Source organism: Micrasema longulum, unplaced genomic scaffold (genome assembly GCF_059751315.1).
Source record: "Micrasema longulum isolate JH-2025_06_02 unplaced genomic scaffold, ASM5975131v1 h1tg001243l, whole genome shotgun sequence".
Classification (NCBI taxonomy): domain Eukaryota; kingdom Metazoa; phylum Arthropoda; class Insecta; order Trichoptera; family Brachycentridae; genus Micrasema; species Micrasema longulum.
Window position 1 is genome coordinate 29,110 of NW_028278430.1, and position 60,948 is coordinate 90,057.

Below are 60,948 nucleotides of genomic sequence, written 5' to 3' on the forward strand. Positions count from 1 at the left end.
ATAATGACTTTGCCAAAGCCTTTGATACAGTCAATCGTGATGTTATGTTAAACAAGCTGAGTGAGATCGGTTTCTCGGATGGAATGCTAAAATGAATGGCGACCTACCTCCGAAATCGAAATCAATACGTTTCACATGGCTTGTTTGCATCAAAAAACTTTAATACTTACTCAGGTGTTCCCCAGGGATCCAACCTGGGTCCATTACTGTTCTCTATTTTTATCAATGAAATTAAGAAGGTTGTAGTCAAATCGCGTTTTTTATTATTCGCGGATGACTTGAAGCTATTTTTGAGGGTTAAAACTTTGGATGGTTTTTGTTCTCTCCAAACGGATATAATAAACGTATCTGAATGGGGAAGACGAAAAAAATTATTGTTCAATATTTCAAAATGCTCAGTTATGTCTTTCACCAGGGCCCACAAAACGCTATTCTTCCGCTATAGAATGAATGACCAGAATCTTATGCGGATTGCGAAGGTTAAAGATCTAGGCATCACTTTTGTGAGTTCCCTGACATTTCATGATCAGATCGAAACAGTTTGTAGTAGTTCATTGAAGATGTTAGGATTCGTCTTGCGTACTGCTAGGGTTTTTGGTAGTACACGAGTACTGAGAGTTCTTTAAAACTCGTTGGTGCGAAGTAGACTCGAGAGTGGCTCGATGATTTGGGGACCGTGTGAGTTGAAGAACTCTCTTATGGTGGAGAGGGTTCAGAAGAAATTTCTTCGGTTTCTCTACATGAGGGAGTGCGGATATTATCCATGGCTTTATCCCACTGAGTTCCCCTAGGGTATGCTTGGTTACAGCAGTTTGAAGACTAGAAGGAATGTGTATTTAACAACGCACTTCTTTCGATTGTTGCGCGGTATTATTGACAACCCTGAAATTATGCGGAGCATTAGCTTTTATGTTCCTGATAATTACCTTAGACAGCGTCAGCATAGACTGTTTCACATTCCAATATACAGAACCAACCTGCCAATGGTTATGCCTGTTGGAAGGGCTATCTCTATGTTGAACAATATCACTTTGGACATTGACATTTTTCACGTCTCTGAGGGAGTTTTTCGTTTCAAGATTCTCTTACTTTTTTAACATATTATTCTTTGGATATTATGTATACTAATGTGGTTTTTTTTTTAATACCTAATTTTACCTAATTATATCTATATGTATGAATTAAGATATTCCATTTTGTAATGTACATATATATGAATAAATAAATGATAAATGATAAAAAAAAAGATAAATTATATGCGGAAAGGGGAATGAATGATAAATTAATTTATTAAATTTTATGTTCGAGATTAAGTGCAATACATCTGGTAAATAAATATATCTACGACTCAGCAGAATAAAACCTTGCAAAAAAAAACTGCAATTATTTTTTAATTTTTGCCATTCAAATATATTCTAGGGTTGAGATATTGAGTTGCATTTAAAGTATTGGGATTTATTTTCAACCATAAATATTTTTTTGCATATTCTAGTTCAGATCTTTAGATGTTAATTTGTTGGAAAGATGTTTTTACACTGCAATATTTTCACTGTCCCAGGCCGCGATTATGAACGGCTATCCTCATCGGGATATACTGAGACGGTATTTTTTTATTATTTTATTTTATTCAGGAAACACAGTACAGTACAATTACATAGTTTTATAGTTTACACAGTTAAACTTAACTCTAATGGACCAGTGAAGTTCATATTATATTATAATTATATCTAAGGTTATCAATTAATAATGTTTTTTTAAGCTCAAAAAAGAGAAGAAAAAAAACATAAATGGAAGTAGTTTAAAAATTAAAATCAAAGTAAAAAAGGTATTTAAAAGTTGGTAGTTAGTATTTACAAATGGAAATAATATTAAAAATGAAGAAAAAAATAAGAGAAAAAAAAATAGTAAAAATAATTATATAAACTAATATCGATATTTATGTACGAAAGTGTGTATTTTTGTATGAAAATTCAAAGTATCTTCGTCGGTAACAGGTAATTAAACATGTTTAGAAAAAAAATTATAAACATATTTTTCATACGTAATTTTATCTTCCCATCAGAATCAAGGCCCTAGACTGGCACCTGAAACGTAATACTGATCACCTTACCGCCACGCAACAGATGATCGAGATACGCACCGCCAGATGCGGATAAACATTTATGTTATTGTCTACGTAATATGACAAGTTATCCGTTAGCCAGAATTTTACGAAGTAAAGCAACTCACGGTATCCACGATAATATTTCTCTGCCCCGAGTCTTGAGGAGGCATCCCACCTCGAGTCTCGAGTCTCGGCATAGTGTAATGGGGAATGATGTACGATCTCCCAATGTCCACACAATTTATAACTTTTACGACATCTACTTTTATGAGGGTATAAAAGAAAACTGGAAGTAGAACGTCCTCAAAGTTGAAATTATTTATTTTATTTGACTTAACTGAGAACTTCGTTGTATAAAATAAGATGCCTTTTATTTATTAATAAATACGGCACGCAGTGCCTTTTACCTGACAAAAAATAAGTAATTATTGGAAATAAACACTTCAAAAATACAGTAAACGAAAAAAAAAGTATATATACTTTTACATATTATAATACAGCAATTTCATACAAATAACATGCTTGCAGATCATAATAAAATTAAATGAATTTATGCTTATAAAAAATAAAAAGTTAAAAAAAAGATAAGTATATCTTTAAACATACATATCTACACACGTGTAGATTGAACAAAAAAAGGCACAAAATATAAAACCAAATATTTGTTGTTTTTTTTTTTAATATGTTAAAAAATAACAATCTAATAAAATATAGAAAAAGTACACAAAACGATAGAAAGCAAAATAAAATTAATGACAATACCCACATATGTAAATAAAAATGTTACTTATGCCAAAGCCGCATAGAAACTGAGTAAATTTAAAAACGAAGGTGTAAAACTTTACAATTACTCTTACACTTTTATAGAAAACTATACTTTTTTTAAAGTTTGTATACTGATAACTATGAAATTAACATTTAAATGCTTCACTGTTTTATAACAAAAAAATATTTAAAAATACACCATATAAAAACATAATAATATTTGGCTGATTTATATAGCGCCATTTTTGTAAAAAAATCACCTCAAGGGCCACAGTATGTCCACAGTTAACAGACAAGAATTATTAAATAATATTTAAACATTTGTATTTGTTTTTTGTACCACAATAGGCGAGATCTCATTACAATGGTAAATTACGACACAGAACGCACACGCTTTAGAAAAATCAGATTTACCTATTGTGATCTCACCGGGAATCGAACCCGGATCCTTACATGCGCGAGGCAGGCGTCTTAGCCATTACACCACGGGTGAGCCGTCAAATATATCATACATTGTTATTCTTTTAATACGTTCATATTAAGTAAAAAATTTCAATTTTCCTTCTTATTTGTATACACGACACCTTGTATGTTAGGGCCAGACGGCGAAACTTCAGAGAAACTTCCTCATGGCATTTTTTTTTTTAAATCTTGAACTTTTTTCTAAAAACGAATTTTTTTAGTGTTTTTTTTTTATACGATTCTAAAATTAAGAAAATCTTTCATTTCTTGGACAAGCATCCCTACCACAAACCCCTACGCCTCCCCTACAAAAAAATAAGATAAAAAACGTATATGACCAACGAAGCGATACGCACCGGGCGCGTACAAGTGAAACGACTAAGTAGGGAGGGGTAGCCTATAAATTAAGAGTTTACTCCATTTTAAAATGATTAAAAAAAAGTTACTGAGTTATTTACAACTCTTTGAAAATGGCCCTCAAAATTAAATATTTGGGTTAATCATAAGAACGCAAATATTTCAATAATAAAAAAATAAAAATTTTTTTTTTTTAAAAAACTTGTCTTTATTTCCATACTAACTTATCAATTATATAAGCATAGCATGCGCGGTCCGTCCATATAGTGGATGGAACCAATGCTTCCCTAAAAAAATGACCTCTAAACAATCAGTATATATTTTCTTTTTATGTAATAAAATCAGCTAGTTAACTAATCCTTTAAATAACTATAATAAATATTTCGTTATCATCAATGTGCATTCATTAATAACTTCCAAAAAATTGCGACAACCCGACTTGTCGACTGCGCAGTTATGAGCGAACTGGTATAAAATACACCGCGCTTTGTCTGATTTTGGATTATGGACCTGCGTGAATGCTTTAGTTCTTTACAGAATTTTACAAGTCCGCGCATGCGCAAATAGAGATCTTTAATATCTGTGGAACCATTTCTAACAAACACATCCAGGTTATTTTTTTATGTATTGTGACGGTTTTATAACAAATTAGCACATTAATTGGTTGGCACGATGTTATTATAATATTAAACTATGAATTATAACTCTTTTATGCTAAAATTATGGCCCAAAATTGCTTTATAGTTTATTTGAATGCACTTGATTCGAACTTCTGTGTTAGTAGGGAGGGTTCGATGTCTTGCAGGGTACCCGCTGGCACAGCGCAGGTTTAAACTGTGCAACTCGGTTATAAGCTTAGACCTTGTCTTAAACCCTGTCTGCGTAATCTATAAGTGTGAAAGCACTACAATTAATGATATGAATCATACACGTATAAAACGTGTGAGTCGAGGTCCTTTAAAAAATGCCAAGTAGTAGGCACAAAGTGTACGTAGTATCAAATGACTGCTTCCTGAATCGAAAACTTCACCGCACGCTCCTAAAGCATAGGTACTTCCACCATAGGAATCTCTACAATATATAATATAATGCATTCAAAACATTTCCCAGGGGTGGGTTTCCCCCAACAGATAGGCGCTAACGAAGGAGGCTGAGTGTGGTTCCTGCACAAAGAGAAGGGTTTGTATCTATATGATACTAAATACTACCTATTAGAGATGTAAATGAATACTACTTTTTTCTATGGTGTGAAAACGGCCAAACTCTTCAGCATTTCTAACCATTTGAGTCACTACGAAGGATCGAACCATTGCTAACGGCCTGAAAGCAAAATATTTATTCTTTTTTTTATCCATAATCATTCGGTTTTTTTTTTTAATTTTGTAATGATATTTATTGGAAATACGCTGCGATTGTTATGCCCACCAATACAGTGCCCTTTGCCCCATTAGGTGAGGATAAGGGCATGATGATTATATAAAATATTTTTATATACTTCATTTTACACGTCGAGATCCATGCGCTATATAAAGCTGAGCAGGGCATTATTGACAAAATCGAGAAAAGAGTTTTGCGCTGGTTTGGACATAAAGGGCGAATGGACGGCGAAAGAGCGGCTAAAAAGATTTACGATGCGAATGCTGATAGATGCGGAAAACGAGAAGGACCGAGTAAGAAATGGCATGACCAAATCCAACAAATACTTGAAAATGGACATGTCAAAAAAGTCGAAATAATCAGCGCGCGTCCATGAGAATATATTTAAATTAAGAAAAAGCGAGCTCTGTATGCAAAGACATAATGATATGGCGTTCTTTCCTCTCTGCCTACCTCAACGGGGAAACGGCGTGATGAGTTGTTTGTTTTGTTACATAATTTTATACCGACATTAGAAATTTTTAGATCAATATAAAACAATTTACTCAATGTTATTATACTGTAATATGCGTTTAATAACAACAATTATTTATTAAAAAATATCTTTAATTGTTCATTTGAAAACATACAAAACATATAATATTTTTTTTAGTAAAAAGAAATATTGGCGTTCTTATGATTTACCCAAATATTTAATTTTGAGGGCCATTTTCAACGAGTTGTAAATAACTCACTATTAGAAAATAGAATCGAGTTGGTAGTGGGATTCGAACCACGGACCTTTGGTCCGTGAGTCCGAGACACTAGCCACAGGACCACAACCCGATTAATGGTATGTTATGTTATGACTTCCACATTTCGTATTATGGCAGTCGTATGGCACCCTTGGGGATTGAAGGGTCCCGACTCACACATTACATTTGTATTATCAATTTGATTTTAGGGTATGTATTATTATTTATTACTCTCCTACACGAGAATTTCTTATTTATATTTATGTAGAGTGAATTTATATGCTTCCAGACGTGTGCAGATTATCAGACTCAAGCACAAATCCGCATGATTTTCATATTGAGAGATAATTTTTACACCTGTTTTATAATTAATTCATCTGACGGTTTTTTTAAATTTAATTAGAGGTTTAGTATTTGTTTTTTTATATAGCAACCATGTTTTGTCATTTATTTTGTTAAAAGAAACATTATTGCAAGGTGTCACAGCTGTCTGTTAAATACTTTGAGTTTGGAGTGTATTTTTTGCGACTTGAGCGGTTTCTGGGGAATAATTTAGTGGAAATTTACTTAATTGTCTACTGTGGTAGATATTTCACTTTTGATGCTTATCACGTGATCACTTTTTTAAGTAAGACAGTACCTACTCATCCGTTCGGTTGTTTTTTGGACTAGTGTGAATTTTTAGGTTCTGGGGAAGACAAGTGACTTATACCCGCGAAAAGTGGCAGAAGTTAAGCTTCATTGCACGAAACTAATCACCCGCAAAGAGTTTAAGTAATAAGTTGAATATATCACAGAAATCTGATAGTAGAATTCATCAATCGCTGCAAGAAAATGTCCCGATTTGGAACAACCTAGAGGGAAAAAAGGGGCTAAGCCAATTTTGACCCCCAGACCTAAAAGAAAACTGGTGACCATTCCAAGGACCTGAGCGACCAAATGAAGAAAGGAGTAAATATAAGCGCCAGTTCCATCAGAAGAACCCTAGTTGAAACTACCCCAGAATCAAATGCATATTTTCAGATTTGAGGGTCACTAATGGTCCAATCAGAGGTAGAGGGTTTCCATTTTCTTTTTCTTTTTTTGGGTGTTTTTTTTTTTACATTTTTTACATTTCAATTTTAATTTCATGATGATAAACCCAAATTACATGCTATTATTACAGCTATGTTTCAGCGTTGAATCAATATTTCAAAGGAAAGAGTTCAAAGCGGTTGTGTACCAGACATTTGTGGAAAGTACCATGAAAAGCAATATACGAGTGTAAAAGTCCCGGAAAATATTGAATAATTCAGCAATATTATCATGAGTTTTAAATGGTGAAGGAATATTCATGCTGCGACAATGCCAAAAACGGAGAGTAATAATTCGCGACCCGCTTGCAGAGTCGCCCATACGGAAAAACAACATTCTGAGATTATCAAACACAGCAAAACAACGGGCCGCGGGTACTCAGGTTTAGAATTGCAAGCGTAGCGACGAAACCCTCCGTTACACATTTGTCGTTAAACCAAAAACCAAACCAAAAATTTGTAACGTTTTTGCTCTATACCATAGAGCTAAAGGGCGTCTGTATAAGCGGGTCGCGAATTATAACTCCGAGGGCAAAACTGTCCACAAGTTCCAACGCTCTCATAGCCTGGAAATAGCCCCGATATGAACCCCATTGAAAATCTATGGTCGATTTGAAAAAAAAACAAGATAACCACCACGCTAAATATAATTGAGGAACTCATTCAAGGAATCACAACCAAGAAATAAAAAACAGCTGCAAAATTTTGGTGCACAGCATGATGACTATGGTTAAATTGCTTCTTAAAAACAAAAAAAAAATTCCCAAACAGAAGATATACCTAAGCTATTTATGTAATTAAAGTAATTACATATTACTAGCGGACCCGACAGACGTTGTCCTGCCCGGCGTTGGCTTGCTTGCTATTAGCCGGTTCAGCAAACATTTTTTGCTATTCGAATTTTCAATTAACTATATACTGAGTGGCATTTGACATTGAGTTTGACATTTCAATCTTTTCCATTTCACCTACCGGGTCCAATTGTGAACCTAAACCTTAATGTTGAAAGCCACAATCTTGAAGCAGAATGCAGGAATATCCTTAACAGATATCCAGACTGTAGTTAAAAGTAGTTATCACGCGCCATTGTTCTTGAACTTTGCAACAATGGTGATTGGACTCATAAAGGTAATAAACCAAAATCAGTGATCGAACATCCCATTTCCATGACAAACAAAAACGATTTTTCCGAGTACCTTAGCCTTGTACATGACACGTAAGGCTTATACTAAATACAGGGGTCCAAATATATATATATTAAAAAATAAAATAATCTTAACCTTCCAGGGACCCACTCAAACACACACAAATTTCATTAATCGGTCCAGCCGTTTACACGGAAGAATGATACAGGTAGGATACAGGGTGTTCTTCAAACCCTGTCACATCCGAAACCACGATGATCAGTATGAACAAGAAGACATATTAGTATATTTTAAAAAATTTTTAGAACTTAGAGTAAAAAAATTAAAAAACTAATGGTTGCTTACTTTTGCAGGGGGGAGTGAGGGGATCGCGAACGCGCGGTTGTCGGCGTATTAGACTTCCCCCTCCTCGTTTCTCCCCTGCAGAAGTAAGCAACCATTTGCTTTTTTTAATATTTAAAAAATATATATATTTGTTATAAAAATATATCTTTATGTGCCAATATGTCTTCTTGCTCATATTGATTATCGTGGTTTCGGATGTGACAGGGTTTAATGAACATCCTGTATAAAGATATGTCATGAAAATATAAAAACTAAAAAAAATCGTTAGAGACTAATAATCTACACTCATCTTCTGTATCTAAATTTTATGTAAAAAATATATTAAAGTATTTTTAAGGCGTTAGCGTCGTCTATTGGGTAAAATATTTCTTTATATTTGGGGAAAGAATCTCGCCTACATTTTACTTTACAAAAATCAACGGATCGAAGAGTTAAAGAAATATTCATGTTTAAAATAGGCAGAATGGTAATACTACTACTTAAACCAGCCAATGACTAGTCGTAAGCCTAGATTTTCATATTTCCTTCGCAAAAATGTTATCCATCTCTGTGTATTAAATACGTAATATCAGATTAGTACTTATTAACCCCTTTTTATTCTTTCTGTTTTTAGCTTATTCCTCAAAAATATTTTATTGTACCTACTTGTTTTTTGATGAAAGGTATTTTTACTTGTGAATTAAATATATTTTTTTAAAACGAATTTCCATTTTTACACTTTACAGACTTCGCTATGTGGATGTTTTTTAAATTCAGTAATAAATTGAAACACTTGAAAAAGATCGATGTAGCATAATCTAAATCGTAGATTACGTTTTAAAGACATGTTGGTACAAAAACTTCCAAAAAAAATATAGACACAATCAGACTTGACTGTACAAGTATGTATATTTCCCGCAGACTTGCAGGAAAAATCGAGAAACAAACATTTACAGACAATAACGAGATTTAATTTTAGACTGTTTTTTTCCATGGTTATATATTATATTTGTATGTGCTTGTATAAATGTGTATACATAATGCAAAACAAAATACTACCCGGCGACTCGAAGAAATAAGAATCTACCCAATGTATTATATCAACTATCAACAGGCAATTTCTTATTTAAAACGTTAAAAACCTTGGATTTGTTTGATTCTTATTAGATTCCAAAGAGAATAATGTAATTACTATTAATTTAATCAATTTCGCACCGTAGTTAGTAAGTAAATGCGAATTAAGCGTATTCAATAATAAAAATAAATTTCATATACACACGTTGATTGATATTCGATTCATTACACACGTTGATTGACATAAAAATCGTACAAATCCTTTTTTTTATTTCACAGCGTCTACCAAAAACATAAAATATTAATATTGCTATATGCGTTATTTACATGGTCTTGTACACAAATATTTAAAATATAATTTAAATTGATAAGACACGAATGTGTCACTTTCATCTGTCAATTCGCGCTCCTTGAATGGTCGTGCGATGTCATTTTGACACATCCCGAAATCCGTTCCAGGGTAAATGGTCGGAATATAAATGTTCGTTACGTTTGATGATGATCGAACTGACAGGATGAGGTGGTAAATAACAACGATAAGTGATGTTTGTAAACGAGGCCAAGACCGAGGGATACGGTGGACATTCTAATACGAGATGGCGGCGGCATACCTAGGGTCGGGCAGTATTATCTTCTTGCTGGCTCTCGCTGCGGGTGTACATTTGGACTTCTCCATCGCCATCAGATAGCTCACATCTGCCAAAACCGCCTCAAGGTCCGCCATCTTGAGATATCACTGGCACTCACTTATTTTATCACAAAATAACACACACACACTGATTCAATACAACATTTTACCTATTCAAGGGGAAGACATAACCTTCTTTCACGAAGCACATATAAAACGCATTATATTATTGTCCGCCATTAATTATAAACACTGATCGCATGCAGCAACACCGCACTTTTGTAAATAATAAACAATGCAAACGCATGACAGCGCGAACCTCGCGGCGAGTGTCAGCGCAGAAAGCTCCTTGGCGGCCGATCCGATTCAAAACAGCCTACATTTGAGCCATTTGATCACGCCTCATACCCGCTGACTGAAACTCAGTGTTGCAAGTTAACGCTAACATTTTTCCCGATATTTCATCATGATATGAAAATGGACTCGTTCTTACCCAAAAAAGAGAGGGAGATTCAAAGTATATTGCACTCCATTATTTATCGTTCAATAAAAACGCCCTTTTATCAGTATTTGTTTTACTGTGGTTTTTTATTTTATGATTCGTAATCTTCATATTCATCACAATCATAATTTTTTATATTATTTTGTAAACAAACATTGAAATAATGCAGATTAAATAAAAATATATAACATATATTATGTATGTACTTTTCAAACATTTCTTTTCCATACTGTAATTTCTAACTATGCGTATTACTATCTCCAGCACTGATTAGCTTTATATAGAGGAATATATTATAACATATTGCCCATCTGTAACTCCAAAACTTAATTTTTTTGTCTTCTGTTATTTTGTCTTGTATACTTCAGTTATGGGTTTAAGTGTTTATATATTTTTTTCCAAGTTTGCAACGTAAATTTTTTGTTCATTTTGTTCCTACCCACAAGTGTTTTGTATATTGTTTTATGATTTTTTTTATGCTTTGTTAAAGGCATAAGCCATTGAAAAAAAAATTGTGGCATTATAAATATTTATTTACAAACATTATCCATTTATATAGTTCGTAGGGATAAATATTATAGCCAATAGTAATTTGTGGATAGATAGAATATATATTATAGTCACACCTCCATTCAGGAACACTTGAAATAACAAACTGATTTTAAAATACAAACATAAAATCTGCAAAACTGATGCATCCGGCAGCTATCTGCTCTGTTTGTATATATCTTACATATATATATTAATTCTGTTTGCATATTAAATTCTCCTTTAATTTAATTGAGATTGTTATGTCAATGTTATGTATGAGGTAACATACTAAATTATTCTAAGGCACACATATTATATTTTAATTGTGGAAATCAATGATTTCAAATCACGCAGTCTTTCACTACACACAATGAAGGTTGCAGTATATTTTTTTATTCATTGTTTTTTAAATACTATATTATATAAGGAGTGGTAGAGTCCGATGTCTTGTGGGATACCTGCTCGTACAGTGTGAGTTGAAACTGTTCAACTCAGTTGAAGTTAACTATACTGTCAGCATAATCTATAAATGTAAAAACAACATAATATAGACATGTGATTTAAGATCCTGTATGCGGATAGTGAAATATCTTCTATGCACAATACAGTATCTCGATAATTATTTTAGTTGTCGAGATTTTCATATTTTTTTTGATACCGAGCCTGCATGTTCTTCTATCTTAGGACTAAAATTTTGTGCTAAATAAGTTTACTGTAGCTATAATGATCCCCGTGGCATTTCCCTATCGACGTCTTACTAGGAACACTGGGCTACCAATCATTGTGGAAAAGAGATATTTATTTGGGTGATCATTTTTTTCAGCTGATTGGGGTTTGCGTGCATAATTCAGATATTCTGAATGAATTCGGTCTATTAATTTGTTCCTGATAATTATCTTTAACAAAGGCAATACAGGTTGTTCTACCACGATGCAGAACCTACCTGCCAAGAAGTTGATTAGTTTTATGCATCTTGTTCCAGCAGCTTTGTCAAACAGCAAATCCGAGCTTGTACTCAGGGCCATCTTTTCCATAAGGCCACATGGGGCACAAACCCAGGGCCCTAGGCCTAATGGGGGCCTCGAAATTTTAAAAGGGCCCATTTCTAAAAGCCCCAACCTCTGTGTGCCAGGGCCTCGCATGGTCTAAGACGACCCGCTTGGACTAGTTTATTTTTACATGCCGGTAACAACAGTTTTTATTATTATGTATTTGCTGAAAAAAGATAATAAAAAAAAAATAATGATAGTAAACATAAATGAATTATTGCGATTCAGAAAAGTGCCAGGAAAAGACTTTGAAAATCATTAGACGTTTCACACATAATTATAATTTTAAGTCATTTTGTGAGTTAAAACAAACATTATAAAATAAAAAATCTTTTATTTCATAAACCTCTTTATTAATTCATCAAGGCCATTTACATTCATCATCCCAGGCATCTCAAGACTAAAAAACAAAATTCTCAACTCAGTTCATAATTTTCAGATCATTAATAATTAAAACACTGAAATATAAATGTCTTTTATTGCACACAAAATTATGTATCAATTTAAACAGTCCCTCATTGAAATGAAAAAGACATGTACATAATGGGAATGTTACAAAGTACACATGTAAAAAACAAATACTATATACAAAAAAAAAACAATGGTGGGAGAGGTTTATTTAACAAAAACACAAAAAATTGTAAACATACATAAGCTTAATTTTATGGATAAACTAATACGTACATATAATTTCTGTATTTGACTGTAAATGTTTCAGAATTTTAAAAATTATAAAATTAACACTGACACAAATAATGTATTTGTACAAATTTATACTGAATATTTGAAAAAATGTATAAAAAGACGTATTTTATTAATTTTAAAAACTTTTATAGTGTGGATGTTTGGTAAATATACACTATATATGTATTTGTTACTAAAAATAGTATTTATCACATAAACACTGATATGCAACAGTACTGAATTACATATAATAAATAATATTTATTATTTAATGAAATGGAAGTAGCATTATTAGGATATTGATAAGAATTCAATAATCAACAATAATAATTGTATTTAGAAGAGCATATACCATATAAACTAAAAAAAGTCTAATTTAAATGTAAAATGGTATTGTATAGCAACGACGTACCACTGACAATTTTCAATTTTGTGAAATAAGCATTGTTTCATTAAAAAAACAATAAAATTGACTTAATAGGGCTTTGCCTAAAAGTTTTTGTTGAATTACTAAAAAAAACTAAGTCACGTATACATTTTTACATGGGCACAATTCATTTATCGAACACGTAACATACTCATTTCAAAAACATACTAATACATTTTTTTTTTTTTTCATCGTTTCATTCATGTAATGCATTCATATTTAGGTAGTTGAATAAAATGTTATTTAAAACTGGTGCCTGCAGTTGGATAGGAAATACATATTGATAGTTGATGTGCATTACCGCTGTAGGGTTCATAGTCCATTATCAATGACACAAACGTGCTAAAACGTTTCAATTGAAATAGTGTAATGACTAAAGAAAGAAATGTCATCATTTTCTATGGAATTCAATACAACATTATAATGCAACTCCAGTATTGCACATAAATCAAGAGCATCGTTCTGCAGTACATTCACGTCGTCTCTACCATAAAGAAATGAACTACAAAGGAACGTCGCCTATAAAGAGACAACGGAACGCGGTCAAAGTCAGTCAGCCAAACAAGTTCAGTCAGTTCACTTCAGTCCAGCTCGATGAAGTCACTCAGTTCCAGCATGTAGTTCAAGTGCCGTCTCTTCAACCCATCATCGACGTAACACTCTCGCAACACAATTGACTATTTATTCGCCATGTAATAAATACGCATTAAACAGCAACATTGTGTCTTCTCTGTCAATCTTTAACTGGGGTAGTAGCTCCAACCAACCCTCAAAAACCTAATTCCTACACCGCCAAACTAAAAAACTATATTTTTGCAGACTAAAAAAACATATTTCAATTTATTCGGTGGTGTTTGAAAAAATCAAATATAAAATATATTGACTCTCGAAGAAGAGGGCAGAAAGATATTATAATGAATATTTCTTTCAACACATCAGTCAACGAAAATTTTCAGATTCAGCAAATTTAAAGTTTAAAAATTTTAACACCGAATGTGCTCTTTTGTAAAATAAGCAAAATGACTTGGAGGTCCTTAAAACAGTTGAAATTTCAAATTTCGGTAGTCAGATGGCAGTATTATTTTTATTGTTTAGGATAGATGAAACGAGACGTTGATTCAATCTACAAACTAAAATATGAATTAACTACCTTTTTTAAATAATGGGGTCTTTTTTTTTCAAAGTATAAATATTTATTAACACTGTTAAAAACTAAAAAATTGCAGATGGTCCCTTCTGCCATCTAACTACCGATTTGTGTTAAGATTTTTTTAGGTACCTAAAAAAAAAAAGAAGTTCAAATTTGAAAACATTATCGATTATGCAAAACTAAATGGAACTTTGAAGACGTTTTTGGTAAAAATATAACTAGATAAACCGAAAATAAAACCAGAGGTGCAATGAATACAAATTAAGAATTCACATTTTTATAACAGAGTTTGGTCAATAATATTTATTAAAGTTCTTATCTCAAAGATTAATTATTCTTAGTTTTTAAACACAGGTGTACTTTTTTTGGTTGAAGTAATAATTTACATAAGTCAGAAAAAACAATAGTTCCTGATGTTCTTATCTACAATAATTATTTTTTTATTTTTTGTAATTCAATTCCATATTCGAACCCAAATAATTTAGAGACGTAAATAAGAAGTCATCACTACTAACTGTCATATCGGTTTTATATGTCATTATTTATTTTTTTATTTAAATATCAAAAACATTCACTTGAAAATGTAATAAGGTATAGTAAAAAATGTTTAAAGTCACTTAAGTAGGTATTCCAAATAGAATATAAAATAGTAGCCATTTAAGATCACATTTTTCTGGGGTAATAAATATTATTTTCTGATAAATATAAGCAAACATGTAATTATTTATTTAATTGTTTTTTTGTAGTTGTAATATTATTTAAGCATTTAAGTTATAATTTAACAATTTACTTCCCAATAATTTATCATTAGCAAGTTACGCATCAGTCAGTAGTTACAGGACACTGATTTCTGTTAACTGGTCATCAACAAATTATTCCATTTTATCAATGATGGAACCAGTCAAAGAATAATAATTAAAAGACTATATATTTTTTTATAAACATTAACGAACTAGATTTTCCCTAAAATTACATTTTGATCTAGCAATCAAATACACACAAACCTCCCGCCTCAACTAACAACTAACAACTAACAAAATTCAACTAAATTGTATTGATGAAAAAGTAATATGTAAAAATTTATCAAAGGGTGGTTATGGATAATGGAGCCGAGAGAAATCTCTTCAGAAAAAAAAAACACGAATCAAGGAAACGTTAAAAAGAGGTTTGATGTTAAATAGAGGTTTAACTATATTAAAGTAGTAATTAAATGTGAAAATTGAATAGATAATTCACATACATAATGAGAGGTAAGGTGATTTTAGAGTTGGGCGGTAAAGTAAATATTTAGAGTAGGATTATGTATTGTTATTGCCAGAGGGTTTACTTAATTTGACCTAAAAATTTAGTGGTGATTATGACCGTGTCCATGACCAAAGAATGAAGGAACCTCTTCTTCCTTTTTAATGGCAACATCCGCGTCACTTCCGCTGGATGTTAACTCTCCGGTGCTGCTCTCTAACTGCTGTTGCCACATTTCATGGTAGACTCCGATAGACTCCAAAAGTTGTTCATGGCTAAAAAGATAAAATTTACAATTGAATTCGGCTGATTTCAAAGAACTTACGGGTTCAAAAAAAAATTACTTAAAAAAATCATAGTTTTTGTGACTTCGCATTTTTTTTGTTTTTTCTTATACTGAATATTGCGCTTTCAAGATATCAAATAAAATAAAAATGATGTTGCGTATCTATTTCAAACAATTTATTATATTGGATATGTAATTTCTGTTGACAGTATTAAGTATAATCTGGTTTACTTGTATATTTTTTTATATTTTTTTTAATAAATTTATTGCAAAAAAAATAATATACATACTTAATAACAGGGAATCTATATAAAACCAATTAATGTAAAATGAAAACGGATTGTTCTCTGTTTATGATAGTCTCCATCTAACATGGCACAGCCTGTTCTAAGATATCGTATATAATGTTCATATAATGATCCCTACCGTACTAAACATACGAAAACGAATACTGACCTCCCTCTTTCGACAATCTCTCCATCCTTTAAGACCAATATTTCATCTGCATGTATAATAGTAGACAGCCTATGAGCGACAATAAGTGTAGTTCTATTTGCACAAACTCTGGACAGAGCCACCTGGAACAAAATTAGAGGTCAAATCAAATCAATGTACTGTAGAAATACAAACACAAAATGCATGTTTTTTTATGAAAAACGATGGACAGAATTCAATAAATTGAAGTAAGTGGTAAAGAATGACAGTCAATAATATTTGGAAACATGTTATACATACCTGAATATTTCTTTCCGTTTTGGTATCAAGCGCAGATGTGGCTTCATCGAGAAGGACAATGGTTGGTGCTTTTAGAATTGTTCGAGCAATCGCAATACGCTGCTTTTCTCCCCCGCTTAGTCTCAAACCACGTTCCCCAACCTGCCATAAAAAGTTAGAAATATCAAATATTGAGATGCAATAAATTTATGTGGATAGATTAATCCGATTTATTCTATTTTTTTTACTAAAAATAACAGCTACCTGTGTGTCATATGCATCTGGGAATGAGAGGATCTTTTCGTGAATATCGGCATTTTTCGCTGCAGATATGACGTCAACATCGGAAGAATCTATTCTTCCATACTGGATATTATACCTGGAAATGGGGGATTAATCAACCATGATAAACTAATTTCTTTATAATTCTTTTTTGCATAAACTTGTTTAAAAATGTAATCATCGAGCATCGAGCAACAAAATGACACCAACAAATTCAACTACATAAAATATTAAAATAATTCATACGAAAATAGATTATACGAATCACATACTAACTATGGAATAATTGCAAAAAATGAAGATTAAAATTGTACATGAATTTAGTTTTTAAATATTCAATGTTGTTAGCTATGTCACTATAGAATAGCTCCTTTTTGTTTTAATGATGAGAGTTTGTAAAAGGGGTGGATGGGTAAGGGATGGAAACATACAAAATTTGATCCAAAAATAAAACTCTAAATTCCATAATTCTAAATTGAGTAAGTATATACAGTGAAACCTCTATCTATCGTTTTTAAAGGGACTTATTGAAATAAACTATGCAACAATGAATGCGGGAATAAGAGGTCAATACACAAAGGAGATAAGATCGGGTAAAGATACGGCCCTGGCAATCTGCATTACCATTGGCAGGTTAGAATTCTATAAAAGATACAAGTTTCAGGTGTAAATAAATGTATTTAAATAAAATTAGAAAGCAGAACAAAAACAAAAAAAATATTCAAGTTTATTGCATTGGAAATAATCTTTCATCGACATTTGTTTTTTTACTGTTTTATTCCCGTAAGTCAACATTATATTTATGGCTTTGCAAATAATATTTGTTTCAGCATCAGTTATTGAATGTGAGTAGTAGAATGTTTATAATCTTTCGAAGATAGTGCATGCTTCTGAAAATGAAGGTACAGGCGGCAGCTCCTCTTCAGATGTCTCCTTGAACCTCGCGTCACACAAGCTTTCGATAGTTTCTATCCCACACGTCGGGATATTGCCATCAAATGTAGCAAAATTGTTGAAATTCGTCTGTGTATCAAGTCTTAGCCAAACATCTTCAGAAACCTTAACTTGATCTAATTGTCATTATATCTTTTTTTCTCTGTCGAACGTTCTGCGCATTAGAACATACACAAAATATTTAAATATGTCAAATACGCATCGTAATTCAAACGATGAATGCGGTAAAATGGTGGATAGAGAAATGATCGATGCGATCAATTTTTGTATGAAATTATTTCGGAGTTGGAAGAAATAAACGACACATCCGGTAAAACGATTATTCAAGGAACGATAGATTTGTACTAAATTTTTTTTTTCTCTTAGCATATATTACTGGTTCTTTGATATTTTATTTATTTATTATCATATTACACACATAAATTATACAATTTTACAAAGTTGCTTTGACTATCTAAATAGGGTTATTTACCTCTAAGCTAGTCAAAAAATATATAAAAAACAGTAATCAATACATAGAAAAAATAAATAGAGGTAGTAGACATAGTGAAAATAAAGTGAAAAACATAGTAAAATACATAGTAAAAAAACATAGTAAAAAGTGTAGTAAAAGACATAGTGAAAAACATATTTAAAAACCCAATATTCAATCAAAGGTAAATTTTTAATTGAAAAACTTTACTTGATGGTATTGTTGAAGAGAACAGTGTCTTGTGGAACAACTCCGATAGCAGCCCTGAGAGATTCCTGAGTTACAGTACGAACATCTTGACCATCAATACAAACGGAACCAGAATCCACATCGTAGAATCTGAAGATCAATCTGATTATTGTGGATTTACCAGAGCCAGTGGGACCCACCTGTGAATGAAATATTCAATACATTTAGATTTATTACATTTTAATCATGTAAATCTAACATTTGAAATTACATACATACAACTTTTATACATTACATTGTGAGTTTTAATACACACATTAACTGACTTACAGGAGTTTTATTTCTAATCGGTGTATCACTAAATCAAAAGAAGTGTTATTTGTTTATTTTATTTAAAAACTTTACAGTTCATTTAATTACAAAATAATACATCACATATTTTATGTACAAGCATGATTAAAAGAAAACATAAAAGTATATTAAAGCTAAAACAAGAAAATAACGACCCTGAGACAAGATCTAGTCTTAATTAGTGATAGTTTAAATCTAGAAAGATTTACACCAAAAAAGTCCAGATTCTATCTCGAGTTTACAAGATGACACAATCAGGACATTGGTCCATGCAAGCCATAGTTAAAAATATTTCATGATAGTTGAGACTACCGAAGTAAATAGCAGTGGTCTTCTGCTATTATTTTAAGTTAATATTAAAAATAAAACGCTTTGGTTGTACAATTTCATTTCATTTTACAATAAATTTATGTTCAATCTATACATACATAATTTATTTACTATTTTTTACGATTTATACTTGGGTTAAACGCTAAAGAAATTTATTTTGGACTTTCTCAATCAAATCTGAGTAAATTTTGTAGTGTGTAGACCAGGGGTGCTCAAACGGTCGATCGCGATCGACTTGTCGATAGGGAGTGCTTTTTGAGTTGATCTAGAGAAAAATATCTGTTCATATTGTGCGGAAAACTAATATCTATGCCACGATACACCCTACCTAGACGACAATCCTGCATCACACATACTTGTAGCGTCTCAGAGTCGATTGAGGTAGATCGCCAGCGGTTCAAGTTTGAGCACCCGTGGTGTAGACCATTTGAAAGTAATTTTTTGTTTTCATTATGATTTAAATACATATTAACACTGGAAAGGAAAAAGTTACCAAGCGACATGTAGCAATTTTACAGAAGAGGGAATTATTTTGTTTTTAATTGATAAAGATTCTTGTATTTTAAATTTTTATTTAAATTATGTAGGAATCACGCCAAAATAATACATATATTAGGTTAGGAATAAATTCACTATATTTTTAATTTTTACAACCTGAAAGGGAAAAACGTGTCGAAAGCGACTAAAAAAATTTGCAGTGTATACAGGGCCGATACTCTTTCGGTTCGTGCTGCACAACAGTGGTTTGAGCAATTTCTTTCTGGCGTAGTGGAGGTGAATGATGCACCACGCTCTGGCAGGCCTGTCATCGAAAATGTCGATAAAATCATGGAAAATATCGAGATAGACCGTCATGTTAGCAGTCATAGCATCGCCCAGGGGCTGAATATCGATCATAAAACCGTTTTGAACCATTTGCAGAAGGCTGGATTTAAAAAAAAGCTCAATGTTTGGGTGCCACACGAGCTGACAGAAAAAAACCTCATGGACCAAATTTGCATCTGCAAATTGCTGCTGAATCGCAACCAAATCGACCCATTTCTGAAGCGGATGGTGACTGGTAATGAAAAGTGTGTCTCTTACGGCAATGTCAAGCGACAGAGATCGTAGTCGAAAGCCAAGGAAGCAACCCAGACAGTGGCCAAGCCAGGACTTACGGCCAGGAAGGTGTTGCTGTGTGTTTGGTGGGATTGGCAGGGAATACTCTACTATGAGCTGCTCCCCTATGGCCAAAAGCTCGATTCTGCCCTGTACTGTGAACAACTCGACCCTTAGAAGCTGGCGATCAATCAGAAGTGGCTAGCATTGGTGAATAGGAGAGGAATCGTGTTTGATGACGCGCCAGAAGCTCCGGGAGTTTGGATGGGAAGTTCTTATGCATCCACCCTATAGTCCGGACCTGGCACCAAGTGACTACCACCTGTTCCTGTCTATGACCAACGCGCTTGGGGGTACAAATTCGGCCTCAATAGAGGCCTGTGAAAATCGGCTGTCCGAGTTTTTTGCCAATAGGGACAAGGGCTTCTACGAGAGGGGCATTATGAAGTTGGATTTTCATGGGCAACAAGTTATTGAACAGAAAGTATCTGAAATGCGTCAATCAGTAAAATGTTGCATTTTACTCAATTAGTAAGGAGTATGCCAAAGTACAATTTTAGTTTATAAAATCAATGCAATTCTAGTAATCAAACAAACAATAAATTCTACTCGCCAGAGCCATTGTCTTTCCAGGTGGAACATTGAAAGAAATGTTCTTTAGTATAACCCTCTCAGGGACATAACTGAAGGAGACATTTCGGAAGTCCACACCTCCCTTCCTCGCCAGTAAGGCAGGAGCGCCGAGGGCATCCGTAACATCAGACTTTTCTTTAAACAGATCAAACATGTTCTCCATGTCCACAAAATTCTTCTGAATGGCCCTAGAAATTAAAAACAAAAATAAATAAAGCAACTCATCTAGATTATTTTTTGTTACTTAAAGGCAGATGATCAGCCTTACGCTTCAGACAAGTCAAGAAAATATGAGCCCATTGCAAGTGAAGTGAACTGACATTTAAAAGATGAAGTAAACTCATTGCTTACATTTCTGTAATCAATTTAATCCAAAAACCTTTTTTTACTAGTTCTTTAAGTACAAAACATCTATGCTAATTAAAAATTATCAAAACTGTTTAGTAAGAGTTAGACAATTTTGTGAGTCGGTTCACTTTACCTGCAATGGGCTCATATGAAATACTGTAATGAATTTCATATTTTTAAATTAATATTTCACGTCAATCATGTCAGGAATCCTAGTCCCTAATACAACGTGGAAATAAATATTAGAATGGTAATTAATTAAGTTTATGAGAAATAATCACATATCGTAAATGAATTAAGCGAAGGACGAAAGGACTGATAAAATAAAAATATTTCAAAACATTTGTTAGTGTCAAATACAGCATCGGTGTTTAAGATGTATCAGGTAGTTTTTATTATTTAACTGACTGGTAACGCTATGAACGTTTATAGAATGCTGTGATCGGTTGGCATATCAAATATTAGTTATAAATGGTATCAGGCTTACATAGGGATGTGTATAAAACTGGCCCATAATGTATCCATCGAACGTGTACCATTAGGAAATAAAGTAGATAAAATGTGAATTTAAATAAACCCTACCTGTAGAATGTTCCAAACCAATTAAGTGGCACATAAAGCTGAATTATATAGCTTGAGAAAAGAACATAATCTCCCACTGTAAGACCATCATGGTCCAAAACCATTTTGAGGCAAAGGAGAGATCCAGCCAGTAAACCTAGAAAGAAAAAAATGTATCCAAAAATTAGACAATGTAATACTTTGAAACGGTTTGTGGTTCCGTGGATAGGGTCGTGGACTCATGGATCAGAGGTCCAAGGTACTCCGCTCTACCACAACTTAGTTCCCATTTTCTCATACATAATGAGTTATTTATGCCTCTTTGAAAATGGCTAAATCATATGGTAAATCATAAAAACGCAATATTTCATTTTTTGAAAAAAAAATTACATACTTCTATATAAATTTAGCATATTTAGTGTGAATAATATTAAGTGTACATTCAAAATAATATAATTGGTCTTTTGTTTTGTTTTTACTAAATAAAGAACTATGTACTCACCTCCACAAACAATAATATTTTGTGTAGTGTTTAAAATATTCAGTGTAATTGTCGATTTCCACTCTTCAATCTAGAAAATAAAAATAAGATACAAAAATGGAATAATTAGAAAACAAATGTTACCAAACATTAAAAATGAGGCTTGAACAATGCATAGACTATTAGAAAATTGAAGTAAAATTATAACAATTTAACCTGAAATTTGTCTATAGCTTCTCTAAAGCCATCAACTTCATATTGTTCAGCTCCATAATATTTGACAGTTTCAAAATTGAGCAAAGAGTCGACAGAACGAGCTTTCTGGGCATTGTCTGCTAAATTCATTCTTCGTTGAAATTTTGTACGCCATTCTGTTACTCCAATTGTTGCCGCTGGAAAAAAAGAAAAACATTAAACTTTAAAAAATTACATAAGACATAAAACAAATTATCTCAAATCAAAGTTTAAAAAAATATACTACTTTACAGTGTATATTTTTGCATTAGTTTACATAATTAAAACTAAAAAGAAACACCGATTTATTCAAGTACGAATAATATCAGTCAGCATTGCTAATTACAGAGGACAAGCTTGATTCTGGACCCTATTAACATGAAATATTTATTTGAAGAGGATTGCATTGTGTACAATAATTAATATAAGGACTTATCTGGACAGAAAATGTTGGTCATGGAAGACATTTTTTTTTAACAAAAATAAAATAAAACCCCGCTATCAACCTATTGAAATTAATCCAAAACCGTCAGCCGTTCCCTAATAGCCCGATTCTTTAAGGTCTTTGGCAATAGCACTCGCTCTCCATTCAGTAGTCCGGCGCTTTAAAGATCTAGGCTTGGAGGGAGAGAAGTAATTTACGGAGAACAATAAATTTACACAGGTCGCAGGAGTTTGTTTGGCAATGACCCCAACCTACTAGAATAGGAAAGAATTGATAGGATGACACACATGCAGGCGATAAAAAAATTGTTCGCTGAAACACATATTTGAAGGTAAAAGAAAAATTATTAACTTTTGTAAACCTAATATAAAATTCCCCAAACCTTAAGATGCATAATGTAATACTCCTACTTAATAAGAAACCATTAAACAGTACGTAAGTTTATGATAATGAGAGGGAAATAAAAATTGAATTAAAAAGATAACCTTATAATTATGTAACACATTATCAGCTAACAATGTCACCATTATGAAGTCATACATGCAAATTTTTCAGATTAAAGAGGTCAACATTTTTAGTAGTAGGAGAAATTCTAAATTTGTGATTCTTAAATTAAACACAATAAAAAAATAATTGAGATTTTATTTTATTTATTACTCAAGTATGCTCAAAAGCATTTTACTTGTCTTGAATACTATGCTAAAGGATATCAATTACATGTGATGAACGTTGTAATGATTTAGATAACAATTTTAATCCTAAAATATTCTCATACAAATATTCCCGCCATAAACGTTTTTTTAATTTTTCATCACCCCGGTTTTACGCTTAAAATTTTTCGGAATTAATTTGATGCGTCAAAAAAGGCAAAATTATGTCGTAATAATGATGCCGCCCGCGCGCCACCGCGTGTGCCACGCAAATGAAGAATAAAAAAAGTTAAACAACTAATTAAGGATAAATTATTGTCTTAGCCTAAATTCAAAGCAGGTGCAGTGTAATTGGCCTTTTTGTTTAAGTGTCTTCCTTTACGGTTAGTCTTAGTTTCCATTTGAACAAAACCGTCATATTGACTTGTACAAATTATGATACGGAGTTGACAAACGTTTAGAAATAATAAAGTTTTAATATTATTAAATTGCGATGTTTAAAACATAACAATAGAAATATGTATGTACGAGGGCTGACCGTAAAATAAGGACTCCAAGGCGCTGCGGTCGGGAGGAACGATTTTACGTGCAATCTGAGAACACTGGCGTGTAGCCTGGTTCCCCTACTCCAAATCCCTACCACGCTATGCAAAGCTTAGTCTCAGCATCGCAGTCATTAGTGATGGAGCTTCCACTCGCTGTACAGAATTAAAAAACGGACATACAGATGTCCACGATGAAAAGCGTGCTGGATGTGACATGATCCCTGATGTCAGTAATATTGTCAATTTTTTTTCACAAGGTCCATAAGAAGATGCCATGCGCTACCTGAGTGACACGGCGGGAGAGTTTCATGACACAGGCATGAAAAAGATGATACATTTCAATGGTGATTATGTAGAAAAATAGGAAAATGCCCAAGCTTTCCAAAAATGTACATGTTAATGCAAATAAACATGTTTTATTTATTTATTTAAAACTTCAAGTATAAAGAATAAGTACTTTGGCAGACTTATTGCTAAAAGCAATATCTTCCAGCCAACCACAAACCCTGTGAAAAATCATTGGAGACCTTATTTTACAAACTGCCATCGTAAATACTGTATATAATTTTACGGTACCAACATTTTTACATCCTGTAATTTACACTAAGTAAAAAATGCTCCATTTGTCATAAATAAATCAAATTAATAAATCAAATTAATAAATTATAAATAAGCACACATACTATTTATGAATGCAGGTATCTGATTTTAGATAATTGTCTAGTTGAATTGGAATTTAAAAAAAACTTACCTATATATAGCACCATTGTGATGAAGACGATTAGACCGAACCAAGCATTGAAAGAGGACACGAAGAACACAACAGCGATGATGATGTCCACAATAGTCGGGGTGATGGAGAACAGGATGTAGTTGAGGAGGTTATTTATGGAGTCTGTACCGCGGTCCATCACTCTCAGTACCTCTCCAGTCTTCCTACTGAGGTGCCAGCGGAGAGGCAGAGCATGCAAGTGTCTGAATAGTTCCACCTGAGAATATTATACTGTTATATATTATATACAGACAACTCCTCTTTCACAGTAGTAGTCGCTCGATTGTGGAATAATCTACCCACTAATGTTAGAGACGCCCCTTCTTTATTTACATTTAAGTCAAGATTGAAATGTCACTATCTAAATATTTAAATTGTTCCTTTATCCTCCTTCTTTCCTTCCCATCCCCTCTCCTCTCTTCATAGTATACTTAGTGTAAATTTTTAAAGATATTTTTATTTTGTTAATCTTTGTTTTTAATTTTTGTATAAAATTGTAAGATTCAATATGTCCATGTACTTGTAATTTTCTCAAACTGAACGGTTTGGGTAGGTATGAAGAAATTACCTTAAGGCAATATGCCCGCCCTTATATGTATATATATTGTATATGTATATAAAGTGTCAAATAAATTAACTTACAAAAAAAATCACAAATCACAATTTAAGACACCAAAACAATTATACGCTAAAACAATCCTCACTTACGCATTAAAAAACTATTCATACTCAACATGTGAAACCATGATATAGTCGGACGACAAACATAACCCCAAGGATACACCACAAATCAATCATAGAATTACATTATCTTCAATATAAAGACAACTCAAACAAATACAAACTTATACCACCTTGGGTCAAAGAGACTGAAGTATTATATAATTAAATCAATAAACTATTTCCACTGTCCACTAAGACAATAAGTAATGAGAAAATTTTTTAAAAGGTTATAAAAAATAATAATGGAGACAGGTTTGTATCATGGATTGTATTATTCCCCCGAACCAATTTTGAATTTCTTATTCCATTAAAATGTGTCCACGGCACGGGTTACCCCAGGGAAAAGATATGAAAAAAAAATATATATTTGAACTGAAAAAAAAAGTAACAAATATAATTTCAATGGAGATTGATAAATTTTTTGAGAAGACAATTTGAGGCATGTAAATACATGAATAGATATCCATGGATACTTGAAAATTTGTTTGACTTAATAAATAGCAGTGACATATTTTAGCAAAACAAATCTAGTGCGGCTTTTGTGACTAACATGTAGAGGAGGTAGAGAAGAAATTAGTTTGAAAAAAATATATTAAAGCTAAAATTATACTAAATATAAAAATTAAAATAAATAAATAAAATGTTATACAAACTATTTCAAATTGATGTAAATTTGTATCTTTCAATGGAGGCATGTAAAAGTGTCTATCTAGTAAAAGAGACAAAAGGACAATTTCGTTAAAGACAATATTCTTCTTTTATAGCTATAAAAAGTATTAAGAAAGGATTGAATACTTTTACATAGCTAGAATTCACTCACTAAGAGTGAGAGGTGAGTGCTCTCACGTCATCAGGATCGAACAATAGTTCCTTGAGAATGCGGATTTGTATTTGACTAACCTCAATTTCTCTGGCTGTGTATTGCTGTACTCGAATCCAGAGGAAAGATCTCAAGTTGTTGAGAAGGCCCATACTGCCGGCTCCTCCTCCCTGAAGGAACTTGAACAGTACATACACGAGCACTAGATCCCATCGGAACACCAAATGAGTCGCATCGGAAATGCTATCAACTGTAACACAAATACAGACGTGTGAATATTATATAAATTACTTAACAATCGGTTGAACAGTCTATTGCTTTAATATCAGCAATAATGTCCAAAATCGAAGAAACTAGAAATGGCTAAATATTTGGTCCTAATTCCTGCCCTCTGCATGTGATGTATCAATTAAATCACAACACAAATTTACGGGGTCATAACTGGAAGCTTTATCTTCTCTAATTCCACCTCAATCCCAAGAAAAACATCCTTTCTAGCAGGGTAGTTTCAGACTGGAATAAATTAGCAAGTCTAGTTGTCCATTCCATTTTGGTCAACCAGTTCAAATCCTTCAATTTCAATTCCCGACATGGTTGACATGAAACATGTGTTTAAAGGTGGTTCTACACTATAATATTTCATTGTTTCCTGAATGGCACCAATGCAGTGTCCTATGCACAACTGGGTGGGGGTAGGGAAATGATTATGCCTGTTAATAAAGTAGCTGATATATATCTGAGATTCCGGAATGCTCTTATGAGACGTGTATTGAAAGAATGTAAACTATATTTCACATATTGTATTTTATTACACAAATCTTCAAAAAAATGCAACAGGGTCTTCGAGAGAGACCGTGGATGGATCCACACGAGGGTATCCAAGTAGGTGAACATCTACCCTACTCTCTATGGTGGGTGTCACTCGATGTAAAGAGAATCTCTAAAGGTGGGGGTGCCTCTATGGTGATGATATCCTGTGTGTCTGCGGCTTACCCCAGGACGACAGCCACCTACTGACATGCCCACTGATGGGAGAAGGCGGGACTCCTGGGAACCTTATTGTGGCAAATGAAAAGGCGATAGCTGTTGTCGCTTATTGCAGTGGCAGGGTTTAATTCAGCCGGTCAAGAATTAAAATAATAATTTCAATTCTTTAAATACTTCAAGTTATTTATTTATCAAGAAATTTGGAACAAATTTTGTTCAATGCATCCTAGAATGCATTCACAGTTTGATTTTGGATACAATAATCCACGATTAGAGAAAGTTTATTTTGTTTGTGTTAACAGACAGATCTATCATCAATCATTCTTATCATATACCACCCACAAAACTGCTATATTTTCAAACTACAGTTTCAGGGCTGGACTGTGAAACTTTAGAGGAACATTTCTCATGGTAAACTTTATAAGTAATCCTATCAATTTGAAAATGAAAAAAATCCTTTATGTCTCAGACTAGAACCCCTTCCACAAACCCCTATCCCTCCCCTACCTGACCACTTTCATAGTCCGCGTCTAGTACATATCGTGTCATTGGTGAAATATGTTTTTGATCCCTTTTTTTTAATTAAAAAAATGCGATATTCCAAAAAATTTATTAGGATATTTAAAAAATATTTTTTTAGAATCGGGTTGTGATCCTGTGGCTAGTGTCTTAGACTCACGGATCAAAAGTCCGTGGTTCGAATCTTATTCTATCCCAACTTGATTCCCGTTTTCTAGTAGTGAGTTATTTACAACTCGCTGAAAATGGCCCTCAAAATTAATATTAGGGTAAATCGTAAAAAAAAATAAGGTACAGCCCTGAAAAACTGTGTATTATACAATTAATATTGACCTGACGATTTATTTATCTTTTATCATAATATCAACAATAATCAATGGTAAGTTTAACTACCAAGCATAGATACTTAATATGTAAACATACCTATATATTTGCTGTAAATGGGTACATAAAGGTTGATAACTCTTCCGGCAAGCAGTGCCAAGACACAAATAAAAACTTGAAACTGAAGCCACCCATCATTTTTTGGCCACATGAAAGGTAGCAGTGTACGTAACTTGGTCCACGCATTACTGAATGTCGAGCGGTTCTCATCATTTATCTAAAACAATAAGAAATACCAATATTAATCAAATAAATATGATTTACCTCAAGGATAATACTTAGAGCCAATCTTATTTTTAATTTAGATTATAGATATAAAAAGTCATCATTTCCAAGTCGTATTTTTATTTAGTCGTAAAAAAAATAATATAAATTTGTATAATACAGAATATTATCTACATATTTTTAATCCAATAAATGGAATATTTTTTAAATGTAGAGATGTTTATAGCTCCATCGAGACTTTTTGGGAATACATTAAACACTTTTAAGCCTTTATAAAACAGGTTGTTTTTAGTTCCAGTCATCTTCACATTAGACAGCCTGAATTTGTCTCCACTTCTTGATCGATGCTTGTGAAAGGGCTCGTTGCACCTGATTCTTTCAACGTGTCATTAGGAAGTAGTCCGCTTTTTAATTTGTAAATGGACGAAAGTGTATTTAACAAATCACTTTGTAAAGCGCCCTTGAGGTATTATATTAAGGAAATGGTGCTAGTTATTCATAATAATAATAAAAAACTAAATTTCTTATATTTTAAGGGTTTTTGATTAACATTATATATGAATGTATTATTAATTTGACGTGTTTGATGAGGTTGTGAGTAATTTTAAAAAGGAACATGCTTTATACTAAAGGTGTTAAAATTTCAATTCAATAATTTTTTTATAAAAAGACTGCTAATGTTAATTATTTAATGTAAAATTTATCAGATGAAAGATTAGTTTTAATGAAGGTAAATAAATCAATACGCAATGTTAATGTTCAATAATTATTTTTTAAACTTACCAGTGAAGATATCGGTATCCTGGCAGAGTTAACATTGTGTGAGTTGAGATATTCATAGTGCTGTACTATTCCAGGTGCACGAAGTCCCAGTGCAAATATAACCATACAAGATACGTATCGCGCTACAAACAGTCCCATCTCTATTCGATCTTCGAGACTGAAAGTTGGAAAAAATAAAAACATTATTGTAGGACAAGGAAGGACAGCAGCAGAAGCAACCATTGACCAACGGCCTTGCGTCTGAGGTCCAGAAACTGTTTTATCAAAGCCATCTTCTCTACTGAATCCTTACAACAATGGAGAGTGACTGTGGCAGCAGGATCTTCGAGCAAGACTGCGGATGGATCTACATGAGGGTATCCAAGTTGATGAACATCTACCCTATTCAATATGGATCACCATCAACAGACTTAAAGATATCCCGAATGACTGCGGCGCAACCCGGGATGACAGCCACCTACTGACATGCACGCTGATGGGAGAAGGCTGCAGCCCTGGAAATCTTATTAGTCCCCGCATATTAGAGTGGCAGTGTTTGGTAACCATTATTGTACCTACTTACATTTGGAGTTCAAAATAAAAAGAAAATAGCAAAACAAATGACTTTCAAATAACCTGGACATGAAAATTTATTTTAACAGTGGAAATATATGCAAAGGGTTAGTTATTTCATGTAGGTTCCCTATCTTAAATGTAAACAAAACAATAGTCTGCTTCTCTACCTTTTATTAGAAAACATAAGTGACAATTATATTTTAAAGAGTTTGACTTTTTTTATTCACGAGTGTTGATTTTGTTTGTTTTAAGTCTTATTTTCATATGATCATTTATTATAATATTAAACTTGTTGGCCCTTTTGTTGCCATAGTACGTAGTGTTATTTTAATTATTATATCTAATTTCATTCATGGTGTCCCAAATTGAGTTTTGGTAATCCTGGAAATCTAATGCATTATAATGTATTATATTCTGTGTTATGTGATATAAAAATATATTTTTTTTAAAGTTATGATTCTCATTTTTAAATGTTATGTGAAATACCACAAAATAATTTATATAATTTAAAACACACCTTAAATATTTACAATATATTTGATTTTATACACCGTTATTTTGACTAGTGAGTTTTATAATTTCCATGTTCTGACTTACTAGATTTGTTTTAAAAATATGTTATAATACTAAAACAAAGAGTACAGGCATTAAATAATATAAAAATAAATACTTATTTAAAAATCACACTTACTTTCTTAAGTGCCACCACCAACCTTCCTTTTTGATGTTAATAAAGGACAGATTTTCCATTATAAATATGAGTGTCCAGAATATGAGCAGCACAAATCCATGTCCCTTGGGTGGCACAGAAGGTAAAAGGTATCTTCTCTCCAAACCCATTAGGTATACGGAAAATGGGAATATTATAATGGTCACAACCAAAGACAATATCTGCAAACATACACAAAAACATTAGGAATTTTCACGAAAAGAATTACTCAAATTATCAACATTCATTTGCCTATTAATAGCAGGGGGATTTGCATTGGTACGCCGATTGTAGCGTGTTTTAATCATTTATTATATAATTGTATCATCTTTAGAGATTGAAATGAAAGAACTAATTGACCGAATAGATGCTGCTAGTTCAGATCTGGGACTCTCAATGAATACGAGCAAAACTAAGCTTATGATCATTGATCGAGCTAATAAAGTAGCGCCAGTATCCTTACTGCGCAACTTAGAAAGAGTCAACAATTTCATTTATCTAGGTTCTCTCATCAGCGATGGCGGTGGGTGTGAAGGTGAAATCGGTACTGCCAAAAGTGCTATGAGTCGGCTGGTGAAGATCTGGAAGAATCGCAGTATAACCATTAACACCAAAAAGAGACTGGTGAAGGCCTTGGTTTTCTGTGTTCATGTACGGTGTGGAGTGTTGGATACTGAGGGAGTTAGAAAAGAAAAAATCGAAGCTATCGAGATGTGGTGTTGGCGGCGAGTGCTGCGGATTCCGTGCACGGCCAGACGTACGAATGCATCTATTCTCCAGGAACTGGACATAGGAGAAAGACTGATATCCATGTGCGAGAAAAGAATCCTGCAGTTCTTTGGTCATATTTCCAGGGGAGACTCTGATAGTTTGGAGAAAACTATTCTCCTGGGAAGTGTCAAAGGGACAAGGTGCGTGGACGTCAACCGACAAGATGGAGCGGCACAGTCACTATGTTATCAGAATCATCACTGACGAATGCCTATAGAAGAGCACAAGACTGTTTCAGATGGAGGGAGACTGTCCACAGACGATCCATGCCTGGAGTCAGGCGTAATCACCATACTCAGACATGAGGCACGGATTGAAGAGATATAACTGTAAAATTGTGATTCGAGTGCTAGTCAAAGAACTATCAAATATGGCAGTGAATAAAAACCTTTAAAAATAAATATTTCATGTATTCGTCGTCGGGAATCAAACCCGTGTCTCATGCATAACCAAATGAGCTTAGGTCACAGTTCAATATCAAAATTAGTTTTCAGAATCTAATAGCAATACTAGTAGGTACTAGATATAGAATAACATTATTAAAATTTGAGTATACAGGTTCTTAGTCAAACCACACCCAATGCCCATGTTTGGAGAGTATAAGAGTATAATGTTTTATTATGTACATAATGTTGAACTCAAATGTACTAATACAATATTTTAATAATCAAATTTATTGATATTAATTTTATAGTCACGGATATAAAGCAGTATGGGTTTTATATTATTTTACAAAAAAACATAATTAGACACAATAAAAAAAAGGGTTAACTTAGTGTTATCAATGTATTTGATACACATACTGATTTAAGTTTGAACCCATTGAAGTTATTACATAAATAGTTTAATCAAACTTATTTCATTAAACATACTTTATTTTTAAAATTCTGTAAGATAAGTAATCTTATTTTTTTTTAGCACTAATTAAGTACAAAGATAAACAGTATAATAATTCTTAATGAAACACTAATTACATTCATAAAATGGTAGTGGTAATTTGTGTTAAATAAAAAGTATATTGATGAGAAATTTTGAGAGTAAAAATATTTTGTGTACATCACACTAAAAAATAATTTATAATATGCTTTTGACCATGTCATAATAAACTAATGAATTGAAATTACATAAGATTAATGATTTAAAAAACAATTACAATAGTTCATGTTGAAAACATAACAAAAAATCTTAAATTCTTAAGATAATAATAATAATTAAGCAGGGGTTGAGCATAATCATGTGACATATCTCAAATTTATTTCTTGATTCAAATTAATTGTTAAATAATTAATAATATAAATAAACAAATAAAACTACTGATATATATGTATACACTAGATGCAGCACTAACCACCCACCGTGTGTTCCAGCCGATTTAAGTTCCGGAACTTAACTTGTAGTCAGTAAATGTGAAGCAGCGTAAAAAGGCACGACAGACATATAGTCAGTAAGACTTTTTTACTCTACTATCCATTTTGCACGGCAACGTTGATGCGATAACGCGCATTTTTCTAAATAATATTTCAAACTATCGTTCTATGAAGCATCATCTCTATTTAATTATACCTCAGTGATTAAAATATTTTATACAAATGTAAAATAAAGCTCACCATGTATCCATAAATATTCCCATCTTTAAATAAAGTGGCTTGTAGTACAAATCGTGTAATTGCCAAAATAGGGACATACAGTGTGAAACATATTTGTACAATATATAATCTGACATATTGAACATCCGTAACCTCAGTAGAATACCTGAAAGGATCGAATTCTCCAGTTTATTATTACAAATAATTGGACATGAGTTAGCATATTCTAATACAAGAAATATCATTTATTATTCTTTCAAACTAAGTATAATTATCTAGCTTAAAACCTGTAATTATTATTGACCTAGTTGTAAAGGATTGTTTGTATTATCGCTATCTTTACATACAATTTTTAAAGTATTGGATAATGGAGTTAAATTAAAAGATAGAGGAAAATAAATTAATGTTGGAATCGAACCCGAACCTCAAGTATGGTAGGTGAATGCGCATACCACTACACTACGAGGCGGACTCATCTCCACTCTATTTTATTTTTATACTGAATATTAAGACAGCAATAAGTACATGGGGAAAAAAACAAGGCGAAGATTTAGTGAGCACAACTAAAATGAACAGACTGAAAAAAAGAATTTATGAAAGCACGTTTTGTGTGCCAACATTTAAAAAAAAAACAGAGTAAGGGGATCCATTAATAACCTATAGTCAAGCAGAATAATGTCCCATAATTTAATTTATCTCACATTTATTTCTCCAGTTTTTTTTTCAATTTGTGGGAAACCAATATCCATTCTTTAATTATTGAAATTTAAAATGTAATAATAAGAACTTACCGACGGTACATGATGATTTGTATAGTTCCCATCAAAAGAATAAATCCTCCAATAATGGAAGCTCCCACGGTTTCCATAAAGCACTGGGAGATGCCATGGTCCACCCATATTTCATTTAATGTTATATTCGGGGGGCAATACAACATTTTGATTAACTTAAAATAGACAAAAAGTTATTTTTACAAGTATTTAGGGTATACAAGTAGCATGTGCGGTCCATCGTTAGATTGGATGGAACCAATGCTTCCCTAAAAATTTGACTATAATCAGTATCTAATTTTTTTTATCAAATAAGATTACTTATATTATATATGTAAATAAAATCAATATATTGCTGCTCTTACTATAATGTGTCATTAATTTTGAAGATGTTTTTTAAATTGACCTAAATTTATCGTCTTATATTTCACTTAAAGATTCTTCTCATCGTTTCTTTGAATCCCTTAAAATAAATATGTGTATATTTATGTTTTTCCTTTTTTTTTTTAAATGTTATTACTATTTTATTTTTACATCTGTGCATGTTTTTCATTCTTTATTTCAATTTTTAATTACTCTTACAAATTTTCTTCATCTTTAATATTATTTCCATTTGTAAATACTCACTACAAACTACAAACTTTAAAATATCTTTTTTTCACTTAAATTTTAATTTTTAAACAACTTTCATTTATGTTTTTCTTTTTCTTTCTCTTTTTTATACTTTCATAATTAACCTTACATATAATTGCTTTATAATATGGAAACTTCACTGGTCCATTAGAATTAAGTCTAATTGTGTAAAATATTAAACTTTGTAACTGTACTGTATTATTAGTTTCCTGAATAAAAGAAAATAAAAAAAAGATCAGCTATAAGTTGGCTATTTTTTTAATAACTAAAACAAATATTTAAAAATGAGTTTGTTGTTAATCGTAGCGATCTGAGATGGGTTCAATGTTTAATAAAATAAAACTGTGACAAGCCCCAAACCCAACCTTTTGCCTGCATAATTGGGTATGAATTAGACTAAAGTAGAAATCACTGTGCTCTGTCTTATTATGCAATAGGGAATTGCACAAGTATGTTGATTCATTTTAGGCTGGCGCTTGGTATTGAATTAAACAATCCGCACATGCTCAAATTGCAATCTTTGGAAGCTCTGCGGAAGCAGTATTAACTAATCAATTTTTTTTTTCTTCATATATTGTGACTGTTTTATAACAAATGCAGCACTTAAATAAGTTGACACTATGGTATTCTAATATCAAACTTAGAAATATAACAGTACGAGATAAAATGACGGGGGAAAATGAGAAAGCCATGGCATAACCAAGTTCAAAAAATACTTAAAGATGGAACATGTCAAATGTTGGAATAATCGTCGTGTGTGCATGAGAAGATGTATACATGTAGAGGAAGTGAGGTCCCTGTGCAAAGACAGACTTAAGTGGATAAAATTATGCATATTCAATAAATAAATACAATAAAATTATACATATAATTGGAAGACACTATGTAGAAAATATACTTATTGTATTTTTGTGTATTTTTCATTACTTCCTTCTATATCCCCTCTATCCCACCTGCTGACAAGCTTCAAAATAGAGGCTTAGGGTGGTTATTCCTTTTAAATAAAAAATATTTTTTAAATTTTAATTAACCAACATTCTTGTTATTTTTACTTTAGTCAAATTTATTTATTTACGGTTACATATTTATCACAGAAATTTAAATTTAGTTATATATACATGATAGGTTTAATGCGTAGATAATTTTTCTTCAGTTATTTGTATCATAAATATTATTTACTTCGAAGATTTCAATTATTTTTATCCATTTCAATAGTTTTCCCATTTATATAATTAGTATTTAAAAGGAGATTAAATTAAAATATAAATACAAGATAATAAATAAGATAAAAGGTTCATTAATATCATATAAAAATTCAAACTTAAAGTTAACACATATTATGTGTTGAACTATTAATATATTAGATATTTGTATAGGTATAGAACATTATTATTAGAACATACATAAGAATATGTTTATTAGTGCCCTACTTCCAGATTTAAAAATAAATAAGAAAACAAAATAATAAATGTTATCTAGAATGCACTTTAGATAGCTAAAATTTAACCTTAAATTATGAAATAGGCATAAGCCCCATACAAAACAGCTTGTCAAGTTGAATCATTTAAAATTTCGCAGAACTAGTTTATTCATAACACCAAAATAAATTATAATAACTCAAATACATGACTCAACCGCAAATATGAATGTGTTCGACGCATCTGAATGACAAATATAATAACATTACACAAATCAGAATACAAACGAAAAAAACAATTTTATGTATAGAAAAACAATAGACTTTTTCAGTTTTACCGTATATTTTTTAAACACTATAAATGCAATCACTAACTGCGTATCATGTTATTATACTTATCAAACATTACAGCATATTATTATGAAACAGAAAGAACTAACCTATAAATGTTAACCGGTTATGATTGATGAACATGCACACACAATGATGCTAACTGCTAACTGTGCAGATAACGCTTTTGGCCACAAATTTTAAACTACTTCAACCACATCGTTTCTCTTAGTTGCAAGTCATTTCCTATTTCTAAGAAATCATAAACCAACCACCGTCGGGGCGGCGATGACAATTTTGACCGAAAAAGAAAACCCGAGAAAACAGGCTATTGAAAACAGAAACCATGGATAAGCTTTTCTGTCAGAAATTAACCAGACAACTGGCAACACTTCTATGTGATCTACAAAAAATATAGCATTTTTCATTATTTTTAATTTACCATTAGTGTTGTTATGTGCTTGTTTTTTTTAAAATTATTATTATTGCATCTATCATAAAAAATGGAAAATTATTGAGAGGTAAATAATACGCTGCGAAGATGTGTAAATTAATTTAATATAGCCAGAATGTAACACAGTGTGTAAAGTGCTCGCTTAATATCAGGTCATATGCCGTGTTAATGCCTAAACTTACACATGTATCCCAATAATCGATTAATCATTGTAAAGACATCTGTTTATTGTATATGTAGATCCAAATATAGATATTGATATAAATTTGTGGATTAAAGTATCGCTTGTCTTTTATTTCTATAATAAATTACAATGAACTTCCATCAACAGTTTTCACTTACAAACTTGAAACTTTATTATAGATGCTGGCATAATATTTTATCAGCTTAATTACTTCAGCAATAACTAATAATTCTATCCTAAGAAAAATGTGTGCGCTTTTCTAAACAAAGTGTGTTGCAGCTTTATTAAATTATCACACCACTAAAAAGTCTGTCACTCTGCATTATAGCAATTTGAGATCATATGACGATAGAAATGGAGGAAATTTCAAAGAAGGAAATATAGAAGTCCAGGCATTTATGTTTTGTCTGTATTTTAGATCGGGTTGTGGTTCTGTGGCTAGTGTCTCGGACTCACGGACCAAAGTTCTGTGGTTCGAATCCCACTTTACTCCAACTTGATTCCATTTTCTAATAGTGACTTATTTACAACTCGTTGAAAATGGCCCTCAAAATTAAATATTTGGGTAAAAATAAGAACTCAAATATTTCTTTAAAAAAAAAAAATCAAATAAATAAAACAATATGGACGGTCACACAGCGTCTAAAGTGGCAACAACAAGGTAAACCAGCCAATAAAGCCTGTAAATGTAGACTTCGTTATTTCTTTTTCTGAAATGTACTCCATCTCTGTTGTAATTTGATAGACATATATATGTATTTTTATAGATTAAAATAAAACACAGATTTCGGAACAAATTACATTCATTTATTATATATTAAAATTAGATAAACCTAGGAAATAATAGTTCTTTTACATGTTCTGATAATATTCTACCTACATTATAATATATTTTGGTGAGGCTGTAGATTTTGCCCCCTTTTCTCAGCTTATTTTATGAAAAAGTATCATTCTTAAAGTTGCTCAAGCAATTTTAGGTAACAAAGTAACTCATCCACTACCTATTTTTATAACTATCAAAAATAAAGTATTTTATTTGTGATAAAAACCTAAATTTTGGGTAAAAGGCCATGTCTTTTTTAGTAACTTGAAGATTTGAAACAGCATATTTGTAATATAATTGCTACTATTTTAACGTTACTGAATAGCCTGACTGAAATATGGATTTGTAAATGTAAATGATAGTGTACTAGTCCGCTACTACTAAAAAAGAAATGGAAATATTACAAAAGATTTATAATACATATAGAAAATAATGGTGATGAAACGGTGTATAAACTACGATTTTTGAAGTAATTAAGAATACCGAGTTTAAATTCATAGCTCCAAAAAAGCTGTATATAAATTTTGTCCCCAAAGATTGAATGATTAAACAAATTAATATAACTCAAAACCTTCAAGACAACAATGAGAACTTTTTGCGTGATTGTGTATTGATATAGAGTACTTCTGATAATTTCAACAAAATAATTCACGGTGACACTAGATTTTTATTTTTATAGGTAGGTTAGAATGATAAGGATTAAGGTAACTAATAAATGACAAATACTCAATTTTATAACAATCTTGTATGGGTAAATGAACTATGGGTATTCAACCATGTGGGCATTCAGCGTTTGATCTTTTTAAGTTTTTATATTACCGTCACAAAAAAGCGCCTATATTACTTTTATGTTACAAGCAGCAAAATCTACAGCCTTATCCATGTATAGTTTTCTATAATATCAATAAATAATCAAGTATTTGAGCTGGGCAACAAACAGTAATTCATATATTTCTCTTCCAGATATGCACATTTCAGATATATATTAATTAGAATATTTCAATGAATATCCATAAATTGATTAAATAGGGTAGAAGAATATGCTTTTTAATTTTGATTCACACATTTTTTTTACTTCCTCTGAAAAAAAAATTCAAAAATTAATATACACAATTTATTTTATTTTATTTGGGAATTTTACAGCTATTACATTAAAAAAATAAGTAGAAATATACTGCAAATATGTCTGCCTCGTGGTGCAGTGGTCAGCGCATTTGCCTACCATGCAAGAGGTCTCGGGTTCGATTCCTGACATGGTTGAGATGAAATATTTATTTAAAAGGGTGTTTTTACACTAGGATATTTCTTGGTCCCTGGACTGGCACTTGAAATGTAAGACTGAAAATTATCAAGATACGATGCGATTTGTATACCAATGCAGTGCTCTATGCACCATTAGGTGCGAAAAGGGAATGATGATGATGAAATATATTGACAATACTAGAGCCGATCAAAAAAATCCACTGTAAATCTAATAATACATAAAATATAAGAAAAGAGTTTACATAATTGTATGTGTGCGACGTTTGTATTCATGTGTGTGTATCTATATGAGGATGTAGAGGCGTGTGTGAATAAATCTGTGAGGGCACGTGTATGTGGGTGAGTAAGTTTAAAAAATACATACAAGCACATTGAGTTCTTCTGGATTATTGTACCATATGTAGTTCACATTTGCTGACATTTCAGATTGCATCACAGCTTCCATCATTGGGATCGATGTTACATTAGCAAATAACACATGGCACAATAATCCAGAAAAACTCAATGTGCAAAAAAAACGAATGATTGAGAAAATGTGAGAATTTTAGTCAATTTTATTTTTTTAAGTTTGTACTAAAACAGATGTTAAAATCTACATTGTGGTTTACCTCTTTTCATTAATAGCAGTATTTAATTATCTAAACAATATAAATAAAAAAAATGATAATGGAAACCCTTTTTCTACTCACCATTTATTCCCTTCAAATTAGCATTTTTACGTTGGACAATTACATAAAATTCTCTAAGGTTTGAAACCTTTCCTATCACCCAAAAGTCATTTGTTGTTTTTATTATTATTTCTCCATATTTTTCCAAACTGGAAACAAAGTTTAAATACATTTATTATGAAATTGTTAAATTACATGGCACAAAATGTTTATTAATATTTAAAAAATATTTTTACAATGTTAATAAATGTGGAGCATTCACATACCATTGTCTATCGGAGTTTATATCTGCTACAAGCTTCAGAACTTCAGGAGTAACAGCAATATTTCCTGTATGCCTATTATCTAGATGAACCTACAAGTTTTCAATAAATAAAATCATTACACAGATGCTTTCCATATTTTTACAGAATGAGAAAGACACGCAATGATAAAATCATACAAATTAATATTTGATAAATATGTCAAATACATTTCAAAAGTTGATATAATATGTAGATCATAATAATAAACAAGACGAAGCATTAGTGAAGAGTAAGCGAAATCTGTGTTTAAAGAGAGTTGGGTGGCGTTTAATACTCTCTACCTTCATACTTTGAACGTGTATTATTTTATTTTTACCCTAAAATGATAATATTTCATTTATAAATATCTTACCGTGCTTTTGTATGCTAAATTCAGCTGATTGAAGTACAAATATTTAGGGCCTGTCAAATTATTTTGATTCATTATTGGACTACTATTTTTATCGCATTGATCAGCGATTTCAGATGCTATTGAGGGAAGCTGAGATCCAACAAATGTGTCGATACGGCGCATTAGTTCTAAAGATAGTTTGACATCACCTGAAATGGGGCGAAAATACTTTTTTAAAAATTACCATTGTTAATCGTGTTACAATTAAACTGGAACAAATTTCAGTAAAACCTTAGTAAAACGGTGCTACTGTATTGTTTTAGCTTAAATGTATCTAGCTTTTTTTAAAAAGCAATAAGGATAATTTATTGATTAAGATACATGGAAAAATATTTTTCATAATTTCGAATCACAATTCACACTCCCCGTCTAGACAGCCACAACTCTTTAAGTGTGTCAAACTGAGAAAAACTAAATATTATTAAATATTTGTATATAACCACTTACGGACTTTTCTATTTCTACCGGTTTCGAGACGTACCCATCTCTTAGTCAGGACACCAATTAAACCAACATGCAAAACCCACTATACACCTTCACCACAGTTGTTGCACAAAAATATAACCAACACGAAATGCATTTTAATAAGCAAATGCACTGATTAGGACTAACATGCACTGATTAAATTATGAAAATATTATGTTGTTTAAGAATTAATGAAAAAAGTAGAGGGGATGGAGGGAGGGAGCTTAATAGGGTGACCATTACAGTGGAACATTGTATTAAGAAATGTTGGTTTGCTTGTTGGTTTAATTGGTGTCCTGACGAAGAGACGGGTACGTCTCGAAACCGGTAGACATAGAAAAGTTGGTAAGTGGTTATATTCAAATATTTAATAACATTGAGTAAAATGTTTGACCACAAAGTTAATGCTTTAAATATTAATAATATGAGAAAAACTACTTTGAAGATTTTTAAATTTGCAAGTCTTGACCATAGATCAATATTATTACTATTATTATTATTATTCATTATAGGCAGGCAGCCTTTGCTGCATCAGCTCCTATATCTCGTGTAATCAATATAATTATATTGCAATATGTACTGAATAACTTTTTTTTAATATCTTAAATTGTTAATTTTGACACTTGATAAATATGTTTTGACTTTAAGTAAATACCCTGTTAACGTGCCATTATGCAATCATATGTGGTTTTGATGAACTTTTTAGTTATGGCAGTTTGGCACGGTGTACTACATTACAAATTCTATTTAATGTCAACTTAACTCACTTACTTAACTCTTACTTAACTCAAAACACAGTTTTTTTTTTACTTATAATATGGCACCCTTGACTAGAGGACTGCGGATTCATTGATGATAAATTAATACAAAAAATTATCAGTTCATATTGTTATAAAGTTCATCAAATAAATATTTGAGTTCTTATTATTTACCCAAATATTTCAATATTCAGACCATTTTCTAAAACTTTTTCAGGAAAAATGGGAATCGAGTTGTGGTAGAATGGAATTTGAACTTTGGACTTTTGACCCGGTTCAAACCTTAAAGTATTTTTTTTCCCTATAAGCTGTGTTAATTGTATTCATTCAATTTATGGACAATGTTGTCCGCCTCGTGGTGTAATGGTCAGCGCATTTGCCTACCATGCACCATGCAAGAGGTCTCGGGTTCGATTCCCAACAGGGTTAATATGAAATACTTATTTAATAGGGTGTTTTCACACTAAAATATTTCATAGTCCCTGGACTGGTCCCCGAAGCGTAAGACTGATCATCTTACCTTCATGTTACAAAATATGATCAAGATATGCCGCGATTGATGTACCAATGCAGTGCCCTATTCACCATTAGGTGCGGATAGGGAATGATGATGATGAGGATATCTATTTATTTATTTAATTTATTGTTTTTACAATGCACATAAGTTCTTTGTTTCAGGTCCCGATTAGCTAAGAATTTCCTGTGTTTAGGCAGGACCTTTTTTGTTGCACATATTTTTTCATTGGATGATGCTAAAATAATAGAACACCAATAACAATAAAAATAGAGGCAGAAATATAAATATAAATTTTGAAATATTTAAAAAAAATACATAATACAGATAGAAACAGTTAAAACAGTATGTCAAAGAAACAATTTACGGGATATTAAAAGGTCTACATATTATTGAATAATAAATAAATAGTGGTGAGAATTTATTTATTTATTTTATTTTTTAAATTTATTTTATAAATAAGTATACATATTTAATAGCAGGGAATCTATATGAATCAAGTGAATTAGAACATGAATACGGAGTGTACTCTGGTTAGGATAGTCTCCATCTAACATGGCTCAGCCTGTTCTAAGATGGATCATTGAACTTCAAGAATCATTGAAGTTTTTTATAGGTATGTTCTAAAATGACAGTTTTTATAAATAAAACTTTGTTATTTTTTAGACGGTAGATAAAATCCTTATTATTGGTCAGCAGAATTTTGTAAAAAACAAAATGAATAGTAAATTTCTTTAAAAAAAATTATACAATAAATAAAAAAGAGATAAAAATCATTTATAAAAATTACGAACCTTGGATGAAAAAGCACATAGTCGCTGACAACGCTCTGTAGACAACTAAGTAATAGATTTCAAGTCGAGTTTCATAATTTAAATGGACTTTAGTAACCCTATCAAGGTCGGAAGGTTCTCTGAAGCCCCCGGGAGGACTGACGTAGCAGCCATAGTGCTGAGCAGTTATATGAGGACCACCCTGTAACTCTTGTTCTACATGCGCCGGTAACAGAGTTTCTACGAGGTATTTGTATATGATTTGCATATCAGTTGGAGTTATTCCATTCCTAAAAAATAATTGCAAACAAATTTGGTTATGTGCAATTATTTTTAATAATTTGATGGCCTTGCGCTGTAATAGTCAGCGTGTTAGGCTACCATGCAAGAGGTCTCGGGTTCGATTCCTTTCCGATTTAATTTGCATCTTTGTCAAGTTGGCTACACATCCCTTCGTAATTTTTACCTTTCCACCGTCGACATGGCAAGTTATCTACATAAATAAAAGTTTAACTTAATTATCCTATTCAATATCTACAATATATGAAACAATCAACCATTCATAAGGAGAGATTGAGAACTTATGAGATGAACTTTGATCACATTAATTTTTGTATAATAAATATCAAACATAATTTAAAGTGTAAAAAAATTGTATTCATTTTCACATGCACTACATACGAGTATTATAAAGATTGTCAGTCACACTCACTATAATTTTTACAACTTAATAAAATTATTATCAATTTGCCACACAATATTATTTTCAATTCACTTACCAAATAAGTTGATCATTGTACAGAAATGCGGTTTGTTTGATTTCAGGAAAATTAGCTTCAATAAGATTAACAAAACATTGAACTCTGAAGAAAGAGAGACTATCTAATGGAAGGTATTGCACACCTTGAAATACATCGAGAACATCACAGTGGGGCAGATTGAGTTGAAGTAAATACTAAAAAAAATATATGAATAATTGTTAATTGACAGTTTTACTACATTTTGTTAAAATACTAATAAAGAAAACTTAATATTTACTTACAGGGTGAAAAAAGTTTTCCAACTTTAACCGTAGTAAATCATTTGACATGTCAGAAAAACTTCCCATGAATAGGCGAAATAATCTGTGTGCTGCTGATAAAACAGATTGTAATACTTTAGTTTGAACCTGAAATTCAGAGGCAATTTTTTTTTTTTTAATACAAGTGACTTTTTTAAAACTAAATAAAATATAATTTTATATTTTCAAACTAAATATAATTTCATTTTATATTTTGGAAACAAAATATTATATGGTTATGCATAGCAGAATAAAAGCTAATGGATGCAAGTAAAAGCTTTCTCCAATGTGATTCTTTTGCAAAATATTATTATTTACTATAGCTGTGAATAAAATACTTGAAATGTAACAAAAAAGAAACTTCTGATTCCTTCAAAAGATCTTTTACTGTATGAAGTCAATTTTTTTTCAAGTCAAGTTGCCAAGTCATTTTATGAAATATAATCCCATTGATGGGAATTGTGGGCTTTTGCAATGTAATGTATTTATTTAGATAGTTGTACAAATAAAATTTGAACACCTAGTTATACCTTAACAATACACACACAAAAATAATTTTAAAATGAATGTTTAAAACAAACCTGTTCTCCGTGGTATTCAAAGTAGTGACTGCCATCTGGTGATGTTTTTTGTACATAAGGAACATTCACCGTCTAAAAAAATAATTGAGATGCATTTTTAAAAAAGCTGGTAAGTACTTAAATGTATACAACCAGTATATTCGTACAAAAAATTATAACCTGCCCATACTCAAATCAATTTTAAAATCAGAATTGGTGTCAGCATTCAAAATTATACACATACTGGATTTGTTATATTGCTTCTCAATGATTGAAGGCATAATGTTTATATTTTCCAATTGGCACATAAACTAATTTGTTAATGAATTTTAGTTAATTTCTATGGATAGGTATGAGAAAGTTTATGCTGTCAAAGAGTGAGCAAATTTTCTTCATAGATGAAGATAAAAAAATATTTGAAAGATAATTTACACAGTAAAAAATTTATAGTTATCAAATTTATCTTATTTTTGTAGCTAAATGTGTATTTAAATTAAATTCCATGACATAAAAAGAATAAAATAAAAGTTGCTTAACTTACCATAACCATCCAATAATCTTTTTCTGGTTGAAAGAATATTTCTTTAGTTTTTTGTGTGTGTAAAGCTTCACAATCATCAGCAGAAAATGTTCTAGAGAAAGATGAGAAAAAATTAAGTAAAATGATCTACGTAGTATCTCTGTCGCATTTGCATTGAGACCGAGTCAAAATGTAATAAAAAATTGAAAGCTTAAGAAATTACACCATTTCCCATCACAATAGATTTACACAGTTTGCAGTGACATCGGGAGCGTATGAGGTATTGATCCCCACCCTCAAACAATAAATAATCTCAAACGTTAAAAAATATCAACTGATAAATAGTTTTTTCATTGAAATCTACATGATCATATAAGTTTAGTATTGGGTCAAAGTTTGTCAATCTATAGAATTCAATAAATCTTTTCATGAAAAAAAATTAACTCAATAAGCAAAAAATTATGATAGCAACAGTAGTTTTTTTTTCATGCGACGTCAGATCCATTTTTAACAGATCGTCGCATTGGAGAAACAAGGTTCTATCAAATAAGATGTTTTTTTACATTTAACTTTTATTATATTTAGATTTAAATATAGGTTCTATCTGCATTTTAAAGAAAAACAAATTCAATCCTTAATTATTATTAAGTTTATTAAGACAATATTAAAAAAAATATATTAGATAAAATAATGTCTTCATTTCAAACTTTCATGCCTCAAAAAAATTATGAATCTACATATAACCTCGTTTCCCCAATGTGACTATGTATATAAAATAAGCATATTTTTAATCATCTGAAAGGAGACATTTTAAGCCCTATGGTATGAGCGATGCATGACCGATTTGGAAGAAGCGCAATTGGAGGGGATGACGGATGATGCCAACGGCAAGTCGTTTCATATGTGCTCGTTTTTAAAACTGGAAGTTATTTGATAATTACTAAGAACTTACAGTGAGTAAGTAGTAAGTTTAGCAGAAAGGAAATTTCACATAATTTATATAAAAATTCAACTTCTAGGGATTTTTATTTGCTTAAGTGGTTAACTATTAGCTGGTTCAATGTAATACATTTAAATGATGCGCTTTGTTTACATCTCTGAATTGACTCATTAACCCTTAACCACTGATGTGTCATTTTGTAACACTACTACTGACGTACAAATGACATTCGTCTGTTTTGTTAAAGACCTCTGGGACATCAAATATGATTGTTGTGTTTATTGTTTTCAACATACTTAATTTCAAATATAAGCCAAAACGATCAATAAAACAATAATCATATTTACAGAAAAATATTTATTTATCAATTAACTTCGGATGTTGCAAAATAAACACAAACAAAAAACAATTTCTAGGCCGTACCACATTTGTACGTCAGTAAAAAAAATTAATGTCTAACATAAATGCAAAAAAAACTACTTGATTTTACCAAAGTACTTTATAACTTACATCATGAATTTGATTATGGCTTCACATAAACCAACAGTCATCTTTTTTGTTTCCATGTTAGTATCATGTGGGTAGTAGTACAATATTCGTTCATGTTCCTATAAATAAGCACAATTCATAAAATTGGTAATTAAATTTATCCGTGGAAGTTCAAAATAGATTATATTAGGGTATTATCCTTGGCTCTACCCGACCGAGTTTCCAGGGTATGCTTGGCTACAACAGTTTAGAGACTAGAAGGAATGTGTATTTGACTACACATTTTTATCGATTGTTCCGCAGTGTGATCGATAATTCTGAGATTATGATGAGCATTGGTTTGTATGTTCCTGATAATTACCTAAGACAGCGTCAGCAGAGATTGTTTCATATTCCGATATTCAGGACTAACCTGCCTATGGTTATGCCTGTTGGAAGGGCTACCGCTATGCTAAACAACATCGCTCTGGATATTAATCTGTTCCATGTATACGAAGGGGTTTTCCGGAGCAGGATTCTCCTACTGCTTTGCCATGAGTCTCTTTCGTGTATTTTTTTTATTTTTTATAATATGTACGTATTGAATATAAGTTTGTAATGTATTTATTTTAATTTTATTTATTTATTCATTCAAAATTACAAAATTAAATATTTATGAACTTATTAAGGCTTTTTAGGCTATGCCCGTGTCAAGCCACAATAAAAATACATAGTAAAATTAATTAGATCAAATTATAATGACATAGAATCACAATCTAGAAAAAAAGGTAAATGTAATAAATAATCAAATTTCAAAGAATACAATGAAAAAAGATAATCAGAAATAATTTTTAAAATATAAATTATACAAATTAAGAATCACACATAATCAAATATACAAAATAGTGGTATCATTAAAATCAACAAAATAATAGTAAAATATAGAGGTATTAAAAAAAAAAACAAAAATATGTTATATTTAAAATAAATTAATTGAATTGAATTGAATATATTAAATTAAAACGTTTGTGGTCATTTTTTTCTTATAGAATCCACTCATAAGGACACATATCATAAACTTCTTTTTTTTAGTAAGTAGTTGATTGTTTGAAAATCTTATTTGACTAAATTAAAATTCTAATTTATTTATTTTACCAAAATAATATTACAAATGACAAAACATTTAAGCTGTATATTGAGACAACATAGCAAACCAGGAACCCTTATTCGTCATTATTAAGGTGTAATACTCTCCAATCGGGAGATTATTTGCCTCGTAAACGTAGTTTCACTGATGTGAAAGATGTCGATCTCCAAAGTGATAATGTTCAGCTGCCTGAGTGCTCTTCCAATTGGCATAACCTGAAGCAGGTTGGTTCTGGAAACCGGGAGGTAAAACAGTCTGTGCCGACGCTGTCGGAGATAACTACTATTTAAAATGGCCGAGTTCTCAATAAAATATAAAGGCGTCTTTTCAGTGCCAATGTCTTTTGAATTGATGTGAAACATCAATCCACTAAGCTTTGTTACTACAAACAAGTTTCATGGTTTTCTGATATAATGCCTACCATTCTAATGATTCGAAAACTCATATTTAAGCCAAATGCATACATTTGTTATTTTTACTTTGATTTGTAGTGTAATTATATCTCACACGAAGATAGTTTAATTCAGAAAAAATACATTTTGAATCGTTCCTACTCATTTGTTATGATAATTTGGGATTTACATGTTTTGTTCGGATCCAAAACTGTAAATTAATTAAATAATAAAAAAATATATTCAGTATGAGATGCTAACTGAAGACAAATTCTTAAAACCTATGCATTATTTTTTATTAGAGAAATAAAATAATTACCTGTCCTTCTTCTGGACCTAACGTAGAATTAAATATAAAAAATCTTTTCAATTCACAATCGCTTTTTAGCATCTTGACATTAATTTCTCAGGGAGATATTAAATGGTATAGTTATTACACTCCGCGCTGGTAGATTATCGTTATTTGACAATTACGTATGAAATGCATATAAGTTATTAGCAATCATAATTATAGAATCTTAAATTTTTATTTACTTTCAGATAAAACATGGCAGATTTTTGACGGATAAAATAATGACAAATGACTTCATAATGTTACCAGTTACCGTACACACTCAACTTTGTTTTTTTATTGAAAATAAAATCGGGGTTAGTATATAAACGCCCTTTTGAACCAGAAAGTTATCAGATAATGCATTATTAAATCTGATTGCAGCAGAACTCTTTGTGTTCAGGCTATTTCCACTCCACTTGACACAATCCATAATCTTACTTTTGTCTATAAAGCAAAGTATAACAGGTGTATTGAACTTTACTTTTCTCTATTATCTGCCAGATATTTGAAATCTATTTCTCGACCCTCAGACTCTTACAAAACCAGTATTCACTAATGGTATCTGCCAGTCTAGATAATGTTTCAGCTCCTTATTCAGAATATGCATGACCACTTTATTAGCATGTGATACAAGAGCAATCATTCTGTATTTATCATATTTGGCGGATGATCTCTTTGTATGCAGGGGAACAAAAACAGACTCTATCCAATCTTTTACTCAGATCACAGATTCTCCCCACCAAGTAACAAAACTTGCATAAAATGTAAATGCCTTCTTCGCCAATACATGAAAGGACAGTGAAAGCATCCACCCCTTTCCCGAAACTGTTCATAAAAACTTGAGTCTTTCTTCAGTTTCGCATATCAATATCAATTTTTTTTTAAACTAATTAAGCGAAAATTTAATATTTTTTTACAATCAAACCGCGAAAATAACAAAACAAATAAACTTTAAAAACTTTCATCGTACCCCTCACTGCAGTATTGTCAGTTTGTGATCAATCAAATACACATGGTCAGCACAATCACCTTTTTCTAATTTCCCAGTATGACAGTGGAGGAATACAGTTAGTTCCAAATTGAGACCGCGGCCGCACGCTCCAGATCCCGCATCGAAAGGAAAAAGAACGTAGTAATACAAACAAATCAATCAACAACACGAAACCCAAATACATATAGGAAACATTATAATAATTTGCCCTTTACAATATGCACTCAATCAACAGAAGAAAAACAATACGTATCTGTAACAAATCACAGAGGAACATCAAATTATCAAGACACTACCGGCAAAACCCTAACACAGATCCTAACATGATCCATATCGAACTCAGGCGGAATTACTTTTCGTCATAGTACTGAATTCCTCGCAAAAACCATTTTTCTAATACCAACAGTAGAAACAATCCTATGCAAAGACCTTAATCGTCCTAACAATCTCTCAGACTTTAAAGCAAACGAAACGGGTCGTAGAGCATGGTCGGCGCGTGGTTCTCTTGAGTTAGTCTACTATTTAGATTTGTAATTTACCATTTCCCTTCTATGGGACAAGAATGAAAGGACAGATGCATCAATTCCATCTTTACTATAAGCTTTATTTATTTTTAAGTGTTTAGTAGCATGTTCAGCATCGGATATTAATATTTCCGGCTCCAGCTTAAAACCTTTTGTTGAGATCAAAATTTGTATTTATATCTGCGCTACTATATGAGTCAGAACAATATTCTTTCCAGCGATTAAGTGCCTCGATGAGTTCATTTATAGGGTCTTCATTTTTCTCTTCTATGAAATATGAATTTGGCTTGTAGTCGTGAGTTGGTTCTTTGATTTTTCTGAATAAGTCCCTAATCTCATTTCTATACGCATGATTCTCAATGTTGTTGCAAATACTATTTATGAAGTTATTTTTATCTTGTCTACAGCTCTTTTGGATCTCCCTACACAGTGTGTTAATTCCATGTTGTTTCATATTCTTAAGATTATCTATTGATTGCCATGTATGGTCAGTAATCCATATTTTTCTATATGAAAGCTGTTGTATCTCCGATTGTGTGTTTTCCAATGTTACCTACTTAATGAAGATGAGCAACTAAATCTTGAAAAAAAAAGTTGTAAACATGGGCAGAATACGAGAAGATCAGAATGACGTCATCAACAATTTTACATATTTAACATTTCAATTTATTCTGCAATGTTTCAGGGTCTTCAATAGTAAAATTATTCAAGAAATTATGATCTACCAATATTTTGTTTTTAAATAGATTCAAGGCAGTTTCGTTTCATTTGCGAGCTTAAAATAAATTTATTTTGATTATAATAATAAAAATACATATATAGTTTTATTCCACTTTTATTTATAATTTTTAAGAGTGACCGGGTTTCGACGTGACCGACATCGTCAAACTGGTGGAAGATTAAATAAATTTCTATGTTATGTACAAGTTCAAGTAGGGGTCGATACATACTTTTATTATTATAATTAAAACGCAGTTCCACCAAGAAATGTCAGTATTAAAACTCAATCTATATTTATTTTGGTTGATTTAAATTTAAGATTAAAATTAGCAACAAGCAGTTGATAACCTGTACCGCGTTCAGCACCAGGATATGTTTTAACATCAGTTATTAAAGACTTCCAAGACGATAGAGTCAATCTGATTTTTGTAGCAACCACTGGGAGAAATCCACGTGTATAACCTTCTAATAAGTTGCTCGAAACATGTGTTGGTGATTTTCAGTTGATCGTCAAAGCAAAAACCTATTCAATTTTCACCACGACCATTCCTTCGGCCAATTCCATATTTTCCTGCTATGTCTCCCACATGGTTATCATTAGCCGTGTCTCCTACTTTAGCATTAAAGTCACCAATAATTACAACGATTTCCTTGCTTGGTACCATACTCACGGTTCCTTCTAGTTTGTTATAAAAGTTTGACGCGTCTTCGTCAGATGATGGTGCATAAATTTGAATGACATTTAATTTACATTGCTTTGAATTTATTTTGAGACACAGGATTCTGTCATAACTTGTATAAAGCCGGTAACGCTCTTTTATACTTCAGGAGTAACAATAATTGCAACACCTTTTCCATCGAACATCTGACATAAGGCGGCCTCTGTGATGTAGTGGTTAAGACGCTTGACTCACACACGGAAGGTTCTGGGTTTGATCCCGGTGAGAATACAAAAAAAAAAAGATTTTTCTCAAGCCTGGATATTCTGCGCTGTAATTCACCACTGTAATTGGGCCTCCTGGCCTGTTGTGGTGCAAATAAAAAAAAAGTATTTGTGCAAATACGCTAATACTGTATATTTGTTTACAGGAAACAAATACTTACGGTAGTAACACTTTATATAAATTAAAGCCAGTTAAATACTATTTTATGTCACATATTTTATTAATAAGAACCTTTACACGAAAGCACTAATACATCAAATAAATCTTATTGTCTAAATAATCTGTATCAATACACCAAAGTGTCTATAAAATTATTAATATAAATCTCACTTTGATTTACATTATATTATAATGAAAATTTTGAAGGGATCTATTTATTATCTGACTAATTCCCAACATATACTCGTTCAAAAAATAAATTACATCGCATAAATCTAGCACACATATCTCTAACCATATTCACTGTATTATCTCACTACTATGTTAACTAGTAAGCGAGTAAGTGAAATGTATTCCCATTACTGAAAATGCAAGTTTCTGTACATTCAAAGATTTGTCAACACTTTTTCACAGTGAACATTATTATAATTCAATACACAATATTCTTAACTGTCAATTTATTATGATTCCGTTTACATATTACAAAGTTGCAAATATTACTATTTAAAAATAATAATGTACTTATTTTACCTATGAAATACAATAATTTAAATATACATTCATACTTTAATATATATAAAAAGCCGAGAATATAACTAGATTATAATATTAACACGAATGCCCGCTTCAACGGCATATTGTCAATTAAATATAAAATCGATTTTAATTATATTATATCGTTAATTTATATCTAACTATGTATTAACAAAATGTACAAGATATTCCAAGTTGGTCAGATGAATTGTGACCGCAGTTGGATTCTGCTAAATATGCTTTCATGTTAATAAGTACAAAATAGAACAAAATGATTTGATTAACACATACTCATATTTTTTATTAGGCTTGAATAAGGAAGGAGTTTAGTAAATAATAGTAAAAAATAGAGATGTTATTCTGGCTTAAAAATATTACAGTACTTGTGCCTCTATTTTTTTAGATTTCATGTGCACATAATAAAAAATACATATTATGTGATTGTTTTAAAATAGTAGCATTTATTTTATACAAATGGATAATAATAATAATAATTCGGAATTGATATAAGAAGCAAACCTAGCAATTTTCATAGAAAAAAACAACCCTTAGATAATATGATAGTTTTTCAAATAAATATAATTTTGAAGTTATTTCTAAAATACAAATGATTAATTAATAGAGAAAACAATAATTTGCTGTTTCCTGCATTTGTCTTTAATACTTACAGTATGTACAATATTGTTTCTGTATAGTAAAAATTTATCTAGAGTGGCTGGTAGTAAAATCTCACATTTCGGTTGAAAAAATTGCAGAGAAAGATAATTTTACAGAGCGTTCACAACCAATGCCCAGAGAAAATTGTCATTTTCCGAATTAAAACAAAACGGAAAAAAATATCAATGTGTAATCAATATAGTAGCAGTATAGTAATGAGAATATAATTTTTAAAAATACAGTTTGTCATTACAATGTGTGATTATTTATGAATTCCAGGAAAAAATCGAATTTTGATAATATACCAAAAAATGAAATAAATTAACTTCATAAAAATGTTGAGAAAACAAGAGATGACTGCTTAATATAAAAATAACAAATAAGCAAAATACTTGTCATTTAATGCAAATTTGGGTCAAGAGTTTTACGTGCATTTTTACTTTCCTTGTTTGATTTAATATTATATATGCAATGGTCTTCGATAAATTGCGGTGCCAGATAAATAGAAAGAAAATTTCATGAAGATAAATGAAATAGAAATTTTAAAAAATGTCCATATTATGACGAGGAAGTATACTTGAAACTGTAAAATGTTTTCTTGGACATAAAAAAAGTTTATAAACATAAACCTATTTAACCATCACTCACAAATTGCCAGTAAAAAAAGAACACCTTTTAAAAAAAATCAAGAGATGTTATAGAATTACTGGGCAGTAAATTAACTTGACGATTTTTAACAACTTTATGTACAAAAATATTTAAGAGATAGGTGTAAAATATAAAGCATAACAAAATATGGGTGCTACATCATTGAATAAAATATGGTAATTGTCAGTACATTAATGGTAAATTATATAAAATATTCCATTCAAAATGCTTAACTGGAAATGGCAGGTTAATATAAGACAAACAGAATAATTCATTTTACAATACTAATATTATGCTGTAATAAAGTTTAAAATAGTATATTTTAGTAAAATTCTTAAAATAATTAAAATAGACATATTTTTCATAATCCACAAATAAGTTCGACATAAACAGAAAATTTGGCAACAGAATATGATTTATTTGCATGTATTTTATACAATCTATAATAATATAATATAATTTTGATTAATCAGCATAATTAAAAGATAAATCATTTTCTGAATACAATATATTCACTGCAAAGCGCATTAAAAATCTTTAAAAATGTACATTATAAAATAACATAAACACAGCAGACATGTATGAAAACATACGCAGCAAAAAATTGTGTAGTCCAAGGTACATTAAGTATTATTATAAAACTTTTACAGATTAATAATAATTATTTATCAGGCAATGTGATAATTTAGCATTTATTTGTCTAATGAATTATTCATAAATAATAGTTTCCACATATGCATACAAGTATAGCTTATCTTAAAAACAATAAAACTCAAAATATTTCCTGAAATTTAAATTTTACAATATGGTAAATTGTTTCAGACAGAAGTTAACCACCTTTTCTATAAACATCTTAATTATCGAAAATTTATAAATTAAAATCAGAGAAATGTAAAAAATATCTCCAATTTTATTAAATTGAATGAGGAAGTTCAGTGCTATGGGAAATAAATAGATATAAAAATATTATCTCGCATGTGGTAAAAATTAGAGCAATTAATCGTAGTTTCTTTAAAATGTATAAAAAAAATCAACTATTTTGCAACATTATAGGTTAGGTTGTTGTCAGAACTTGCTACCGATTACCGGGGTAACCATGTTTAGAATGTTTCGACGTTTAGCGGGTACAAATAATTTGTACGGGATTCAACTTTTAAATGTCAGAAATATTCATCGACCTGAAATCGTGACGCCGTGGGCGGTGTAATTTCAAAGTTTTAGAAAGGATTTTGAAAATTACTAAACTTCAACTTACAATCAGCAATGATAACATGATACATATTTTTTTTTTGTTGCTTAGTTTGGTAGTCTATTAACAAATAAAATTTTAAAAACTCTGAACTTCCTCATTGCAGTACTATATATATACTTTTATTGGTAATGTATTCGCTAGTTATTTAACGCTAATTTCCGGCAGTTCTAAGATAAACAATATTCATTACAAAAGTCTATTGGCAATCGATAAATGAGAAATAAAGATAATATACCTTTATCCAAACATTTGGTTATAAAAATGAGTCAAAAATGATTGGTGTAAAGATGATCACAATAATTGCGGGATATGCACTAAGGTCGGGAGGCACGGGCCGCCTCCTCCAGGGCGCGCACCTTGAGTTCGCGCTCGCGCTGCTGGTGACGCAGGTAGTCCTCGGGAGGGTGGTGCGCCGCGTGGTGGCGCTCCAGCAGCAGGTGGCGCTGCAACTGGTCGTGCGCCGCCGCCTGCTGCGCCAGCTGCTCCGCGTACGGCCGCGCCAGCAGCTCCGGGTGCGCCAGGCGCCGCTCCCAGCTCTCCTGCTGCGCCGCCGCCTGCGCCGCCTGTCCCGGGTGCAGGTGCAGGTGTGTGTGCGAGTGCGCGTGCGTGTGCGCGTGCGTGTGCGCGTGGTACTCGGGGCTGATGCCTGCCATCTGCAGGCGCACCATGGGGTCCGTGGCCAGCGCCAGGCGCTCGGCCGCCTCCAGGTGGTGCGGGTGGTGGTGAGGGGGCGGCGCGCCAGGCGGCGGCGCGGGCTGCGGGATGCCGAGCCGCTCCAGCCGCTCGCGCTCCAGCGGCGACAGCCCCGCCTGCCCGGGTCCGAATAGCCCGTACTGGTGCAGCGGCAGCCCGCCCGGTGGTGGCACCCCGTATCTGCGGTGCATCTCCAGCCAATGCGGATCCATGCGAGCCCCCACGTTGGTGTTCTTCATGAGTTCCTCCTTGAGCCTGTCATTGAGTTCTCGCTCCCTCAGCTCCCTGATCTCGCGGTCTCGCTTTTCCCTTTCCAGGTGCTCCAGCTCCATCCGCTCCCTGGCGGCTCCGGAGCCGTACATGGAGCTGAGTTGGTACTGGAGCATGGGCTCCATGCAGTGGCGCGGGATATTGCCAGGACTGAAGCCCGCATGAGGTCGTGCGTACTCGGACAGTTGGCGCAGGGCGGGCGTATCGGGGTAACCCTGCCGGGGGAAGCGATCGTACGGGGACGGCACACTCTCCAGTTGACCCCTGGAAGGGGGTTTTGTATCAGGTTTTTCGGGAGTTGAAATTTTTCTGGCGTGTGCCTGTTGAGCTATTTTTTCCCTCTCTTCTCTATCCCTTTCTGCTTGCTTACGTAGTCTTTCTTCTCTTTTCCGTGCCAATTTTGAGTCAGGAACGGGCTTAAATATCAAGTCAGTTCGAGTGCACGAGTTATAATCTCCTCTGTTCCAGTGGCGCAAAAAGATAGCTGATTGAGATCTGTGACATTCCGTGTCTTCCACCTTGGGTTCGGGAGATGGGCCGTGAGGGATGTGAGCGGGGCTCGGGATTTCCTCTTCCTCCGGAGGTTGGGTTGGAGTCTCCAGTTTGAGTATGGGAGTGTCCAGAGGATCATCCTGCAGCGGACGACTCTGGCGATGTAAAGAGTGCCCGATGCCGAGAGAATGCGGAGAACCCGGCTTGGGTAAGGGCTGGAGACCGGCGGCAGCTTGTGCGTGCATTCGTAAATTTTCTAAAGAACTCGACCCGCCTGATGGTGGCATTCCCAAAGCCATGTGATGTCCCAAGGTCGGTGGTTGAATCATCAAATGGTGTGAATTTCCAGTATTTCCGGGTAACAGTTTTGGATGATGTCTCACTAACATTTGATCAGCAGGAGATAATCTTTCATGATGATGAGAGTGATGGTGCGAATGGTGATGAGCGTGAGCATTAGCCATATTAATGCTTGAAGAAGTACTCGTAGTTTGCGATAGGCTTGCAGACATATGCCCATGAGGAGAACTGGTGTGAATACTCGGTTTTTGTTGGGTATTAATTTTATGCTGTATTGACTGCGAAGAGCTACTCGATGTAGAGTGAGAAATGGAAAGAGTATGATTTGCCCCACCTTGGTTGGGCTGTTTCTCTGTACTGGCATGGACGGAGCTATGGTGGCTAGTAGAATGATGATGCGTCATTAACGTCTCGTGCATTTGATGGCGTTCTGTAGAATTAATAGGATTTCGAAGGTCTTCTGTAGTTTCAGAAATTTCTCTCAAGGATCTAGTTGTGACGGAGGAACTAGAACTGTGGTGAGAAGACATCATCGTTGTAGACTCTATAGCCGACGGTTTACTGAGAGCCATCGGGGATTCGTGTCTTCCTGGAGTACTCACAGGTGGATTGTGCATCGGGGGAATGGGGTGGGGCTGTGGTAGCCCGTACGGGTAAGGGTAGGGCATGGCGTACCCTGGATGTGGGTGGGGGTAGTAGGGATGCATGCCGTGCGCTGAAGCCACGGCAGCAAATAGGGGATGGTGCAACAGGGGGTGGTGAGGGTGGTGGAGAGGTGTGGAGAACGGGTGAGGGTGGGGGTGTGGGCCCTGTTGGGACGAGTGCATCACAGGGCCGGGAATGGTGGTGGGTAAAGAGAGAGGTGTAGGATTCATCAAATTTAATGCAGAATGAGATACGGGGGGTTGCTGCATTGAAGACGGAGAGATTTGTCGAGATTGCTGAGGACTCGTTAAGTGCCTAGAGAATGGCGGAGTCGTGGATAGTGAATTGGAATTAGCGTGTAAGCCGGGAAGCTGCATTTTTATAGGAGTAGGTGTATGAGGACTTTTTATAGGCACAGGAGCAATAGGAGCATCCATATTACCCTGGTTAGATACATTTTGATGCATGTAATCTGGCTCTTTCTTTATATTATCTATTCTGGGCCCTAAGAATGTTCCGGCATTATTGCTATGTGGTCTACTTGGAGGTCTTATTCCACTAGTTTCACCAGGAGTATTTTCTTGATTAAGAGATAATGCAGTTGCAGGACCAGAATATCCAGGCACTTTAACATCTTTCAGAGATTGTAATGGATCCGCTAAATTGGTATTGGATTCGGGTGATGTTTGGGATGCAATTGGTTCTGGAACCTCGAGTTTGATTTTTAAGTCCTGCGGAATTAACATATCCGAAGAGTTAGCGTGAGGTAGACTGGGTGAAGACCTTAACGGAGGCATATTATTATGGGAGGGTCCCATCGGTTGACCTAAAGAACCAGGATGTTTATCCATAACATGCCCGGGTGGTGCTTGGTGTCCATATGGATGTACTGGGCCAGGAATATATCCATAAGGCGGAGCACCCATTGCGGCTAGAGGCCCCTGTTGCATAAGTCCAGACAGAGAGGATTGACATATAGACATTGGTGGCAAGTGCTGAGGGTGTCCAGCAGATGAAGATCCTTCCATGGCAAGCGGATGTCTAAGGTGAGATGCTTCCACTCGAGGTGGCACGCCTCTAGAACTCGGTCCAACAACATCAATTTTCTTTCCACTCTGAACCATATCAGTTGGTTTTGACTCTATTGGATCCAAATCTTTGATACTATTAGGATCAGTTTCTTGACACAAGTTAGGTGAAGATGTCTCTGGGTTACAATTCCTGATACTGAGACCAGGATGAGTAGGAATCGGTACTTGTGCGGGAGGAGGGGTTCTTAATTGTACATTTGGACTAGGTATCCTACCATTGCTTGTATCACCAATTCCACTACTAATTGTGGCAGTATACACTGTCTCGGACTGTGGTGGACCTTTCAAGTCTGATGTATCATCTCTGGGCTCCAGTTTGATGACAGTACTCATGGTATGAGGAATCATCTGTTTATTCTGATCGTTATTTAGGAGTAATCCTGTAGGCCCATATACGTAAGGGTTTAATCCACTCGGGTAATCTTTACCAGGTTTAATCATGTTTTCTTTACCGTAATGTTGGTTTATGTTATTATCAATTTTAATATTGGCTTTAGGATTAAAGAGACTAACGTCTGAGTGGAAATTTGGTGCTAATTCCATCATGCTTGGTTTGTCATTAGTGGGTTGAGGATGATAAATTTGAGCTAAAGGATCATGACTATAATCTTCTTTAGGTATTGCGCAATTTGTTTCATCACCATCTATTTCCTCTTTAATCTTCAGTTTCTCTAATGAATCTGTATTTAACGGTGTTACTTTAGGAATCACAAGTTCAATTTTAGTATCGATAACTTTTAAGGTTTCCGAGCTTGCGAAACTATTTTCTTTTACATCCAATATTTCATCAGATAGAGGGTCTACTCTAGTTTCATCTAACGGAGATTTAACTTCTTTTTCAAACAAAAATTCGTGTCTCGAAGAACTATCTACATCAGTGTGATTTAAGAACTCCAATTTAGAATCGTCAATTTTAGGTAATCTGTTTTCTACAATCTCCGATTTTTCACTATTGTCCACTTTCTCTTGAACATCAACACTTTCTGGGATAACCACTTTTCCTAAAGCAAACTCGGATACATCCGGCTCTAAATCATTGTTGTCTCCATCGTCAACTACTGAACCACTGTCATTTGTTAAACTTTCCGTTGGACTCTCCGATCGGTCTGCGCCTCCTTTCTTCTTAAATATGTTGACATCATTATCCACATGAATGTCCATATCAACATCATCCGGTATTCGCTTTTTAACTTTACTAACATCCACTTTTCCATTGGTAGTACATTTCTTTTTATCTTTATCCGTAGAAGAAGCATTAGACGACTTATCGGCATTGACTGGGGTTTTGGGGGTCTTGACTTTACTTTTAACGTTATCGTCTTGGTCACTTCCGTCACGGGTACGCTTGGAGTTGGGAGTTGTCTGTTCCTTGGCTTTATTCCTCGTTCTCATTCTAGCTGGGGAGCCATCGGGGCTGTCTGGGGTCACTCGCGATTCTGACTTGTTCAAGTCTCCTGCATCACGAGAGTCACTGTCATCTTCGGAGTTGTCATCTTCGGTGACTGAGCTGGTCTCCCCGAGTTCTTTCTGGGGGGTGGGAGAGGGGCGTGAGTCCTGCGGTGGAGCCTCTGGGAGCTCCCTGGCGCCCCCGCGGGCGGCTCGTGTGTTTCTTATCCGGCGTAGAGAACCGCCACCTTGCCTTCTTCTTCGGTGTGGACGGTTATTGCTCGCCCCGGGAGTTTTCTTCCAAAGATAATAAAACTCCACCAATTCGGAAGTTTCTTTGTGAGGGAGAAGATCTTTCCTAATTCTAAAGAAGTTCTTCCCAAACTGCCGAATGCCCTTGACGAACCTTTTCGTTTCTTCTTCCGACCACTTCTTGTAGAGGCCTTTGGGCACGGGACATTTGACAAGGGCTTGCAGAGCGCGGGTGGGGTTGTAGCCGGAGTCGTGCAGAATGTCCATGGCGTTAATGGTGGTATCGTCGCGACTGGCGGCCACGCAGCCGTCGTCCGGAGAGCCACCGTCGCACATGCCCGCGAAGGCCGCCATGGATCGCGCCGCCCGCAGATACATGACGAGGTCGACGTCGCACGTCTGCGAGGGCATCCAGCGCAACTCTTCGCCCCCGGGACTGACCTCGTCGGCACTGGCCACCCTCATGTCCGGTAGACGGGCGTATATGTCTTTAGGGGGTTGATTGGGCCCGCTCACGCGGACCTCACCTTGATTCTGTGCCATCGCGGCGTCCGGCGCTACATATGAAATATGATGAGTTTGAAACGTTTAAATTAACACTGTCAATGTTCAGTGCGAATGTTTATTAGTACATAACTCGTAAGTCACCGTTTTGTAAGAATTTTGTCATTTTTGACCACTGAAATAAAATGTAAATGCCAAACTACAGATTTATCAATGGCCACCCCTACACCGCAACTTAATGATTCGATCATTGTTAAAAACTATTCTTAAACTTAACTCGAAGCATAGGTCACCTTAAAATTAATCTCAATAAACGGAGTAAATAAAACATTAGATATGTTTTGAGTATTTCAATATAAACTTTGCGAAATGGACTCCGACAGCCTTTTGTTTAGCTTGATTGAGTTACTATATCAAAGACAATTTGTATATTATTGTGCAAAATCATAAACAATAAATTCTCGAGATATCTAAAACATGAAATAGACATTCACCTACATTCATGGTACCTAATTATGAAAAGCCAGACAAAAAATTATTTAAATAGAGAATACTGGATACGATATAAAAAACGAATAAAAAAACGTCATTATTAGTTATAAAACTAGAAAATAAACTTGTTTTATATAAATGCACTTTGTACAAATATTTGTCCTCGTTGTGTAAATATCTCAATTTTCTG

The 60,948-nt window shown here is 32.9% G+C and overlaps 3 protein-coding genes across 3 annotated transcripts; all 3 read right to left on the bottom strand.

Moving 5' to 3' along the window:
• Positions 1-14,927: 14,927 nt before the first annotated feature.
• Positions 14,928-36,537, bottom strand: Hmt-1 (ABC transporter ATP-binding protein/permease Hmt-1). The gene is made up of 17 exons (XM_088234444.1): positions 36,296-36,537; positions 33,827-33,981; positions 33,057-33,201; positions 30,661-30,860; positions 29,415-29,571; positions 28,446-28,623; positions 26,597-26,766; positions 24,953-25,190; positions 22,544-22,719; positions 22,349-22,418; positions 21,868-22,003; positions 20,918-21,125; positions 18,547-18,725; positions 16,893-17,007; positions 16,650-16,790; positions 16,371-16,492; positions 14,928-15,903 (listed from the first exon to the last, which is right to left on the bottom strand). The coding sequence occupies exons 2-17, from the start codon at positions 33,970-33,972 to the stop codon at positions 15,732-15,734; spliced, it is 2,553 nt and encodes an 850-aa protein (XP_088090570.1). The 5' UTR covers positions 33,973-33,981; positions 36,296-36,537; the 3' UTR covers positions 14,928-15,731.
• Positions 36,538-37,608: 1,071 nt separating this feature from the next.
• Ccz1 (vacuolar fusion protein CCZ1) lies at positions 37,609-48,458 on the bottom strand. Its single transcript, XM_088234463.1, has 11 exons — positions 48,190-48,458; positions 46,374-46,471; positions 44,945-45,035; positions 44,425-44,496; positions 43,826-43,951; positions 43,563-43,738; positions 42,805-43,073; positions 40,235-40,422; positions 39,844-39,932; positions 39,599-39,726; positions 37,609-38,726 (listed from the first exon to the last, which is right to left on the bottom strand). Exons 1-11 carry the CDS (start codon positions 48,259-48,261, stop codon positions 38,668-38,670), a joined length of 1,368 nt encoding a protein of 455 aa, XP_088090589.1. The 5' UTR covers positions 48,262-48,458; the 3' UTR covers positions 37,609-38,667.
• Positions 48,459-51,590: 3,132 nt separating this feature from the next.
• On the bottom strand, positions 51,591-60,669 carry Gug (arginine-glutamic acid dipeptide repeats grunge). The gene has a single exon (XM_088234459.1). It carries the CDS (start codon positions 60,303-60,305, stop codon positions 54,948-54,950), a length of 5,358 nt encoding a protein of 1,785 aa, XP_088090585.1. The 5' UTR covers positions 60,306-60,669; the 3' UTR covers positions 51,591-54,947.
• Positions 60,670-60,948: the final 279 nt, after the last annotated feature.

Bases quoted from the DNA above. Each gene is read 5' to 3' on its own strand.
- Hmt-1 (XM_088234444.1), bottom strand. From the start codon at position 33,972: ATGTTGTATTGCCCCCCGAATATAACATTAAATGAAATATGGGTGGAC. The intron at 25,191-26,596 runs GTTAGTCAAATA...TAATATTCTCAG, and splicing joins ACACAGCCAGAGAAATTGAG to GTGGAACTATTCAGACACTT. The intron at 16,493-16,649 runs GTATGTATAACA...ATTTTGTTCCAG, and splicing joins AAACGGAAAGAAATATTCAG to GTGGCTCTGTCCAGAGTTTG.
- Ccz1 (XM_088234463.1), bottom strand. From the start codon at position 48,261: ATGCTAAAAAGCGATTGTGAATTGAAAAGATTTTTTATATTTAATTCT. The intron at 43,952-44,424 runs GTTTGTTTTAAA...TCTGAATTTCAG, and splicing joins TTGAATACCACGGAGAACAG to GTTCAAACTAAAGTATTACA. The intron at 40,423-42,804 runs GTTCGTAATTTT...GCCCCATTTCAG, and splicing joins TATGTGCTTTTTCATCCAAG to GTGATGTCAAACTATCTTTA.
- Gug (XM_088234459.1), bottom strand. From the start codon at position 60,305: ATGGCACAGAATCAAGGTGAGGTCCGCGTGAGCGGGCCCAATCAACCC.